The 69,156-nt window shown below is 26.1% G+C and overlaps 6 protein-coding genes across 12 annotated transcripts; 3 read left to right on the forward strand and 3 right to left on the reverse strand.

The window, feature by feature from the left end:
* Window positions 1-17,666: 17,666 nt before the first annotated feature.
* LOC112593231 lies at window positions 17,667-19,816 on the forward strand. The gene is made up of 3 exons (XM_025337588.1): window positions 17,667-17,868; window positions 19,095-19,225; window positions 19,324-19,816. Exons 1-3 carry the CDS (start codon window positions 17,794-17,796, stop codon window positions 19,745-19,747), a joined length of 630 nt encoding a protein of 209 aa, XP_025193373.1. The 5' UTR covers window positions 17,667-17,793; the 3' UTR covers window positions 19,748-19,816.
* A 619-nt stretch (window positions 19,817-20,435) lies between these two features.
* LOC112593201 (beta-parvin) lies at window positions 20,436-24,573 on the reverse strand. The gene is made up of 8 exons (XM_025337545.1): window positions 24,370-24,573; window positions 23,442-23,531; window positions 23,183-23,356; window positions 22,665-22,762; window positions 22,423-22,590; window positions 22,193-22,333; window positions 21,889-22,132; window positions 20,436-20,699 (listed from the first exon to the last, which is right to left on the reverse strand). Exons 1-8 carry the CDS (start codon window positions 24,491-24,493, stop codon window positions 20,623-20,625), a joined length of 1,116 nt encoding a protein of 371 aa, XP_025193330.1. The 5' UTR covers window positions 24,494-24,573; the 3' UTR covers window positions 20,436-20,622.
* A 2,403-nt stretch (window positions 24,574-26,976) lies between these two features.
* LOC112593097 (thymidylate kinase) lies at window positions 26,977-31,472 on the reverse strand. 5 transcript variants are annotated; one of them, XM_025337367.1, is made up of 2 exons: window positions 31,451-31,472; window positions 26,977-27,702 (listed from the first exon to the last, which is right to left on the reverse strand). In XM_025337367.1, exon 2 carries the CDS (start codon window positions 27,687-27,689, stop codon window positions 27,051-27,053), a length of 639 nt encoding a protein of 212 aa, XP_025193152.1. In that variant the 5' UTR covers window positions 27,690-27,702; window positions 31,451-31,472; the 3' UTR covers window positions 26,977-27,050. The 5 variants fall into 5 exon arrangements, with proteins under 5 accessions (XP_025193152.1, XP_025193157.1, XP_025193155.1 ...); XM_025337372.1 differs by lacking the exon at window positions 31,451-31,472 and adding an exon at window positions 31,222-31,389; XM_025337370.1 differs by lacking the exon at window positions 31,451-31,472 and adding an exon at window positions 30,104-30,209.
* Window positions 31,473-31,675: 203 nt separating this feature from the next.
* On the forward strand, window positions 31,676-37,782 carry LOC112593096 (FAS-associated factor 1). Of its 2 annotated transcripts, none has more exons than XM_025337365.1 (14): window positions 31,676-32,095; window positions 32,177-32,245; window positions 32,318-32,531; window positions 32,923-33,106; window positions 33,179-33,476; window positions 34,115-34,304; window positions 34,411-34,556; window positions 34,704-34,858; window positions 34,923-35,059; window positions 35,132-35,294; window positions 36,261-36,357; window positions 36,413-36,544; window positions 37,489-37,566; window positions 37,630-37,782. In XM_025337365.1, exons 1-14 carry the CDS (start codon window positions 32,048-32,050, stop codon window positions 37,708-37,710), a joined length of 1,992 nt encoding a protein of 663 aa, XP_025193150.1. In that variant the 5' UTR covers window positions 31,676-32,047; the 3' UTR covers window positions 37,711-37,782. The 2 variants fall into 2 exon arrangements, with proteins under 2 accessions (XP_025193150.1, XP_025193151.1); XM_025337366.1 differs by having other exon boundaries at window positions 34,118-34,304.
* A 109-nt stretch (window positions 37,783-37,891) lies between these two features.
* On the reverse strand, window positions 37,892-41,507 carry LOC112593174 (E3 ubiquitin-protein ligase rnf168-like). The gene is made up of 9 exons (XM_025337509.1): window positions 41,475-41,507; window positions 41,071-41,371; window positions 40,398-40,537; window positions 40,233-40,325; window positions 40,092-40,169; window positions 38,741-38,785; window positions 38,643-38,682; window positions 38,455-38,580; window positions 37,892-38,402 (listed from the first exon to the last, which is right to left on the reverse strand). Exons 1-9 carry the CDS (start codon window positions 41,502-41,504, stop codon window positions 38,032-38,034), a joined length of 1,224 nt encoding a protein of 407 aa, XP_025193294.1. The 5' UTR covers window positions 41,505-41,507; the 3' UTR covers window positions 37,892-38,031.
* Window positions 41,508-55,734: 14,227 nt separating this feature from the next.
* Window positions 55,735-62,163, forward strand: LOC112593218 (ribose-phosphate pyrophosphokinase 2). 2 transcript variants are annotated; one of them, XM_025337568.1, is made up of 7 exons: window positions 55,735-56,033; window positions 57,357-57,540; window positions 58,342-58,413; window positions 60,746-60,969; window positions 61,033-61,206; window positions 61,265-61,424; window positions 61,945-62,163. In XM_025337568.1, the coding sequence occupies exons 1-7, from the start codon at window positions 55,822-55,824 to the stop codon at window positions 62,035-62,037; spliced, it is 1,119 nt and encodes a 372-aa protein (XP_025193353.1). In that variant the 5' UTR covers window positions 55,735-55,821; the 3' UTR covers window positions 62,038-62,163. The 2 variants fall into 2 exon arrangements, with proteins under 2 accessions (XP_025193353.1, XP_025193354.1); XM_025337569.1 differs by lacking the exon at window positions 58,342-58,413 and having other exon boundaries at window positions 55,736-56,033.
* The last annotated feature ends 6,993 nt before the right edge of the window (window positions 62,164-69,156 follow it).

Here is a 69,156-nt window from a genome sequence, read left to right on the forward strand (position 1 = left end):
TCAAGAGTTTTTAAGTTTTAAGTGATATATTTAATAGTTTTTAAATATCATGAACTTAATCGATAAGTATTCTACCAATTTTTTACTATCTTTCTTTATAATCAACCGAATGATCAATATTATCTAGTTTTCTAAAAATATAAAACTATAACAATATGATATTTTATTTACTGAAAAAATGTAATTTATTTTTATAATAAAAAGTTTTCCTGAATTGCTAGTTTAAACTTAGTTAAAAATATAATATTATTTATTATTTCTCTCATAATATTATTGCGTTTTCTGGACGTGATAATAATCTACTATCAGTTTAAACACATCTATAATTATTTACAATACTTTAATGTGTTTTTTTCCGGCGTGCGCAATAACTCTGACATGTGCATTTCTTTTTAAAACCGTAGTTGGCTTTTTTTTCAATTTCCCCAAAGTCATATCACCCAAACACCGTTCAAATTCAAAAACAATAATATATCAGTCCAGACCATTAATTTATTTTAACCTTCTTTCGAATACTTTCATGAGTAGTGCACGCGATAAGCTTTATAGCTGTACACAGTGTGTATTATTTTTATTTTAAACACATAAAATAATGAAATTGTCCCCAACGGTCTCGTTCGATTCGAAAAAAAAAAACAAAACGTGCTCGCACCACCAACCACGTTACGCTATGGACCAATAGCAATGCAATGTGTATGCAATAGATGTATATAAACCTCCGAACGACGCAGTACCATCGTCACGACGACCGTTCATACAATTTCTTCGGTCAAATTGCGTTTTTGGAAAAAATACCTTTTCATCTTACTGCCGCCGCCACTGCCGAGACATAATGGTCCAAGCGCGTTATTTCCCCGGGGCGCCCCGCTGAAAATACCCTCTCGATACAACGTAAACCTTCATCGTGCCCTTGTGTGTGTGTGTGCGTGCGCGCGCGCACGCGCGTACAAGAGAGTAACGACTGAATAGGAAATACGTGTACACACACACACACATAAGTGTAAAATGAGACGTGTAAACTATATTATATAGGTATATAATATCAAATATGTACACTACAGCACAGAGAAGGAAAGAGAGAGAGAGAGAGAGAGAGAGAGAGAGAGAGAGAGCGAGTGAGTGTGTGTGTACGTGTGCAATAGAGAAATGATATATAAAACGAGACGTGGGAGGTGAGATGGTGCAAAGGATCTCATACAGTAGAATAGGTCTTGACCATTGGCCGATTTAATATTGATGGGAAGACAGCATACCGGAAACCGTTGATCGGTGGAGGTGTGTAGTGAAGGGGTTAGATGAGGATCCCGAAAACGGTTACCTTCGTCCCTATACTATTTTCGTCCACCGTTCCTTCCCATCAGGTAGCTATATTCGCTGTTTCCACCGCCGTTCGAACCGACCGAGTGTCCGGTCTCTTGCGGTTTCCGCTCTACTCCGATTCTATTTGCATCCTTGATGACACGCCCAACCACACCAACAGGACGCGAAGGCCAATTCTACTACATATTTAATTATGGCACCTTTGCCTGGGTTCGGCCTTAAATATCCATAGTGTACGGACTCATTCGCCCCTTATAATGACTATATACTCCGAACCGCCTCCGCCACCACTTTCACCGTCCTTCTCATCAGCATCCATCACCACGCGCCACCGAAGCGACCACCCCCCGACACTGTATATGCTTTATCACACCTCCAAGTCATTCCTTTGATACTCTGGTAAATTAGTTCTGAAATTGACGTGATAAAGTGGATAATGAACACACTATATAGTAGCATAGTAAATAACTAACACAAACTTGTGCGTAGACCATTCACACCTTCGTCACGTTTTCGTTATAAATTTTTGGCAGAACTTTACTTATACGTTCATAAAATAGACATATTTAAAACAAACTATTAATCTATTAATTATATTATTATTAGCGTTAACCGTTCATTTTATTTTAGTTATCATTTTAACATCTGACAGCAATTTTACAAGGATACAATGTATGCCATATAAATAGAGATATTAAAATACGATTTTTATTTATTTATTTATTTTTTTATTTTTTTATATAATACCATAATATTATACCGTATAGAACCTTATAATCCCTTAAATTATCGGAAATTTTACACAGATTATAAAACTATTGTTAATTATAAAATATAAATCATTTTAAAATTAATTAGTTTAAAAATGGCTAAAAGATCAAAAAACTTTAAAAAATATACATAATACAAGAATTATTTTAGACCAAATTTACCAAATTAATATTTAGTCATGCTACCAATTATGTTGTACCATGTACCAAATATTTATAAACCTAGTGACTAGAAATGATTTAAGTTTAAGATATTTTACAATTCATATTTCATAGTAAATTATTCTCAAAGTATAAAATAAATTTTCTTAATAAATTTTAAAATAAATTAGGAATTGAATTATCTTATTATCTGCCAATCAACATCATATAAATATATCTACTAACTTTTTGGTTTTACACTTTTTACTTCTTGTAAGTACTAAATACTCGTATTTAATATCAGAAATTAATAAAAAGATTTATTTTATCTTTAAAAAGTTTAAATAAACAAATGTTTTATATATTAAATTTTTAAATATAAATAAATCAAAAACCATAATTAATACTTAATACTTATATACTATCTCACTGTACCTATATATTTACAATATTATAATAGTACAATTGATTTAAGTCATTTCCAACATACAAATGCTAAATAAATATGTTACAACTAGGTATAAATAATAATAATAAATAATAAAGATATTATTTATGACAATAATAACTAAAAATAACGCTTTAATTTTTTTTTTTATACTGTCTGTATAAAATAATTTTATACCATGTGTTTAATACCTTGTATAATACAGTTTTATACCACTGTATAATACAAACACACATCTCTGCATATAAATATATTAATAAATATTATTAAAGATAAAATTTAAATATGTAAATACATAATAATAGTAATATATATATAAATAATAAAAGTAAATAAATTAATAGTATAAATGTGGATAACAAATCAATACGAGAACATTCTGCATGGTCCAAGTCTATGATTATTTTTACACATCAATCACTAGGACTAAAAGTCTAGGAGATCCGAGGTCAAGTAAATTAGATGTATTATTCTTTGAATCGGGTCATTTCATAGATAATTGGTTTTATAAGTACTAATTTCGAAAATCTATAAGTAACGGGATCCAATCCCAGGTACATAAAATTAATAATTAATGATTTATTCAAATTTTAAAATATACATAGATAGGTAAAAAAATATTGGTATAGCCAGAAGTGGGTATTTATTAGGTTTTAAAGTATAATTTATTTACTAAACCTAAAATTATAATTAAAAAAAATATTTATCATTAATAAATAGTATTGAAAAATACCGATGGGCGGCAATATATAATGTTAAAGACAGAATAAATAAACTTTTTTTAAATCATCGATCATTTTTGTCAGAGTAAAAAAAAATATTTATTACCTAATTTTCAATAACAAATCTCAAATAAAAAATAATTATTGTTCCTAATAACTATAACGTTATAATCTATTGTTTTTCAGTTAACATGTTGTGAATAACTTTGTATAAGTCGTTAACACATTAAAAAGTTGATATAATATTTTCATTTTAGACTACATGTATGAAATAGTTTTAAAAAAAATTAATGAAACACCTTACGTACATTATTTTTTTTTAGAAACAAGCATAAATAAGCATTTTGATTTTTTAAAGCTTTACTATACTGTATAAGTAATTTTTTTTAGTTAAAGTAATTGAAATAAATAAAAAATTAGAGTAACTGTAGCTCCCATTGTTCACATTGAACAAAATTTTCAAAAAGATCGCATGAAAAAATGGGTAAATATTTTGGACTACCTACACACAAAAGTTGAAAACCGCTGTTATCACCTATATAATTTCATTAATTTCAATTGATTTAATTAATAAGAAATTTCAAAATATTTTCAAATAAGCGAAGTAATAATGCACCAATGTCCAATATTATAATAAATTATAAGTAAATAATTTAATATTATTGTCATTACATTTGAATAAATTTACATCATGAAGTGATAATAAATTTCCTAATTCTATGAATACTAATTATTTTATACTATGATTTAACATATTCTGTGGATTAAAATGTCTAGTACCTACCAAGTTAAACGCTAATTTTTTTATAACTCCATTATAGTGATCTGTAGCAACAGCACTTATTATTATAATATTAACAAATTATAAGATTTGTATGATTGATACAGTCAATTTAGTTACTGAATTCAAATATTATACTTTCAATTTTATTTCCTTCGTGCGTATAACAAAAAAATTACGTCCGTTAAAAAAGTTATGAAATTAATAAAACTTTAAAGTTTGATGCTGTGAAGAAATGTCAACTCGTAGTTCGCAGCTATTGAAAATTTCTTTACCACACTTATTTAAAAGAAAATGTCTTTTTATTTTACAAAAAAAAAAAGTCTACTTTTGGAGTGTTTTTCAATTACAGTACGTCATTGATATAAAACCTTAAAAATGAAATAAAATAAAATAAATAGAAGGAAGAAAACAGAAAAAGAGTGAAAGACATTTGGGGCGTTGGGAATGAGCAGTCAGCCAATGCGCGGCTGTTTATCTAAATACAGTTCACTGTATATCTAGCAACACAACTTTTTTATCTGCTTTCCTTTAAACTTTTATTAGATATCCTCATTACTGGTATTTACTGATGAAATTTTGATGAATCTGAGATTTTCCGGTACCGTCGCCGCAGCCGAGCTCGTGCATTATTTAGCGACCGACCGACCGACCGTCCGACCAAGAAACTTCTTTTCCTTTTCACAGGATGGTTTTTATTTTTATTATTTTTTTTCCGTATCTCTCGTGAGATTTAATTTTTCGCCCCAACCGGATGTATATTTGTTTTTGTTTTTAATCATTACATTTTCATATGATTTTTTTTTTTTTGTATGTTTATTATACATACAGAGCAAAATTATAGGGTAAAAAAATGAATAATTTGTAAAAAGAAACTACATATTGTCTTCGCCAATTTAACAAAATATACATCATAAGAGAAGTTTAAGTATAACTAAGAACACTAAAATAAATTAAATACAATTTATACCTAATAGATAAGGTTTTATGTTATTACAATTAATGATAATATTTTAATAACACTTAAACAAAAACAATATTTTTAAAATTGAAAATTGAATTTATATCTTAAATTGTTAACAACAGTAACTTATAGCGTTTTATTACATAATATTCAAATTTCAAATGTATTACATATAATTTTCATTAATACTGCATAATACTACATTAATACTAAATTTCGAAAATCTATAAGTAACGGGATCCAATCCCAGGTACACAAAATTAATAATAATAATGATTGTTCATTCAAATGAATAAAACAGGAAAAATGCTCAACAATACAGGTAATAGATGAGTTGTCACAATAAATTAATTTAATAGATATTATATAACATAAAAGTTCTCAATATTTATTAGTTAGAATATAAACCAAATATATTATAAAATTAAATTATTAAATATTGTTAATTAAGTTTTTTTTATGAATTATGATTAACGGAAAAAATTGTGTGCTGTATAATGACAAATAAAATATGCGACAAAGTTCGATTATTATAGACTGAAATGTTAAATTGATTTATTTTTAATAAATAAGGGACATCGATGTAGTTAGGTATTATAGGTATTGATCAATTTATATAAGTAGTGGACATTAATATTATTTTCTTCGGTTTTTACTCGATTATGATAATCGATTTAATGTGACGGCGACCTATTTGGATGCAATTTTTAACAAGGAAGATGTTTATTACAGATATAGAAGGCTTTCGTTTAATTATCAAAAAAGACAAAATAAGTCGAACGACATAGCAGTGATTGTGCAACATTATAGTTTTATCGGTCTACGTTTATTAGCAATAGGTTGTCAGAGCCAAATAACATAAGTAACTATGTTATCAGGACTTGTGGAATGTAATGAGTAAAGATTATTTACACGTTCAGTATCAAATTGAATAGGTCCATACTCAGAGATTCCCAACACCGTGAAAAATTATATTTAACGAACGTTTATGAATTTCAATTGAACTTGAGAGATTTTTAAGGTCTAGTGGAAAACTCCTAACTCTTAGACGGTCAACTATTAGCGGATAACTATCGTCCAAAGCGGAATCTAATTTTAATAGGTGAGATTTAATATCATTAACACGGCTATTAAGAGAATCGAAGCTCTTTTTTGGTAGAGAGAATGTATTCATCATTGTGGACAAGTCTTCTAATGTTAATTGTTTATTATTTGTTTTTGGAATTTCAAGGCTAGCCGTGGCTTGTATAGCAAAGTAGACATGTCAATGAAATGTTTAGGGCAAATCCAGTTTATGTATGATTTTTTGAACAACAACTGAGTGATGTAGATACTTGTGAGATACAAGGTTTACAAACATAGAAAATTGATGCATCAATAATTGCACTTGATACAATTAAAATAAATCTAGGCACAATACATGCACGGAACATAAACTGTTAAATATTTGTATACTGGTTTGTGTCATGGCCAATATAAAATAATACATATAATAAAAATAACAGATACAGAGAATTGAAAATCGATACCATAAGCAGCAAGTTAAAAACAATAATAAACTAATACCTGATTCGGCACGGCGACGTGCCGACGTAACAATAATCAAAACAGATAAAACAATAAAACGATATACATTAGACGTAGTGGATGGTAGTAACGACGAAAACTTAATAGGCTGAATAAACCAATGTTGTTAAATTGAAATAGCTACAATAATATTAAATAGAGATTGAAATTAAAGCGATAACGTAGGGAGCAAAAACGAACGCGTTGACTCCACCATGGTCAAAACTATATTATACTGAAAGAGTTCGATTACCTGATAATTGTATTGTGTTAATAACAATTTATTTTTAATACCCTGAACAACCAAATAGTATACAAAATAAACAGATATAAGTACCTCGGAATAACTGAGTTAATAAATCAATCTTATTACAGTGTAGAGTGTAGACATTGTCGTATCGTATAAGATCCACTGTCATATTTTTGAAACCAAAAACATGAACGCAATAATTCTTGTGTTTCTATTATTTATGCGTTTGAACGAATTATTGTGTAAGCTATCGAAATCTGACGAACAACTAAAATCAAGTTACACGTCAGAAGACGCAGAAAATAAGTATTTATGGACTATACACCAGCTAGAATGATGTTATGTTTGGTCGGAAACGTTACCTCACGAAACTACGTATACTGCGCAAAAGTATACATTTCTAATTGATCTAGTCAAATAGCCCCTAATATAAAAATAATATAATGGTTTCAGATTTTTTTAAACTTTATGTTATTATGTATGTAGATCGGTAGTTCCATATAGTTAACGTTTCAATGAAAATAATAAAACCGATAAAAATTGATTTTTTAAATAAGAAGCATTTTCTGGAATTAATTTATAGTTTTCATGTTCTGTGATTCAACATTTTTGTTGTAAACTGTTTCCAGTAGATGTAAAAATCTACCCGGACATTTGGGAGTAAGTCGTCGAAAATTTCAACGACCACATAATTTATTACCACTCTACCTTATTGGAATACATATTATTCCTAATGTTATTTTTCAAACCTAAACCTAAAAGTATTATTTACTATAATTAATGGATATGATAATAAAATAAAATTTTCAAAAAAATGTAAGTATTCTGTTGCACTTTCTATATCGGTGATATATTATACTGGTCATGCTTCAGAATATAAAATATACAGCACATATCTATATGACTACTACATCACATAGTTACAAGATACATTATATTTTTATACTAATATTGTATTGTTATGAGTATCGAGTATCTTATATAATTTAAAAAGTCTAATTCAAAATAAATAAACTCAAATAAAAAAAACTTTACTCTTTATAGATTTTCAAATTTAAAAAAATGTAATTATTATTTATCTATAATGAAAATATTAAGCCGCTTATATAACTTTAAAAATATCTTTTTATTTTCATGTAGAGGATAATATATAACACATTGAGTAAATTAATTAAATAGCAATCAACGTATTATTAAAATTAGATCAATCAAAAAAATTATATTTCAATTTATATGATTTATTTTATGTGTCTAAATCATAATATTTTATTAAATTTTTAAACAAGAATAATATAGGCCATGTAGGTAAGACATACCTATTCAATAGAAAACCATTACATTACGAATATATTTTTAAGATTTTTACAACTTGCAATTTTTTCGCCGTTTTTTAATACTATTTTTGCTGCTCTAGATTTCAATTTTCAATTTATAAAATATATTTTATTACTGTATATGAAACCTTTTTTAGATTTTTTAAATCCACCATTAGAAATAATTAACTAATACTGCGAAAAAAAGAATCTAAAACTCTAACACACCTACATAAAATTTAAAAACTACCACCCTCCACGCTTAAAATATAAATATTAAAACGCTATATAATAATATTTCAATATAAAACTATCTAATATTGTATAATAGTAAAACTAAAATTTATATCACACTTATAAATTCAATTATATATTACAAGCGACTATATCTGACACGCGTCATAATCAAAATTATAACATGTCACTACTCAAATACAAAAAAATATTATGAAACAATAGGTACCTATTGTAGAGCAGACATGTCAAACACGTGGTCCTCAGCTCTTTTTTTTATGCTGCTCGTGGCTCATTGAAAAATAAGAGTAGCAATAAAAATTTCGAAATAAAGTTATAGAAAAGTACCTATATGTTAGGTAGTATGTACACATACTATTATCCTATACATTTTACGTACTCTCTTACCGATTAAACTGTTATTAAATAGTATTGGTAAATTATGATTTTTACAAGTGTAACATACACTATAAATGCTATTCTAATATATAGAAACTCGTACATTTGCAAATAAAAATATTTCTATGTTGATATTTTAATACTGTTAATCTGTGAACAACTATTTTCTCAAATATAAATTATGGTCTCCTGAAGTTCAATCAATATTAACTAACTAATCTCACATCTACATAAAAAAAAATAGTTTATTAAAATAGTTGGGCCTACTTGTTACTTTGCAGAGGTTGATATGTCTATTATGATTAATACTAAAATTAGTTAAATTTGACAATATCTATTACCTATTTGAAGAATAAATTGATTTTACTGAATACACGATTCCCGATAAGTATACTAATAAAGATCACGATAAAAAAAATTGTAATGCGAGAAAACGAGTTGATAATATAACTTAAACTAAATACAAAAATATAGTATTTAAAAATTAAAAAACATTTCACATTTTATCATAATCACGAATTACCTTCATGTAAGTCTTATATTTTTAATATAACTATTTTGTAAAAAAAAAAAAATATTGTTACCGGTTTTTAAAGTTATTTAAAATGATAAAAAATATCAAAGTATGAAGTTTATAATATTGTTTTAGTCATTCATTCGATTCACTGTTGTGTGTAAACAATATATACCTAATAAAAGTTTATTGGTATTTATTATACAGTATATTCATCAATATTATTATCATTCTATAATAGTATAGATAAATGGAAGAAATTAAAATTTTTGAACTAAACATTTAAAAAAAAAAATGCATGGAATTACATATCGAAATATATACTTGAATATAATATTTATATAATTATCTATTTTCCTAACACTGTATTAAGAGGTAGGTACTTCTACACTGCACGACAAAATAAAAGCCCTTAATACCCTACTTCTACCACTGCACAATAGTATATTCTAATCTAAACATCACATGACTTTGTGGGAAGCGTGTACAAAAATCATAATCCAACTTAAGCTTTCTGTAAACGATTCAATCCTATTTATCTCTTTAAATTTCCTGTTTTTCTCGGTTCTTTTCCTCTTTTCTACGATAATAACCACGAATATCATCAAGCAAAACACAATATTGTTACTGCAGATGGTATGGAGGCGGCGGCGGCGTTAGCGGGACATATCAAATCAAAATTATATTCTTTCCATCCCTCCAGATTATTTGTACATTAGGGACCCAAAATCGAAGGGTCTTATCATATATAATATACAGTACGTACTAAATGGACTACAACAAACAGGTGTCCCGCTCGTTCCCCTCATTGTCAGCCATGGTCTATCCCCACGGGGGCCTTCCGCATCCCTTACATACTACACCACTCCTAACCATCCCTGTTCGCCCGTGCACTAATATTGTTAACGCCCGTAGTCGTTGTTGTTCATAACAATAAACAATATAGCGGCACTGTGTATAATGTAATATCCTCTTACAATATAGCGCCGCCGGAAAGGGATCGCGACATCATCAACGTCATATAGTAATCTGTTGATTTTTCGTTTTTATCGTTATGATTTTTCGAAACACATGTTACCCCTTTTTTACATAGTACAGTAGCAATTTTTAACGTCCCCTAATAGATACAGAGAGGGCTATATAATAATAATAATAATAACAATAATAATATAACGCGTTGTTCATAGCAAGAGAAGAAGACCGTCCATATCGTTATTATAAAAATGAGCAAATTAGATTTCGGTTAAAAACAACGATCAAAAGAAACTAATTTTAAAATAAAAACGAAAGGGGTAAGTGAAAATTTGTTTTGATATTTATAAAGTGTCTGAAAAAGACCCATCGTGTTGTGTTTATTAGTTTACTTACACTGTATATACACACAATAATAATATTATGTTATAATGACATTATGTATATTAAATCATTACTTTAGTAATATTACTATAATAATTATTCATACTTTTTTTAGGTTTTACTAAGAAATATTTAAAACCCTTAAAGTTATTTTATACATTTTTAGTCTTGGTTACATATTAATTGATAATTTAAAAATATTTCTTTATAGTGGCGTTATTCAATTTAAAATACAATAAATTATTACACATATCATACTCCCGCCGTATTGTAAATATAAATAATTACTATAAAAATTATAAATCGACGAATTTCAATGACAACAAGAATAAATTATTAAAATTCTTTGGCTAAAAATACTTCATGAACCACAATTTTTCATAAATTTTAAATTATTTTTATTTTTATTTGAATAAACATTCCCATATACCAATCTCTCACATAATATAAATAAACAGATACATTCTATGTCTCATAAACCTGTATACATTCTATGATAAAAATTAGTGTAATCCTATATCATCTTTTCGTCGCCTTTTTTACATCTTCAATCTCAAAATTCACTTCAATATGAACAACTAATAAAAATAAAAATTTCTATAATTTCTACTTTGAATACATTTTTAAAACATCATAAATACAATATTTAAATTTTAACTTCAATATTATATTCTTAATTTAATGAATTACTAAAACAAATTATTTTTACAATATATTTAAAAAAAATCAAATATTTATACATATATCCTAAGCTGTTAGTTCGATTATACGTATAGTCCATAGATGAACAGTAGCTTAACCAGAAGGAACAATAAAAAAATGAAGTAGCTCCCATTGGACTGTATCAAATCTTTTATCAAGTATATTTTATTAAATCTAAAATAATATTATAATAAATGAATAAATTATCAATTATTAATGATAGCTTGCGATAGTTTCACAATTTCGCATAATTAGAACACAATAACTAAACAAAGAACGTTTTGTAACGAACTAACGAAGTGTATGGAAAAAAAATTCTAGTTATTCCTTTCAACCCTACTAGGTATGTACTGCAATAAATTTTTCTCTAAAAATTTTTTTTTGATACGCATATTTTTTATGTAAGTCACAACTCTGTCTAAAATTTATCCAACAATTAGACCAACCAATATGAAATGTAAACAAATCACAATTATATTGGATTTGAAATACAACATATGTATTAAGTACCTTGTGCGGTCTAAATAACGCCACTAATTGTAGTGTAAAGTTTTCACATACTTTTTTCGTCATGTATTGTATATATTATATATAATAATTATGTATATATAAATCATATAAGTAAATTTATTATTATGCCTACCTATTTAAAATAACCGAACCAAATAGCGGTACACAACTGCAACATAATACAGAAACGAATAACTGAAATGGCAATGAAAACAACCGCATATAGTATCGTTCTGCATTGCAAGACTCCTGCAAAATAAACGTGTTCTTAATAGTATCTCACGCGCGTATGTACATATACGTATATAATAGGTACCTACTACCTATATAGTATGTGTGTGTATATACATAGTAATAAGAAACGACGCGTTTCTCTGGCCCTGGTATATATAAACCCCCTTAAACTCGTTAAAAACCGTGTAAACAATATCCTCGAGGTGGGCTTTCTGTAATAAATATTAATCAGTGTTTTAACGAGTTCCGCGGGGCCGCGCCGCCACCGTACGCACACGCAGTCATACAGACACACACACATACACAAGCGCGCTCAAACTATACGGTTTTAATAGAATCCTAACCCAAATATTTAAACACAATAAAGTATCGTTATAATAACAATAAAGTATAGTGTGTGTAGGACGGGTGAGGATCGGCGCGGCAGCGGGGGTTTCAAAGACGGGGCTGGTAACAATCCGGAGCGGGGAAGGGGGAGAGTCGGCTGCAGTGCCCTCAGGAATAATGCGGCGGGAACAATGGCAGCTGTTACCAATACACACTGGTGGTGGAGTGTATAGTGGGTGGTCGGGGGTCGGGTACGATATAGTCCCCCGAGGGTCAGCCACCAGAAATCGGCTGGCGGGTGAAAACAGGAAAAAAATTGACTGGTATATACTATATGCTTCACATACGTCACGTAGAGTTTATCGAGCATGAATTAAGAGGCTTTGCGCAAAAAGTCCTGTTAACTTGTGTGTGTACGTGTCTACCTATATGTATGAGTGTGTGTGTGTTTACGGTGGTACATGCTAAAAGCTTTACGGACCGTGTACAGAGAATGAACGAGGCCAAATCCGCTTTGGAAATATACAGAGCGCTCTAATGGGGTTTTGGGAAATAGAGTTGAAAAGTACATTGATGTTTTAACTGAACTCAACATATTTTACGATCAAAATGTACATATATATATATCAATATATATATGTATGTGTGTGTGTGTGTTTTTGGTACTTCATATTATAATATTATATTATTAGACATAAATATATTATCATTGGCACGAATTCTGCAACAAAATAATTATAATATTTACACATGATGCCACGGCAACATAGCATAGTCAGTGAGTTTACAGGGTGTGCGGTAACACCGTTTTAACTAAATTAAGTTCTTATCATATGACGCTTTAAGATTCTGGTAAAAATTCATTGTGTACAATATATGATACAGGTAATCTGACAATTTGTAATTTTAATTATTTAGTTATTGAATAAAATACATATAGTTATGGTACAGTATATATTTTAGACTATAGTAATACTTTTATAGTGGTGGGGTGGGATTGAGATTTCCAAAAATATTTGTACCCTCTGTACGTGAAGGTTAGTTTCATCTATGCACGGCTGTAGAACATTTATTAGGAAGGTATATATTCAAATCAGGTTTTAGTTTGATGTGATAATTATATTCGTGCGAGATAAATAGGAGACTGTAGTAATATCACTAACAGACACCTCCCTTGAAAAAATCCTATTACGCTACCGTACCTACATATTTATGTTATTGTCTATTCGTTACTAAAATCGATACAATCCCATATTTTAAAAGTATTAGGTACATTTATAAATAATAATCGATGGAAGGAATAGGACAATATTGAATATTATTAATGTGAATATACCAATATGAAAATATGTTATGGACATGCTTACGACTGCAAATATTGAAGTTTCAACGTTAATTTTTTGAAACAGTTGTGGTTTGAACTTTGCTTTGAAATATAGAAACGATTTCGATTTCTCAATAGTGCCACTATAGCATACTATATATTTAACACCGGGATAGTACTTCCATGTATTTCATTGAAAATCATCGACATTATAAATGTACGATTAACTATAAATAATTAATGTTGAATAAACAAATATAGAATCATTAGAATCTTCCTGAAAGTTCATCCAATTGGACACTATATAAAACACAGTTTTAGAAGTTTGAACCCGGATTCTAACTAACACTGTGGTAGGTACCTACCTACTTAAATACACGTGTAACGAATGAGTCGTCGAAATAAAGTTATTGTGATTTGTAGAAACCCCTTAAAAGTTGCAGACTTGATGAGATAATACCCGTTAGAAAAATTCCCAAACGTATTGTGATCTCTCGACTATCACGCTACCTTATATTTAGCTTACACGCTTTCTTAAAATTACTCTCTATACTTTCTACAACTTTTTCTGACGTTGCATCAATTTCAATGGTTGAAAAAGAAACCAGCTAAACTACAAATGTCAAATGTATTCGTTTTTACTTTACCGAAACCTAATGACATCCTTTTTTGTTTATTCAAGAAATTTCAAATTAAAATATGTAGATAAGTAGTAAAACATTAATAAAATATAATTCACTCTGGACATGAACAAATATTTTTAAAAATAAAACATCTATGACATTCTATTAAACATTAAACTGTGTATTATATTTACATTAAATATTACTATTCCGAGAATTTCCGGGATATTTCATTACACGTCGAGTGGTTGACACCTGAAGTTTCAAATCCATTACAGTATTACTACTATTATAGGTCAATAGTACCTATATTCAAGTGATTTTTCTCGTGATTCTCGGAATACATTTTGTGTATGAAGTGTATCTTGAAATGGTTTTTAAGACAAGTTTGTCTAACAAAGATATTAAAACTTTATTAATTGGTAAATAGTGTTTAAAATATGGTTTTTGGACTTATTACATTAATAAATCGAAATAAATAAATTATCATACACTTATCATACACAAATCACAGTATTATATTATCATAAGACATGCAATCGATAACCAATCAATATTAATTTGAATGTAGAATAATAATATTTTATCTTTAATCCTGCCACTCCTGGCTCCTGCGCAGTTTCTATGATAGTATGCCTACATACTTATATTAAAGATAGATCATACAATCGAACGAAGACTTTTATTCATTTAATAAGGGAGTATTGGTACATGATAGATATTCAAACTTATTCTTTCAGAGGTGGACTAGCCAACGGAATTCATAAGGTATATCACTAGGGGCGGTGAAAAAATATAAGGTTATGAACCGGCGACTCAAGGACGTTGGAAGACATAATATAAAAATATATACCTAAACATTACTTATTGTTATATCATACTCGCTATAAAATTGTTATTCCCAAAATAAAAGTATCTATATAAATAATCCATGTTAGCTTTATAATCGGCCATTTAATAGAATAAGAAAGCTAGTCTTATCAATATATATTTAGATTTGAATCCTTATATGTATAAGAACAGCCCTTTTTTATGTTCTCGTTTTGTGACGACACTATTTAACATTTTTCAAATTTTTTTTCACTGAGTTGTACCAAATACTGATCTATTATTCACAATTTAATTTTATTCGTCATTACAATAATTTTGAGAAAGAATAAGCTACACACAGGCAAGTCGAGTAATTTAGCTAGTACACTATAAAACTGAAAAAATTTTATTTAAAGTTCCTAAATTGCAAAAAAAAAAAAAGGCTCAAATCAATAAAAACGTAAAAAACTGTAAAATACTAATTCCGAAATTAAATACTGCATTGTTACATTATTTAAATTTTTTTTTGAATAGATACTACATTTTAAAATATCAGTTAAGAAAAATTAATTTGCAGGTAAAACCTGCGTAATTTAAAAATGACAGTTTTTAATGAAATTGAGAAAAATACAATAAAAAGCAACAAATGGCTTGAATAAGCAATCAATAAATGTCAAAAATTTCAAAAATTTCAAATAAAAGTTTAAAAATTAAATTTTTTATTACATACTTATGTAGGTACATCATTATTTAAAATATATGCAACGTTTCGTAATAAGCAAGAGAAATATTATACTTTTCTGAAAATATAAAGCATTAATATCATTATTAACGACTAACAAATACTAACTCTTACCATTGAAACATTTCAATACTTATTTTCCGTTAATGAAAGTTAAGTTTTTAGTTTACATTCTGCAAATTACTTTAAGGTTTAAATTAAGTTGTCTAAAAAATATAACCGGCTAATAGGCAAGAAGACATAATTCATAAATCTGCATGAATTATTTTTATAAAACTTTAATTACATATATGGACGTCTCCAGAGGGGGCGAGACAGCGCACTTTCTCCACTTAGAATTTTAAATTTGTTACCTAATTATAATAATTTAATGTAATAATGACAAACATATTAATGTACTATAAATAAATGTACAAAAAAATCTTCATTTATTTTTTAAATTTATTTTGCCTCCCTCCTCCTAGAAAAATGTCTGGGAATGCCCATAATTACAAAATAATAAAAACCGTTAGATTACTATTGATAGGTACCCTTATCATTACTGAAGATAAAATAAAGATTGCTTATAATAAAAATAAAAATAATCTATAGATAGGTAAGTACATTTATTTTTATCAACTAAGCTGAATAAATAAAAATATGTTCTTCAATTTTATAACATTATTGGAAATAAAGTAGATACTAATTAACTGTATTCATATTAATTATTATTTTAATCGTTTTTGAATAAAGGTTCCTATCTATTTTATTAATTTAATATAAATACGCAAACATTTTTTTTCGAAAAATTTCGTCATTATTGTAAGACTTGAAACAAAACTACTTATTTTGTTTTTTCTCTGTTTTTCATCTAACGTACTTTTTACTTGTCTCAAACAAGTCAAACATTAATAGGTACATAAGTAAAAATTTACTATTTTTTAGCATACTGAAATAATTGTGTACCGACATATGCATTTATGCATTAATACCTACCTAGTTTAATTGATTTTATTAAATTTTCCAAAATGGCAGTTGATATCAATTTTATATCTATGATATAAAATTATAAAATAATAATTATTGTCACTGTAGCAGTCATCTTTTAGAGAAAAATAGTATAAAATTGGTATATATTCTAAAAACAAATTATAGGTCAAATTTATACTATTTGTCTATTTTCGTACCTACCTACAAATATTATATAATATTCTATATACGTAGTTAATAATAAATAATTACCTATATGGCTTTAATAAAGTATTATAATTTGAAACTTTATTCTTTTCTCTAGATTGTAGTCTTAAAACGTAGGTAATATTTTTATTTTTTACACTGTTAGAACTCAATAGTACAAACTACAAATACTACAAATGTACAATATTAAAATTTTAAACAGCACCATTTTTGACATTTTCCCTTGGAAATATTTTACATAATATCTTTTTCCGCCATGTCAATATATTGTTCCAATGACCAATACATTGTTCGGTGATTAATTTTTGATAATATTATCTACAACTATGATCCGTGGTGATAACAGTCAACTAGAAATAAAAATAAAACTTTTAAATATTAAGTTGATTAATTGATTTAAGTTATTTAATATTTATATTAATTCAATTTACCATGACAGATTCATAGTTGACATTTTATTTAAAAATTAATTAATTAATAATATACTATGTAATCATTGAAAACATTTATTATGTGCTTTTTAAGTCTTTAGTTTTTGCTCCCGAGTTAAAATATTGGTTATTTTCCATGGACGGTTGTAAAGTAAAATGTACGTTGCTTTGTGGTTCATCCGCAACTTATTCTCAGACTATATTATTTGAAGTAGGTGATATATTTTTATTCATTTTTTCGATGTTACGTTTTATTGCAAATAAAATTAAGAAATTCATTATAATATTTATTAGTGTTTACACTATAATAATAGTTTATAATTATAAAAGAGCATTGCATATTACTTTTACAATATTTATCAATATTGCATGTAAACTGAAAATAGCTGAAAGAGGTATTAGGAAAACGAATAGAACTGAGACCCTCCCCCACATTGTGCCTTTAACTAGGATAATTTGTAGGTCATAGATATCATTTTGGGTTTAGCACCATAGCCCATGTCCCATCTACACCAAAATTAAAAAGGTATATTTTTTCCAATCATCTATTTACAACAAATTTTCCTGTGTTTTACAGTGGTTAATTAACATATAATAATTAATTAAATATACTTTTACTTTTAACAATATAATTGTTATAATAGGTAGGTATAGATTGTTTTAAAATAACTGTCAATAATTCTTTTTTTTTATAATCAAACAAGTTTTTTTTTTAATTATAATCTATAATAGTTATTAGTACCTATACATTTTTTTGAAATCAAATAAATAATTAATAGATTTTATTTAAAAATTATTCAATAAAGTTTTTTTTATCCAAACTTTGAATTTTTTGGATGGTTGGATATGTTGTTAATACTAGCTACTATTGATTTTAATATTTATTTTTTAAAATAATTTTTTAGCAATCTGTTACAATTGATACAATAATAAACAGTATAGAAATACAAGATTAAAGAGATCCACCACTGGAAATATTTTGTCAAATTTTAATATAAACAACCATTTGAAGTCTAAACTAATTTAGTTAATATTTCTATAAATATAAAATATTTGAATACAATTTATAGAATTGTTCATTTAAATGGGTATAAAAGGTTAAATTTGTATTATAATTATTAAAATGTTAAAAATAAAATATTCAATCGGTTATTGTTATCATGTTAAACAGATACAACATAGGTAAGTTTAATGCAAACAGATAGTTGAAAAATGTTTTTTTATTTTTGATGCAGATGGTCAATGCCCAGTTTGTCTATACTTAAAATGTGGTTCATAAACGAAACTAGCATAAGAATAGCGCTTATAAAGATTAAAACCTACCATACTTGAGCAAATCATTTAATAATTATTATATCATATTATAAATATATATTTTATCATCATTTTTTAATAGTTGTGAATATTAATATTATTATTTTTATTTACCATTAATAGAGCGCTGTATACTGGGCTGAATTTGGATATAGAGTGGTTTACATTCAAATATCTCAGATGACATCTCTACCAATTCCTTTAGATGGTGCCAAACCACCTAGCGTGCATGCACTGAATCGTATTACATTCCTGTAATTAATTCTATCAAAGTTTTGATTGATTTCTATTGATTCAAGTTATTATAATACGTTTTAATATTAAATCACATTTATTCATTGTTTATATCTAGAACATTGTCACAGTGGGAAGATCTTGTCAAATACACTTGTTCAATACATGAAAATAGTCCAAATGTGCCACATGTAATTTTAGTATCAGACTTAAATAATTACTATATGCATGAAGACAGTGATCGAACTACAAGATTAGCACACATGCTATGTGCTTGTTTGTGTGATGCCATTTCATATTGTAGTAAAGTACATAATTCTACAACATATTTAACCGTTTCAACACAAGACACTACACTCGAAACAGATAAACTATCTGCAATGTATTTTCCGTCAAACACTTGGGTTAGTAGTGTTGTTGATGATCAAATATTGTTTTGCAAAAAACAGCTTTATTCACACCAACAGCATAGCTGTAGAATAAAATTTATCGAAGTAAACAATAAACTGAGATGCGATTCTGTTAAAGAATTATACATGTGATATATTTTTGTTATTATTTTATTATAATATTGTTCATGTTTTTTAAGTGCTTTGTTTCCTATTTTTCTTTTAAGTATGTATAAATATGTATCATCATACAAATATACAATAAAATAATTTTGTATTAAAACTTTAAATAGTGCAGTTATATCATTTTAGCCCACTTCAAAAGTTCTGATGAAACCTTTTAATATAATCACATTGTTTTTACTATGAAATATAAACTTTTATGATATAAAATCATTGATCTTTAATGGACATTTTTGAATGTACACTTAAACCTCAGATATATTTTGTAAATTCAGTAATGAATATTTCAAAACATAAAATTTACTATTTCATTTTTTTTTTTTTTTTTTTTTTTAACAGCTAAATTTACCTAAAATAAACAGGATTAAAAGCTGATTCAAATTTTAAATTGTAATTTAAAATCTAAAGCCTCTTATGTTTAACGAGTATGTATTAGCTATTAGGTTTATGCTAATAAAGATTATAGTTAAATGTTATAAAATTTATTTTTGTGACTGAAACAATAAATTATAAAACGTTATAATTCAACAAAATATTAAACAATATTACAAAATTAATAAATTCATAAAATTAGTTAGTTAGTCTGTGATCTTATTATTCTAAAAATTACATACAAAATATAGAACCTATAGTATAATATGAAAACATAAATAATACTAAAATATATTTATAATTTTGATTGTCAAGCTAATGATTGTAAATAGCTTAATAATTATTAAGTCAGTTACTTTTCTTCATAAATTAAGTGCATATATCTTGTGTGCGATTAACAATACTGTCACTTAAATAAGTGTTACTTTTTATTAAAATTAACAATACTTAAATATTAGATCTGATTTGATTGATTAGTATACATTTTTATACTTGGTGAAAAGATTATACAGCACTCTTAATGTTGACTTTAAATCCAAATTTACAATGTCTGTATAACAAAAAAAAAAAAATTATTATTATTATTATTGACTTATAGCTAAAAATCATAGACATAATTTTAAGTTTTAACCAATAGCAACAAGTATGTCATAATTAAATGAATAAAAATGAAACAAATGGTATAGTTCCAAGCATTAAGTAAGAAATATTAATAAACATACAAATATATATTATAATAACTTATATTACAAAATTCATATGTAAATAAGATTATTTAAAAATTTACCAAAGAAATTCATCTTTTGTTTACTGTACTGGAAAACAAAATAACAAAGTAAGAATATTTCTGAAAATAGATCTGAATCTTTCACAAATTTAACTTTTTATTCATACTTTTATATTGACTTTAAATCTACCCAAAATTTGATTTTAGAACTTAAAATTTCAAAAATAAAAAAAAAGATTATAAATATTGTTTGATTGAATGAGTAAGATGAAGCTAATGTTATTAATGAACAGTGTTTGATTAAAACATTAAAAACAAACAACACACAATTGATATTTAAAAATGTGGGCAAGTGGGCAACGCTCTACCATAAATAATGTTTGTGTGGGTCAATAATATGGGTGTTAAATTTGAATTCGAATGATTAATTGCTATACCTAAACAATGATGACATTTTTATCACACATTAAAAATGTTAATAATATTAACATTTATTATAAATTTCAAAAATCTGTAGTTATTCGTTTTTGAATTACAAAAAAAATCAAATTTAGATTTGTGTAAAACATTCAACTTAAGTTTATTTCTGTTTTTCTAAATTATAAAAAATTACTAGAAACTTTTATTCCTTAGTAAGAAATTACTTATAAACCTCAAATTATTAACTATATATTTATATTTCTACCAGAAACCACCCTTATTTTTGAAAATGGTAGCATTTTTACTGCCTCAAAAGATGACAACAGAAAGAAAAATAAATAAAATACAGGCATCAAACAAAAATCAAATATTTATCATATGAAATTTTGAAAAGTCCCTCATTAGTTGTTTATAATCTTAAAAGAACATATGAATATATTACTAGCACATAATTTTTTTTTTTTTTTAATTTAGATCCAAAAAAGATTTGTCAACCCTGGACTATAGTAATCTCCTTAAAACTTGACCATTTTCAATGCATTTAATAATTAACAAAAAATGTTTTTATTAAAAAAACAAAAAAATATGTTACCTTCTGGTCTAGCTTTTGGTGCAGCTAGTCCAATTTCTTGCATTAAATCAAATGCCACATTGACATTATGAACTTTTTGTTCAAAATTTTGAGGTGACAAATGAAATGAATATAATGGCACAAAAAACCCTTCAAGTAATCCCATTAATAATGTCAAGTAAACACCATCGTGGAATTGTGTGTCTAAATCTTGAACTTCCATATTAATCTTGTTTAAATGTTTGTTAACAAATGTCACCAAGGACTGAAAAAAATAAATAGTTATTAAAAACAAACTAAAAAATAATAATTTTGTATTTTATACTTTTTTAACAACTTCTAATTTGTCAGGTGCATGATCAAATAATGTATCAAATGCATCACGCTCGCATCTCATACCAAGATCATCATACCTAGATGTGATCTCTTCAATTACAGTTCGATTCTTCAGCACTCCATCACGCTTCTATAAAAATATTATTTATAGTTTAGAAGAAAAAATCATAGAGAAGATTAATAATATTTAAATATTATGTATATTTATTTTCAAAACACCTGCACAATCACTACATTGACAGTGACATTTTCAGGAAGACGAATTGGCGCTCGGAAATGACGGGCTAATGACACCAATAAATGCAAAATGGCTACAAGGTTTTTAGAATGAACACTTTCAACACTCCATTTTTGTTGGGATAATCTATAACCAGTTAGTCCCAAGATCTAGAAAAATATTATTAATTTAAAGAACTTCATAAACTTGAACAAAATAGATTTAAATTTGAACATTTACTTACATTATTTACAGATCCAAGAACAACATACAACTTTTGTTTTTGACCTTCTTCAGATTGAGTTACTTCAGGCACATCCAACTTTTCATTAGTTAATTTTTCTAAAAATCATTATTATTAATCATTTGATATTTTTTTTTAAAGAAAATTATAAATATAAATTCAATTATAACTAGTTGAGTATATTAATTGTGGATAATTACAAACAAATTACATTAATAAATGGATCATATAATACATTTATGAAGAATTCTGTATAATCATGATTGCTTTCAAATAAATAAATATACTTTTTTCTTTTTATTAACTTGTTAGATACTTAAAGAGAAAAAAATATTACCTTAAAGTAATTTAATAAATTAATTAGGCAATCAGATTAGTTATAAAATTCAATTTATTCTTAAAATAAATTAAATTAATACTATTGATTTAATAAAAGACAATGAGCAATAAGAATATTTTAACAGCATGAGTTATCTATCTATCATAAAGTGACACAAAAATTACATTTATTTATTTACCATATAATTTTTGTAAAACTTGTCCATCATAAAGATCTTGTTCTAGATTTTTTACAATGATCCGATGATCAGCTAATACATCATTTACCCAATCGATTAATATGTTCATTAACTCTTGTAATTTAGGATCAGAATAGGATTTTGGTTCCACCATAGTCCGTTCTTCATTTTCCTCTAAAGTATTAAATAACACAAATTATTAAGCCATTCTTTTTTTAAGACATCTGTAAAACTAGTAGGTATAAAAAAATTTAAGTACCAAGAGTATATTCTTCAGGAGGAACATCAGCCATAGCTGGATTGCCTGGTGAGTCAATAGCATATTTACCCTCTTCCTGAACTTCTTGCACTATAATAATGTCAATTATAAATGTCTATTAATTCATACAAATTTAATTATAATTTCAAATAAATATTATTCCACTAATAATGCAACAATTAATTAATGACCAGAGTTCAAAACTTCTAGTATAATTTGTTATTTTAATAACTATTAATTAATATGAATTAAAATTATGTACTTCTGTGGTGTATATAATGTGTACATATATACAAATGTTAGACTAAATTCCTATTTTCTATAAATATAAATGGCTGCTCCAAGTTATATAAATTGTATACACTATGAAGTACAGATTCCTAATCGATTGCTCCTTATTTACTGTGTGGTATGTCACTTACCACCCATCAAGTGATATATTGTCTATAAATAAAAATATTTTGATAATATGCCTTTCTAAAAGTGGATATTGCATTTATTGTATTGTATCCTTCAATAATTTTGAACTATAAAAGCATAACATTACAACAGAGATCATTAGGGCCGATGAAAACTAAAAATAGTATTGTACCTATGAAATATTTAATACGAATGTATAAGTTTTCAATTCAATTGTAAATTAATTATTTTTCTCAAAATATTAAAGTTAAATACCATGTTCTAAAATAAAAATTAAAGCCACTCCCAAAAACTAGAAATTAATTATTTTAATGTAGTATTATATTTTATATTTCATGAAACTATGCAAGCTTTTCAGGATCGATTTTACAGACCGTTCTTGTTTTATAATGTACATATTAAATTTATTCGAGGTATATTTAAAGGAAAACTATTTTATAATTTATTAGTGCTACTATAACACTTGAACACTGATGATGACCATATAAGGTAACGTTAAAGTACTTACCTTCCTTTATTCGCTTTTTACGTCCTAACGTCCCAATTTTGTCCCAAAATGTCGTCTCGTCTTTGCTGTCATCTTTTCTAAAGGAATTTTGAGGTTTAGGCGACTTTGATCTTGGAGTAGTCATTTTAGAATTAAATTTACAAGATTAAAATTTTAAATTGGTGATAAAAATTATATTTCAAAAACTGATAAGAAGTACAAATATCTATCGCTATCTATATCTATAATACATTTATAATACTATTTGATTAGCTTATAAAAATGTTGTCTAATAAAATATTTATTTTACTTTTACTTCATTATTAATGACGAATAACATATGATTGATAACTATTAACTAATAATTTTCGTTGTCATAATAATTATGCCTGTCCTTTCGAATTATATTTATATATTTGTTTTTTTTCTTGTCAATGCCATAAGCCGTAAGGAAAATTAAACAATTTAAAGATATATTACCATCTTTAATGATTGAAAATCCGTTTAAAGAATATTTGGCCAAAACAAAATTCCGGGACTTGAAAAAAATAATGAAGATAATATAACCAAGAGCATTTATTTAAAATTAATTATTAAATCATCATTATGTATTTTTTTTACCATATTAATATTTATGTGACCATTATATTACTTTCAGAAGCATACATACATTTTATTTTATTTTTAGTATTATTAATATTTATGTTACTATATCATATAACTCACTAAAGTATGCATATACATTTAATTTTAAGAATTTCGTATATTTAATAGATATTTTCGATGAACAGATTAACGTTTATAGTTTATAGCCCAAATTCTTACTATTTCCGCGCAAAAAACTCGACAAAGGCTTAAGTTAAATTGTATTATTTAATCTAAATATTGTTCAATAATTTATTCTATTGTTGTATTTTTCAATTAGACATCGATTAATTATTTATATCCTAAGCAATGCTGTGATTTTTATATCGATATTATTTACATAATTATATTCCATTTTTACAGTTCACAACAATCACTTTATTTTATTTATAATATATTATTGGTAACTTTGCCTATATCTGGCATGTCCTTGTAATATTCAGTGAGTTTTCAAAATTTAGAAATTTTCCATTTTCATTCACGTTTTGTCGATCATCCTACGGTGTTACGAACATTCATGACTGAAGTCGATTTGATCGCAGTGGTGTTCTGAAGTGAGATCAATTTCTAAAATTTCCAAAATGTTGATTTTTTAATACAATTTTCATTGTGCAATAATTTTTTAAATATTAAATTGAATGATTTTCGTAAAATGCATAAATTCAATTTTAATTATTGGGAGATTTGGTGTTTGGAGGTTAGTGCAAATGGTTGATGCATGTTTTTTCTTCTTCCATGATTTCGAGTAAAGTACCCGATGTTATTTTTTTTTCTTATCGTTCAGCGGTATTATAAACGTGAAACAAATAAATATAATATACACAATAGTAAAATACAATAATTACAATACCTTAGAATATTTAATATAATATTATTCATGGCAAATAATAATACAGCATGTTTAACTTATATATTATTATAATTTTCCAAAAAAAAAAAAAATATATTTATTGTAATATAGCATATTAATAAATAATAATAATTATATTTCTAGCTTCTTAAAATTTATCTAAATATTTTGATAACTTAAATTCGTATCGTGTATGGTGAATAACAACACAACATTTATGTCGTAATAAATCACTTCAATTCTCAACGAATAATAATTTTGGAATTACAACAAAATAATTAAAACCAATGACTTCTGTTTAAAATTTAAATATCCTATTTTGTCCAAAATTATATTTTTGAAATTTCTTGATTTTTTATTATAACGATTTATGGGGAAAATTTTTTATTCGTTTTATACTTTTTTTACCAAAAAATAAAAATTAATATTATGCCTAAATAAAAAAAAAACTAAAAAATATTAAATGTTTATAAATAAAAATAGCATAAAAGAACTAAAATATTTTCAAAATCATATGAAGTCTATAAATTGCTAATAATAATATTTGGTTAAAAATGAAAATTTCTTTAATTAATATTTTTTGAATTACAAGGAACAAATAGCACATTAAATGACACGTGAAGATAGCGTGTGCCTTTAAAATATTTAAAAGAAATAATTACAACAGTTGATATAAACAGAAATTTAAAGAGCTATATATATTATGTATACCAAATGTCTCTAGGATAAACTAAAAAAAAAAAAACCAGGTGTTCTTGAATATAGTTGGTTCATTATTAATGCTATTGATATAATATATTACTAAACTATAAATAATATATAATCAAATAATAAATAATTTTAATTTTGTTGGAGTTTGAATGGCTATAGACTTTGATAGTTGCTAAATGATAACCCTTAATTGCTTAGTGCTCTACAAAATTATATTGGGTAAGTATGTCAACAATTAAATAAACATTTAACACTTAGGTTCTTATTATCATTATTATTATTATTAGCGTGTGGAACATTTACTTAATATTAATTTACCCAAAAATTAATTATTTAAAGAATAACTTATGAATATTAATTATATTACAATTATAATCAAGTAGGTAATACGTTAATTTAATTAATAAAATTAACTTAATAGCATTTAATGAAGTATCAAATACATAATATAGACAAATTAATTTGAAAAAATATCGCTACCATTAATAACATTATCTTATTGCAAAACCAAATTGTCTAATTTTTGGTTCTTAACAGTGTCTATAGTTTTTACAACTTGTTTTAAAAGAGTGTCTGTTAAGCTTGATATGTCTTGAGCTGCATTTACTTGAATAAAATTATCGTTTGAAAATTTATCATAATTTTTATCCACTTTATGCTGAAATTCAATATTTTCATATCTTTCATCACCAAAACCAGACCGTTTAACCATTTCTCCGGTTGACAATTTTAAAAACAGTACTAAATCTGGTTTAGGTAAACCATTTTCTGGACCACAACACCAATTAAAATCTACACATTGTTTGGCACTTGTAAAAACTACACCAGAATACGAGTATCGATCCACAATTAATGTTACACCAGATTCGATTTGTTTACGAATTTCTGGTTCTAGTTCCCAACGATTAGCAGTGAATAATAAATGTACTGATCGATCTGGTAACTCTATTTTCCTTGATAAATAATCATTGATTAATGAACCAATAGGAGTAGATCGATCTGGGAATGATATTTTTTTTGCTGGTATTTTCATACTATTTAAAGCTTCAACTAATTTTGTACATTGAGTTGTTTTTCCTGATCTATCACAGCCTTCCAAAACAATTAATGCACCTCGCACAGCAGACTTTGTCATTTTGTTAAATTGCCTAGAAAAATTAAACAAACCTATAGTTACATAAATATATTTTTATTAACATGTTAACATAAAATAAATAAGATTAAATAACATATATTTTACATGAAAGGTATATGATTATTTATTTATTTATTTATTTACTATGAATTGAATTATTAATTACCATGTGATAATTATCAAAATACAAGCATTATCTTTTATTATTAAGCTACCACCTTACTCAATAAAAATTCTAATAAAAATAAAATAATCTACTCAAAATTCACATTATTTACAGATATTAAAAAAACTATTTTTTATTAAAACTTAATATTTTAAAATGAACAAGATTTTTGAATAATAAAACTAAATTTAGGTATTTTTAAAATATATTTTACTTTTGATCCAAGTGTTTGGGAAATATATAAGCCTTAGGATACAATGTTTTACCATAAGAAATCATTAATTTAAAAAAAATGTTTAAAAACACATATTCAATCAAGTAAAGAAATTATTAATTTTGTCAAATGTTGATAATAATTTTACCTAAGAGGACGTCACACCTGCATGTGTTATCTCCGTCTTACACACATACTACATAGTAAATTTTGTTTTTCAAGTGTACTTTTAGCTTTGATATTAGAGTGAATTGACCTATTATCAAAATGTTAGTTAAAAACATTATCCATGTTCTCTTGTTGGTTTTTTATGATATTTTATTTTTTAAGTAAGTTATGACTTATGATTTAAGAGTTTGAAAAATATAAATATTTGAAAATGTTCATAACTCATTTAAAAATTAAAATATCGTAAAAAAATCAACAAGAGAACACAGATAATGTTTTTAATTAAAAGTTTGATAATAGGTCAATTATTCACTCTAATATTAAAAATAAAAGCACACTATTGAAACTGGTGAACAAAAATTTACTATCTCGTATGTTTGTAAGACAAAAACAACACATGAGAGTGCAATGTCCTCTTAATAATTAATTTTATCCAACATTATTGGTGTTATTACTTACATATATTGAAAGTTGAAACATATATCAAAATCATATGAAAATTGAAATATTAGTTATGCTAAATAAATTTCTACAATAAACTTAAATGGTTAAGATATCTAATAATTGCTTTTATTGTCTCTATCTTACAAATGTGTAACATGGCTAATTTATGTTAAACTGTTAAAGTTTAGTTTCATAAGTTTTAATATTAGAATAAACTAAACTCTTATAAAATTTTAAAAATGACCATACTTTCTGCTGTTTAAAATTATATTTATTTATTTAATAAATATATATGCCTTTATTTACATGAATAAATATGAACAAATTAGATTTTAAAAAACAATACAAACAAAATAAACTTGAAACTATTAAGTTTCAACAATAGATATTAGAAAAAAGAGATCAGAACTGATGTAAGACACTTAACACTTAGTAGATCCGTTACACATGTAATTGATGGCGAAAATAAAAATAAAAAATGGAATGAAATAGTATGCAAGTAGTTGATAAAATATTACAATTTAAAATATTTATGACTAATAAAAATATAAATGTCAATAAAATACCTGTATATATTATACAATTCGTCATTAAAACTAACAAAACAAGAAATGCTGAAAGTAGATTTTCTATGTTGTAGACTTGCAAAATGAAAACATTATGCGGGTGTGACACTCTCTTAAGAAAAACCTACATGTAATTTCTCAATATCATATACTTAAAATATTGCAAATCTACACTCAATAGCATTTATTATCTAAAATGTTAGAGTAAATTACCAGTTATTAACTTTAAAGGTAATGATATTGGACTAGATAATAAGGCATCTCATATGATTTTATAGATATTTTAATTTTAAAATTTAAATATTAGTAAAAGCGTATGAGATGCTCTTGCTTAGATAATATTTTTACCTTTACATTTAATAATTCACCATGATATTTAATCTAACAACTTAAACCTGATTCTGCTATAGGTACCAATTTAGTATACTATAAGTTTGCTTAATGAAAAAAACGCATGTGAGTTAAGTGTTTTTTCAAGTACTTCATGTTAACATTACCGTGCATTGTATTAGAAAAGAAGTTAATCAATAGTGAAAACAAAATAATATCATGTAAATAATAAATTAATAATTGATGGCATAATAATATTACCAAAATTAATCAACGACGAGACAGTGGAGAGATATCTTTGCAAAGGTTGTCAGAATTCACATAAAACGAAATGACAAACGTCGGTGAAATAGCAATAGGAATACCGTGTAGAAATCGATACGAGTTAAGATAAAATAAATTTGACCGACGTTAATTAAACATTGATCTCTGCTACTCAATTTAGGCGAATACAGACGAATTATAACAACTAACTAGTAACTATAGTAAATTAAAATTAATAACTAATAAGATGCAAGTTGAATACTTGTAGCTTAAAATTGAAACTGAACGACTAGAATGCTGAGCCGCTGAGGGCATCGATGTACTACAAAAAAAATATTTAATATTGTTCTATGTGTGGCTGTGGCATTCAAATTGGCGCGAAATCATTAAAATAATAATAAAGAATGATAATTATTATATAGAACATAATATAGATAACACTACTTATGGTTATGGTGTTTACTGATTTCTAGACTCTGGTTCTGGTATCTATTATAATTTATAAGTTTTTGAGTTTTGGCTACGATTCAAAAGCTTAGATAGTAAATACTAAATAGTAAATACTAAATAATACATATATCGATTGTCGATGTCCTATAAGCGTTATGGTTTATAAGTTATAGCATGAAGTGAGTTTAGTATTTACAAGTATCAGTATAGTGTATCTGTACCGCATAGTCATAGAGAAAATTAAATAATAACGGTACTCGTTGGTATAGACAACCATTAATAATTGATTTAATGATTTGTACAAAATTACTTGTGCGAATTCTGACACGATTGTATTTGTAGTTAGCACAAATGAAGATGACATTAATTAAACGTTCTTACGATTGTTTATGTTAGAATTGTTAGACCAAGTATACACGATAGAAAGCGATTATCGGATTTGCGGAAATAAAACTTAAAAGTGTAAGCTCGCTTGCATAATTAACATTTTGCACCGAACAAATATAATTTTTAACTTTTAGCCACACGTTCACGTCAAATAAAAAAATATTTTGTATTATACTATTATCTAGTATTCCGTATATCATCCAAGCACCGTTGATTTCATTTGTTATTAATCATTTGTCATTATTTACCATTATTTTCAATAATCTAAGGTGTGCTACTCAGTACCCCACAAAAAAAATACCGTGCTAGTTAATATTTTGATAACGGAAGTTTAATTGTTTCAACGAGTCTTCCGATTTTTGAGTCGTACCATTACAAATCCACAACCACCTACTCATTCTACTCCGACAGCCTGCGCTCGGCGGTCTACACTAACAGGGAAATAAGGAATATCAGTATTTCAGTAAGTATTAACTAGTAACTACTAAGTTGCATAAAGTATTAAGGTATAATACATTATACTATTCGGCAATCGGCACTCACCAACACGGAAATACGGAATGGGAAATCCGAAATACGTACTATAATACTATATGGTACTATACTACTATAGTGTCTATAGTCTATAGACTATAATAACAGATGGTACCAGGCACCAGCAGCAGCTGTTGTCGCCTGTCAGGTTTTTTTTTTAACCAACTAGCGACGAGTGTACGAACTACGAGACTACGACTATCGGACAATAACATAATATTATACATTTTATACCTACCATAAACTATAACTTATATATAGCAACAGAATAACAAAATATAACAATACCACAGACGAACGCCCGCCCGCATCCGCCATCCACCCACCACATCAAAAAAGTACACAAAGTACAATCACTTATAATAATCTTTATATATATATATAATATAACCACATAGTGACAAGTCATGGTTTTTGCTTTCGGCGGAGGTCCCGCACCGTCACCGTTAAACAGCTGACCTACGCCGTTGTTCCCGACGTTCCCGTTGTGTGTCGTGTGTGCGCCGTAGCCCCACAACTAATATAGCTGTAGTCTCTACTGTATACCGATACTGCGACTGCGTCCGCTGAGAGTTGGAAGTGTGATAATTTAAAACTAATACTAATATCGTCGTATAATAGAAATTAGAAACTACAACTCGCAGCGCGACTCACTGTCACGTATTGCTTCGTTCGTTTGTCGCACAAGTGATATTAACGTTCCAATTTTGTTTGTGTGAGTAGACTCATTTGCAATACGGTGCTCGTCATTAGCAGTAAGTACTAGCCACAGTAATATTCGCCATGTCCAACTGATCCGTCTGGTGGTTTTTTCGTTTTATCGACGCCACTTCTAATGTCTAGCAACATGGATGACAAAAACGGCATTATAGCCGATTTTCAAGTAATAATAATAATATTTTCTGGTCCATAAGAACAATGGACTCCATCGACCTCCTTCTAACGTTGTTTTGTTGTATTATAGGCCATTACTGGTATTGACAATGCAGGTGAAGCGTTGATGCACTTATCGAATTTTGATTGGGACCTGCTGGTAATTACACAAGCCTTCTATCAAAACATAGTATTTGTATTAGCTTTACTAAGTCATTTTTGAATTTTTTAGGCCGCCGTTCAACATGTCACACCTAAACATACTCAACACTTGCCGTCTGAAGGGCGCAGTACTCAACTAAGCGAACCAACTGTAATGGTTGCAGATGATTTCAGGGGTATGATTGCATCAACATCAAACCAAACTCATCGTTTAATTACCATTGAAATTGAACAAAATGGCCATGTGATTGTCACAGTAACACTCAACGATAGTTCAACAATTGGTAATTTCCTACTTATTTATTTTCATTTTTAAATAAACATATTTAATACTTTGTATTAAAATTTGAAAAATCTTGTAACTTGTATAATTGTTGCTAAATTTGTTTTTAATTTTATTATAATTTTAAAGTTATTTTCATTCTATGTTTAAATTTAGTAACTTCCATTTATTAAAATTATAGGTAAAAAGTTAACAGTTTTAATACTATTATTAGTTCTTTGCTTTAACAAATTACAATACTTTACTCCTTGTATTTTTAATTTTACTCTATACTTGAATTAATCAACTTCTTTAATTTGTACAACTTTGAATTTTTTAAATGAAATTATATCATGTTTAAAATATTACATATTAAACATGTAACCTACTTAATAGTATTACTTTTATTTTAGATGATTTAAAAACATTGATCTATGCTGAAACTGAAATACCATGTTGTCTACAAAACTTTAATGGGTGGCCAAATAATCAACATCCTTCCAATAAAGATACACTCTCCAAACTTAACCTTCCAGATAGATTTAAGCTGAATCTTAACTCTAATGATGGAGATTTAAATCAAGAGTTGAATGGAAGGTATAATATTTATTAAATATTTTTATTATATTATATACTTAATGTCATAATTCTTATTTTACTTTTTAAAAGAGCTAATTTGCGAATGTTCACTCTAAACATAACAATGGAGGCTACAACTTCAAGTGAATATCAAGTTTATAAATTGTCATTTTCGTCTGATCAAACCATTGCATATGTGAAAGAAGTTGTTGCTAAATTGACTAAATTGCCTGTTAGTAATCAACAATGGTTAGGTTGGCCACATTTTGTTACTCCTGCTACTACTTTGGAAGAATCTCATATTAATTTCCCAGTACATGATTTAAAATTGAAGCCATCAAACTCAATACTTAAACATACCAGAAGAAGATACAACACTAGATTAAATGTAAGTATTTTTTTATATTATAAACTATAGACTCTATGGTACTAGTTTACGATTGCCCTGTGCCAAAACTTATCAACAGTTTATTACTTTGCCATTAATTTTTTAATGTTAATTTTATTTTTCTTAAAATTTTAATTAACATTTTAATGTATTTGTAATTTATTATATCAATAAACAGAATAAATAAATTTCATATATTCTCTAAAAAAAAAAAAAAAACGATTAAAAACATCCTAACAAATGTATAATCAATCAATGATTACTGACTTGGTTAAACACATTAAATAAATTGCTTGCATCATTGCCTCACTATAATAATGTCATCACCTTTTTATTCTAGACGTATCCTTATAAAATATAATAAATAATTTGTTTATTTAAATACTTTTAACTTGCTTAAATTGTCTGATGAAAATTTGTGAGTTGATTGATTTTTGGTATCCTAAAAACTGTATGTTTATTAATATCTAAAAACATGCTATGATAGTTGTTTAAAAATTACTTAGCAAACTATTTGATAATCTTACTATTTTTTTAATGTTAGGCATAACAGCACCACTTTATCAAGTTATTTGATGACTACTGTAGTAGTTTGATTAATGATTTTAAATGAATAATATTTTTTTTTTTTATTGAAGCAGTCTGTTGATATGGAAACAAGCGATTCTCCAATGCCTTCATCATCTACTTCTTCTTCATCCACATCATCATCTTCTTCTGAAGAAGATCCATTTGAGGATGCAGCAGAGTCATTAAGTGGTATTGATGATGATGATGTAGATACTATGTTCATGGACACCGAGGCATCTACTCGGATCCGTCCATTAAGTAAGTTTGATTAAAAGGGGAAATTCATAATATCGCAAACTTTCTTGCCATTTAATATATTTTAATATTTTATCATCAATAATTAATTGGATTATAAATTATTTAGTTGCTGAGGATACTGAAGATGAACTTGCTGGTGTCATTCAATTCATTGATGAATTTCAAAACCGTTATGGTGATATGAGACCTCAGTTTTTTTTGGGAACGCTTGATCAAGCTATTAAAATAGCATGTTTTAAACCTGCTAAAGATGTAAGTATCATTATTTTTAATATGATATAAAGATTTTAAATTTAGTACTTAATTAATTATTAACAAATATTTTACTGCATAAAATAATTTCATTTTTTTTTTAAATATTAACTAATATATATAATATTTTAAATGTTTTTATTTTAGAAACGTTTATTAGCTGTGTACTTGCACCATGATCGCAGCGTATTGTCAAATGTATTTTGCACTCAACTATTATGTTTTGAATCAGTTGTGCAGTATCTCAATACAAATTTTTTAGTATGGGGTTGGGATATGACACACCCATCTAACAGAAATAGGTAACTAGTAACTAATTTAAAATAATAATATAAATACAATTTTTTAAACTTTTTTTTTTTTTAGAATATTGCAATCAGCCTCTCTTTCACTGGGTACAATGGCTGAAATAACTTTGAGAGCTATTGACATTAACAGGCTTCCAGCTTTAGTGTTATTTACACGTAATCGGTCAAACACAGAAATATTGTCAGTTATAAATGGTAATACTTCATCAAAGTCTATTCAGTAATTTTTAATTTTAATTTCTAAAATGTCTATTAACAATTTTATAGGAGATTGCAATATAAGTGAATTACTATCAAGCCTTATAAATGCTCAAGAAATGTTTGCTATACAACAGCAAGTGGAAATTAAAGAAGAAGGGGAACGTAATATGCGAGAAATGATTAAAGTAGAACAAGATGAAGCTTATCAACAATCATTGGCTATTGATCGGTATATTTCAACAGCTTATGAGAGAACCCTACACCTGCAATATTATTGTTTGTCTTTTAAATCCGTAATAATAAATTTACATTTAGAAGTTCATGATTAATTTTGTTAATTTTTTAAAAATTATAATAAAATGACCTATTTTGAAACTTGATGGTAAAAACATATCTATTTTCATATGTTAATTATTTATAATAGTTCAATTTTTATTAAGTATAGATTTTTTTTAAATTCACTGTTTTATATGTCTAAATTCTATAAGAAATTGAACTATCATTAAAAATTAACATACACAGATAATGTTCTTACTATGAAGTTTCACAACAAGTCAATTCATTCCAATTTTTAATCTAACAAAGCTAAATGTGAATTACTGAGTATAAATTTGCTGTTACACTTTTAAAAGATGGCAATATTAAATGTGGGTGTAATATCTTTTTAAGAAGACATTGTATCTGTATATATTGTCTTCATATTACATACATACAACATAACAAACTTGTATTCAGCAAAAATCCATTTTGTACTATTAACTTTAATATTTGTCACTTCACCTATTATACATTTAATACAGCAAGTTATGAAAATTTTAAAATTGTAACATTCTATACAGCTATAATATTTCTTAAAGTAAAAATATATGGAATGCTCTAGATAATATTCCTGACTTTAAGTTTAATAAAAGATAAGTTAACATAAATTTAAACACTAACAGCATAAAATGGATTCTACTGAACACAAATTTCTGTCACACATTTGTAAGACTGAAACAACACCTATGAGTACAGTGTTCTCTTAAATTTTATTTTTATTGTTATTATCATGGAACTGTAATTGATAGTAGAAATATTTATTGTTTTTAAACATAAATTTAGTTTATGATATATAGATTTTTGGTTCTGCTTTACAAATTTTAAAATACTATTTATATAACTTTAACAAATAAATCAATATAATTTATAATTTTAGAGCTAAAGAAGAAACAAAAAGAGTACAAGAAATGGAAGAAAAGGCAATTCGATCTCAAATTGAAAGTCAAGAAAGACAAATTGCTGCAGAAAAAGAGGTATATCTGTATTTTAAAATTTATAAATATCATTTTTTTTTTTTTTTTTGTCTAGGCTATTCGCCAACGTATTATTGCATCTCTTCCGGCAGAACCAGAACCTGGTGATCAAGTTGCAAAAATCAGATTCAGACTTCCACTTGGAAAGTTTTTAGAACGACGGTTTCTGGCATCGGATAATTTACAAGTAAACTATTCATTATGTTGTTCATACATAATATTTTTTCATTTCCTTTTATTTTATTATTGACAAATGTAAATTATGTATTTATATGTTTATTTTGACTATCTAGTCAAGAGTCGGCAACCTTTTTGTTGTCAAGGACCAATATATATAATCGTGGGCCGCATAAAATAGCCACAAGTTGCCGACTCCTGATCTAGATTATAAAATCAAAATATTGATAAACTAAAACAATTTAAAATTTAATATCATAACATTCATAACTAAATATTTTTAATTAATGCAAATTAACTTTTTGTGGTACTTACCGGTTATTACAACTAAAAGCGAGACATATTGAATTGATGTTATTATTACTACACACAAATTTTTCGATTTTTTTTAAATTTTATGTAAACTATTTAAGAACAATGGTACAATCAGAATTTGTCGTTCAGACTTAGTTTTTAAGTCATGGCCTTTGTAAGTTACCAACTTGGCGGTTATTTACGAATTCTCGCTTCCACTCTTCTCAGTTGACTGCGCCAATTAAGAATATTGATGTTTTATTTTTTCATTATAAAATATGAGTAATATAAGTATTTATTTTAGTGACTCCCCTCGTCTGCCAACTCTGGCAACCGGTGTAACATCTTTAATTTAAATTATTTTTATTACTTAATTAAGATCTTTTTTTTGACCTTATAATGTGCGCATTTAGATAAAGATTTAATATTAACAAAAAAAAATTTACTTTAAAGCAAGTTAAATGAGTATATTATTAGGATTAATAGCGAAATGTTTTAATACATGGTCCTGATGGTTAAAATTGTGTGTGTTACGATTATGGATTTGTCTTTTAAGTATGCGTTTATTTTTAATTGACCCCAAACTAACAAACCTTTTTAAACCAGAAAAGACCTTGTTAAACTATTGAAAAATATAAAATAAAATAATTAATATTTTAGGTGTTATTTGACTATTTATATATAAATGGCTTTAGTCAAGAAGAGTTTAAAGTAATTTCTAGTTGGCCTAGAAGAGATGTAAGTAAAATTAATTAATTTTTTTTTTTATTAAATATATGATTAATTTTATGGTTTTTACAGTTGACAACACTAGGTGTAACTCAAACTATGAAAGAACTAAATTTGTATCCACAAGAAACATTAACTTTGGAAGAACGATAAGTCTTTGTATGTAAATAATGCATGAATGTATAAATTTATCATAAATAAGGTTTTTTTTTTTTATCGAAAATATAAATAGAATATTGTTTTTATTATTAAAAATTATGATTGTATGCTACATAGATTTTCATTTAAATTAAAATTTATCAAGTGTTATGTTTTATTTAAATTTGGTAAGAGTAAAAAAAAAAAAAAAAACAAAATTTTGACAAAATTTTTGTTTATTACAAAACTATTGATAAGTAAATCTTCAATGTCTTTAATTATTATTTCTTAATTATATACCTAATAGTTAATATATTTCTTCAAAAAGAGTTCATACTATTTACAAAATGTTGTGTTACCGTTGTTTTTTAATGCTTGTTTCAATGTTAGCTGTCCTTTAGACAGTTTTCTTTTTTTCTTGTGCCCAAGACTAAGGGCTGAATTTGATCTTTTCCTTAAATTATAATCTTCAAAATTACTCATAAGTAATTTTTTCTCTAAATCTTTAGCCATTAAAAAATCATTTTGTTGTTGAGTCCACAATTTGTTCAACAATGCTATTTGAGCTATGCAAAATGCACAAGGACTAATATCGGTTGTCAAATTATCCTGTAAACGTCCACAAGTACAAATATCCAAATTATCATCTTCAAATATTTCAGATGCATCAGTAGTTGAAGAGCTTGTAGATGGATCTGAAGGAAAACCTGAAAAAAGTTTCAATCAAACTTTAATTTTACTTTTTTTAAATAATCTTACTTGATAATGATGCATTGAGAGATTGAATCGAGCTTGTTGTACTGGATGAAGATATAGTGCTAGATAAACTACTACAGTCTTGTTTATTATTCCATTGCACTTTAGAATCATTTTCAGTCTTTTTCACTAAACATTTATAAAATATATTATATAGTGAACTAAGAATGTACAACCATTTAACAACTTACAAAATATTTTATCCAAAGGTCCTTTTTTAATTTGATTTTTCTAGAAAAAAGTTTATAAAATAAAATCAATTCATATTTATATTATACATTAAACTTACTTTAGAAGCTGAATGATTTGTACCAATTTTTGTTTCAGTCATTATCTTAAACACAAAAAAATTTGTTTTATATAATTTTTTTTTATGTGTACTGTGTGTTCACCAATTTAGGGAACACTAAGTTGGTGACATAAATACACATTTATAGATACATATAAAAGCCATTTCAATTTTAAGAAATAATATGTTTTTTAAGTTAATTTAAAGTGCATAAAAACCATTTGTAACTTTTTGAATACTTTTACCTATTTTTTTTTTTTTTTTATATATATACATGTGACAAACAAGATCAACATAATATAAGCATAAATGTATTCATTAAATTTCGATTATAACAATTATTTTATAATTATACAATTAATTAAATACATTTTTCAAAGTTTGCTCTGTTATTTTGAAGCATGATTGAAAACATAGACATCCTCTATTGGTTGCTGACATAATTTCATTTTTAGTAAGGTTATTATACGCAGCCAGGATTTTATTTTTAAATTTAAAAAAGTAACTGGTAGATCTTTGTAAACTATTGTTTTAAAATTTTCCCATAAAAAATATTCAAAAAGCAATCAATAATTATTATAAATGACTTTTATTCAGTCAACTTTTAATTTAGAACCATAGTTGATACATCAAAATTTCTTAAAAAATTAGGCTTATCTGAATATGGTGACACTATTGTAACGACTGCCATCTGTCGACATCATACATTATTCTTTAGGTAGAGTACACATTGTTAAAATGCTGAGTGTGAGAAATGACAAGCAGGGCCGACTGCTGACCTAAGGCTTTTAGGCAGCAGTTTAAGATATATAACTATTACCAATATGTATAGAGAGGAGTATGTGACACGGAGTAGAGACAGACGGTAAAGAAGACTCCTCAACAATCCGTACAGCCACCCTCAATCTACACTTATGGCTTGTCAAAATCTACCCAGATCAGTAACCCATATTCTATATATATTAATTACAAATTATCTGTTAAACCTAATATACGTTACATTTATAACACTGTGCTTTATTTAAATAAGGTAACCCCGATCTCTAATATATTAATATTACACACCGAGGGTGAGTCCCCGAGACCTCGTTAACAAAAACATAATTCCATCTGTGTAGCAAACGTAAGGTCCGCCACTACTCGGTGAAGAAGAGAAGATACACTATTTCTAAAAAAAAACATGTTTTATTGCTCATGTGCATACTGATATGATAAACATTTTGAAGTATATCTATAAATATGTATTTATATACCACCAACTTGAAATAAATTCAACTTATTCCAATGTAATCTTAGGTGAGAAACTTAATATTCCTAAATTGGTGAACATATGATATATCTAAATAGTCACCTGATCATGTAATTTTGTAGCCAAATCCAAATCTGATTGGATTAAAATTATTTCTTCTTGATGAAGTTCTTTCATTATCTATCAAAAATATTAATTTGTTAAAGCATGACAGAGATTATACTAAAAAAATCATATTCTCACATTTTCTTGAATTGTTGTTGCAAGTATAGAATCTTCTTGTGTTAATTTTTCATTCAAAGATAATTGAGCTTGATTTCTAATATTTTCTTCTTCCTTATAATTGGAGTAAAAATGCGTTTAAGACATGATAAGTATTAAAAATAATAAATTATCTATTTAATTTACTTGTAATTTTTTAGCAAGCTCCAAACTGTGCAATTCTTTTTCTTTTTGTTCTTTATAAATATTCATTTGCATATCATCAAATTCTTTTTTTATTTCTCCTTCTTTAAGTTCAACCCGACTGAAGCCATGATTGACTATACCTAAACAAAATAAATGTATACAATGCTGTCATTTATTTTAGTCTATCTTAAATACCTAATCTAACTTGTTTACAGATGAGTCATTCTGTACTTCAAAGTTTATGGGAAACAAAAAAAATTTAAACCAATCTGTATCTAAGCTGTTATTTTTATATTTTTTTATTTATTAATGTTTAGATTACAAAGTAATCAGAGAATTTTATATGTAATTTACTTAATTTTATTGGTACATAATCTATATTTTTGAGTTATGAAGAACATAATACTAATACAGTCCCCTCTGCCGCGGAACTGACTTGATTTTCAATTGATGTCTGTGAGTTAAATCGATATAATAACCCCCTTATAATATTTTAGCTCCCTAACTAGCTAGAGGTTGGTCGAATGAGTTATTAATAGTATAATGCATAATAATATGTGAGGATATATCATAGTAATATTTTTCTTGTACAGAAAAGAACATGAAAGTTGAATATTATAGCCTTATTAAGCATTAACTAGGTGTATATTAAATAAAAATTATAAATAATTACGTTCTTCAAGACCATCATCTTCATCATTTAATCTCTTCTGTACTTCTACTGGGTATTGCTGTTGAATAGCTTCCCAAAGATTCACATTAAGCATGGCATCCCAATCATGTTTAAATTTACGAAGCCAATTACTGATACGCCTGCGACACATTGGACACTGATATGCTGTTAAATTCACCATACTTTTGAAACATTCTAGACAGAGTGTATGGCCACATGGCATTGTCACGGGTTTTAAATAAATGCACCTGCATGCTATACAAAATACTTCTTCAAGATCTAATTGTTTTTGTATTTTCTTCTAAAAAATAACAAATTAATATAATTTAAATGTATTAATTAAAAAATTAAAAATTTTCCAATTAAATAAAAAAATTCTTTAAAGGTACTCTTTTATTACTTACGGAATTCATTGTTTGATTTTTTGATTTCATTTCACAATGAAGTCATAAAAATGTACATTAAGTAATAGATCCTTAAATTTATTTCTCAAAATAAAAGATTAAAATATCAAAACATCATAGTAAATTTCTGGCTTAAAATTAATACATATATATAAATTATAATAAATTTTTGGCATTAATAATCATTGATCACGACGAATACAGAATAATACAGAATAAATCTATTAAACCCGTCAGATAATACGGCAAGTCGTCAACAGTTATCAAATATTATTCGTATTTATGGCGGTTAAATCATAAATGTTAGCCTTAGATCATATATGATCAAAGATGTTAGCCGAGGCCGTTGTGTTCGATATCACATGCGATGGTCTTATCGTATATTTTTGCACTGGGATGTCGAAGAAATTAAAAACAGTGTTGCCAAGATAAACATAAAAAAAAAGTATATCGGATTCCTAAAAAAAAAATGTAATTGGTATGTCGTTTTTGCAAATAATTTTTAAAAAATTAAAACGATACTACGCACAATATTTTATAAATTAAAATATAAAGTATTACCTATGATAAAATTTACATAAACGTTTCCATTTATTACTAGGGCGATCGATCATAAAATTTACTATAAGCTAATATAGAGGTCTATTATCTATAATTCAGATTGGGACTAAATTATAGTTGAGTTTATATGACTGTTCCTAACTCGTTTAAAAAGCTAAAACTGTTTTTTCAATTGATGAAGGAGTAAACTGTGGAGGTCTTTTAAACATATTATATTTATAACTACCTAGTTATAATATTGATAACTAAAAGTTATAAATTATTATGATATATATGTTGCATAAAATTTTATGTTATTGGTAGGTACCTACTTGAATGTAGAAAAATGTGAAATCAACCCGGTGGGTGATGGGTAATGGTCGTAAGGATAAAATAATTAAAAAACGATCGAAAATGAACAAATCTCAATGATGTCGACTATAGTGGAATATCGCTACTAGCTACTACATACTTGCATCAACACTTTACGATTTATAAGACTATACTCTCGTGTGTGTGTAAAATAATAAACCGAGGACATTATTTGTATAAATAACGTGATAGATGGTTTGTAGGTATTTTTTTTCCAACTGAGAAAATTGTGACATAAAAGTTTCATCTTGCCATGACAACGCAATTTAGTTTTTAATGTACAATTATGTCCCCGCAACATAATATATACATTTAGACACTTATATTAAGTTATAATACGTCATATCACATGCAAAATAAAAAAAGTCGTGTGAATAGTGTGTGACCACCAGTCACCACAGCTCGTGAAAACGTACAATTGTTTTTTGAAGGTTTGTCATATTTATGTCGTAGGTAGGTAGGTAGGTAATAATATACAATATCATTGCGTTTAAGTATAGATTAGGTTTCATATTATGCGAACTTGACATTGTTACCTATTGCCGATTTCGGAAATTCGACACAATATAGTCACAACGCTGTGGTCTGCATGTGCACGCCATTTCATAGGAGAATAAATTTGAAGTTGAAAGCGTTTTAAGAGATGCTATACAATACGTTCGCGGCAAACTTAACAAGGCCAACAGCTTAACACTACTGTTAATACAGCGCTGAATAGATACGTCGTTGTGAGCACCAGGTGTAAATATCCGTGTAGATTGTTGACATACAGTATAAAGTTTATTTTACTTTAACACACACTCACATACACACGTATCACACTCATGCACGTCATCTCACAAGGCTATGTAGCTGATAGATATAACATAATATACGATAGTATGATGAAATTCAGATGGTGATCACTGTTACTGGTCATTGCGGGAGTTAAAATGATAATTATACTTATAATTATTATTTTTCGAAATAAAACATAAAAAATTTTATCTACATGAACAAAAAAAAACATATTTTAGAAATCAACACGAACCCCATCACCCACTAAGTCAAAGTTATATTAGTCCTAAGAATTAAGATTTTCCAATACTTAGGAAAAATTATGAAAATAAAATATTATTTATAAATATAATGCAAAACATACCTATTTATATGCAAACTTAGTTTTGCATTTATAAATAGTTATTTCTTCTCAAAACGAAGTAAATTAAAAGATTTAAAGAAACGACTACAGGTGTCATCAACATACTTATTTCGATAATAAAACTTATAGTTTATTAAATATTTAAGATTACATTTTTCTAAATTTTTTTATTGGAAATATAAAGTACGCTTATTTAAATGTTGATTGAAAAAAATTAATATCTTGGTGGATATACTTGAAAATTTATTTCGATTCTTTTTTTTATAAGTTTTTCAACCTTTATACATAAAACAAATTCTATCAATTTTTATAAGCATTTGAAGTAGGTCCATTTCTAAGCTTCCCCTTTCAATTTGAAATTTTCACATTCTATTTTTTTTTTTTTTCTATGAATTTCTAACTATAAAATAGTTTTAATTTTTTTGTGATTTTGACGAATTCCATCAACATTCTAATTTCAAATGCACATAAAAGAAATTGAGTCTATGTATTTTTAAATTTTTACACAAATACGAAAAAAACTTATATGGAATCTTGTATTAAAATATCAAGACTTTTGTTCGGTGAATGATTTTAAATTTAAAATTATAGAAAAAAAAAAACTAAAAAAAAATTAAATATTTGTCAAGCTATAACAATTTAATAATAGATTAAAAAGATTAAAATTATTTAAAAATTGAATTGTAATTATAAATAATAATATAAGCAGATAGTGAATATTTTAAATACCTACTGTTTTTTTTTAAAGTACAACAAAATATGAAAAATGTTTGACAAGAAATTATTATTTATTATTTTTTTTCAATCAACATTTAAATAAGCGTACTTTATATTTCCAATAAAAAAATCAAGAAAAATGTAATCTTAAATATTTCATAAACTATAAGTTTTATTATCGAAATAGGTATGTTGATGACACCTGTAGTCGTTTCTTTAAATCTTTTAATTTACTTCGTTTTGAGAAGAAATAACTATTTATAAATGCAAAACTAAGTTTGCATATAAATAGGCATGTTTTGCATTATATTTATAAATAATATTTTATTTTCATAATTTTTCCTAAATATTGGAAAATCTTAATTCTTAGGACTACATTAGATATATTGTGCAACATTAAGTACAAGTGTGTAATACTCCAATACTTTGAAAAAAAAAACAGTGTATCGTTGGTTATGAAAATTGTCTTACTGGTAGATACATAATATATTCTAAGTAGGTACTCATAAAAACACTGCCAGTCACTATAAGTTTATGGGGTTGTAGAAATTCCATTTTATTTTTTATAACGAATCCAAAAAAATATTTTATTATCGTAAGCGTGTGAATGCATATGTATTGTGCTTAACAATTACAAAGTATTTTAATTGTTAAGCTTTCATATGGTTTCTAGAATTGGGAGATAGTGAACTGCTACAAAATTATAAATGCACATCATATGAACTGTGATGAAAATTTAAATGTACTTTATTAAATCAACAGTGACAAAAATACACTGGTTAGTCAAATTTCAAAAAACAAGTTTATCAAAACAATATGTTTTAAAATTAATGGAATAATATTAAATAAAACGCAACTTGACTTTTAGATTCTGAACAAATTGATAAATGTATTAACTTAACAATGATGTTTGTGTGTTTTTATTTTTGTATCTGATTTTTTCACACCGATAAAAATACTTGAATTTTCAACTTTGAGGGTTTTCTGTAACACATCAAACCTAGTGTTGCTTTTTGGAGGTCAAAAATGAAAATTTTTAATACTTTACAAAATAATTGAAAAAAATAAGAAATATAGGAGAAAAAAAGGATCTTTTACATACATTATAGACATTTGAAGTTAAAATTTATACGAAATTACTAATTTAAACGATAAATAACGATGATAATTATTTCGTTAAAATTTAAAAACATTATTGGCGGAGACTTTAATTTTTTTCTTATAATAAATTATTATGACAAAAAATAAATAATTATACTCGTAATGACATTTTTAATTTATTTAAAAAATACTATATATTATATATTTACATTGTAAATCTATTTTTACTGTTTAATAGTCTTTATAGGAAAATATTATTACATTTTGAGTTATTTAATTTTATATAATGTATAGGATAAATAAATACTATTATGATTAAATATTAATAAAATAATAAATGCAATATTTTTGGAAAAATTAAGTCAATTACTGTAATATTTCAAAATAAAATAAATTATTAATAACTTTATATCAAAAAAGCAACGTACTTATTAAAATGCTTTGAATCATTTTTCGTTTATATTGTTTGTAATGATAGGTATTTTATTGAATTCAAATTTAACACGCTCATAATTGACATATAATATACAGCAGCGTGGTATCCATTTGCTTTATGAAAAAAGTAACTCAAGAATAATATAATTATAATTATTTTTAAAGGTAATTTAATTTTACCTGTAAAAAAATAATTCTCTTCATTTTTTTTTTTATATATTGGTATTTTATATTTTATTAATAATTAAAATCATAAATAAAAAGGTGAGCATTTCTCTACTGTATATTAATAGGTGTCAAGTATGTCACAGTTATGAATGTGTTAAATCTGAATTTCTAGTACATATCATTGAATACGAAAAACATGTCTAAACAAAGATTGCTTGTCAGCTTATATCACTACCTACTTATATATATTTCATGTTTTTTTTACGTGTAAATTTAAAATTACATTTAATATTAAAAGTAATTTTGTTACAATAATATTATATGTAACTTAACTTGAGTTACCTATAAATAACCTTCCCACATTTTATCTACTTTACAACATTAAACATGCAATGAGTTAAAATAAATAATGACTTGATACAATAAAAAGGAGAAGAAAAAAAAACTACAATTTCAAGTCCGATTTTGTAATTTCAAATTATTATTACAATTATTATTGAAAAAATATGCTTGCTTAAGATGCTATTTGCTTTAATTTGATGTCAATTTCAATTTCAATTATTTATATTTTCAACTGCACCCACAAAAGATATTAGATATTATCCCAAAAGCACTGAAGTGCTGACGTACTGTTAATTCAAATGCCTGTTATTCAATAATTATATCTATTAGATTTCAAAACATGTTACATGAAATAGAGAGCAATGATGATGAAATCATTTAAATTATAATAGTCAACAAGATATTATAATATATTTGTATCTATTTTTTTATGTCAGAAAATGATGTAACATAATATGGCGAAAATTAATTCGTAAGTTATAGCCGAAATAATGATATATCTTACTAGATTACATATAGCTAGAAACAGGGGCATATTTAAGGGGGCCCATGAGGCCCGTATTTGATATTTTTTTGTTATTAAAAGTATTAGCTTATTGGGCAACTGGTGGATCGCAAGCCTTTTTTATCTGATGATATTTTTCTTTTTTGCTTTATATATATGCCTCTGTCCCACTTGATTTTTTTTCTTTTTACTAGAAGGTATATTTGGTAAAATTTTTAATAGTGTGTGTGCCCTCCCCTCCTCAAAAAAAAAAAATAAATAAAAATTCTGGATACGCCCTTGTCTAGAGATATTATGAATATTACTTGTAAAATGTAAATAAATATCTCTAGTATAACGTATAATATACAAACAAATATTAGTAGATTTTATTCACTTAATTTTTTAAATCTCTTTTTATAATTATTGATGGAATCTTCATTTTTACTATGATTAACAATCGGAAGGAAAATCAGGAATTCTTATTAACTATATAGCCGCATAAAACGTGTTAAGGGAAAATGCAATAGTCAATAAGTAGTTTGTTATGGAGAAGGGATTATAATATGCATACCTATTACTGTATTACCGTGAAGACGACAAGGCACACATTTTAAATGTATTATCACAAAACAGCAAATATTCCGTAATATTAACAATAATATATTAGTATATAATACAATTTATTTTAACAATTTTTAAGAAGCTATAACAACTTAAATTTATCTATAGACTATAGTAGTATCATTCTAAAAACTAATTAACATAAAATTTGTTTTTAATTTGTTTATAGAATGTATTTAGAAATGGAAAGGTTCTATATATTAGCATTTAAAAAACTATGTAGAGATACGCTGGTCTATTGGAATCACTAATTGTATGACAAATTATACATTTATACTTGCATACGATACTATACACGGTGTATCTCAGTAATTAGCTTAAATGTATTATTGCTGATAAATTTAATAAGAGGCTGGTACCAAATGAGAGTACAATAAGAATTATTTTATATTAAAATATAAACTCAACATTACGTAATATTTTAAATAGATTATAGGCTTATGTAATAATAATATTAACGTAATAATAACGTTTATAATAATAATGTATATTTGTTATCGAAAGGTTAAGGTCAGCGATACTTTACGTGAAATAACTGTTTTATATTAAGCTACTATTCCAGCTTAACATAAAAAAAAGTATAAATAAACTAAAATAAACTATAACTGTTTACAAGACATGATGTATACATTTGAATTCCTTAATTTTTTTTATACAACCTGACACATATATAGCCAAAGGGAATATTCTGCCCCAGTTTTCATTTGATATTTATAATTTAATAATTATAGATAAAAGTGCTTATTATCAAACAAATAAATGATAGTTATTTATTAATAATTCTAGTATAATAAATTAAGACATTAAAATATTTTATTATTTATACATACAATAATACACAGTATGTTCTTAATAACTTTAAATAAATAGTCTACATGGTAAATTGTATAATTATTAATCTAAACTCTATTGTATAAAGCGTGTGGGACTACATTGAATTTGACAAGGAAATTAATTTACGAATTCACTAAATGTCTTTTGTTTAGACATTTGGAATTTACTATGAATTATACTTTAAGCCATTTACTAAAAGCTGAAACCAAAAATAAATTAAATATTGTATTCGATTAAATTAGGCCAATTATACATTATAGGTATATATCATTTATGGGCTAACTTAAGGGTAGGTATGGAAGTTAAGCTAAATCTACAATTTTTTTTTTCGATATTATACGGCTGTTTTAAGTATTAAGACATAGTAACATAGGAATATTTTTATTTGGACAAATAAATACTAATAAATATTTAAAACAAAATATCTGTGTTTAAGATTTTAGAATCTTAACTCTATCCAGCCAAAAAACACGTCGATTCTACACAATACCCATACGACACTTTACCATACCAGAATCAGTTTGACTGCGACTTGTTCTAACATTAGACAGAGTTTATTGACTTATTATATTTTATAGAAATTAGAAAGATATAATTGTAAATATTACATAACAATAAGGCATACCTATATCTAAATTTATAATTTTAAAATGCTCAAAATTGTTTCAAAATTATAATGTCAAAACCAGTCTGCCCTAAATTCTTAACTTCACATTTAATAATAAGACAATATTCATATTCCAATATTAAAAATAATAGTGTAATATGGATATTTCTGAATGAAAAATTGGGTTTGTCACGTGCGTTAGTAAGATGAAGACAACGATTACGAGTACAGCATCTTCTTAAGAAGTTCATATTTTCATATAGGTACATTAATTTACATCAATAATATACTTAAATCCCAAGTACTTTACAGTCCTTAATTACTAATTATAATTGAAATATTTTATCCAAGCAAAATTTATCCCATTCAACTCGATTTAAAACTAATACCTGTAGGGTAAAAAAAACACCGTATCATTGTTTTTATTTATAGCCTATAGGTAAGTAATTAAGTTTTAATGGCAAATTAGTATTTTGTTATCAAGATATCATATGTAGCTACTAGCTTTCTTATACATTCTTCGTTGCTTAATGCTACATGAGTGCGACCTCACGTGAATCATGTATAGATTAATCTGCACAATACTAAAATTCTGAGTACCTACGTCACTGTTTACATAGGTAGATAAATACAAATATAGGTTATAAATAATACAGAGTATACATTATATACTATACAACGTGTACGTATTACCATAATTAAATAATTACTGACAACTTTAGATACAGAGTGATTATCCCAGCATGGTTACTCCCGATATTTTTCAAAAATCTGATTATTAAAATTTTTAAAATTTTTGGGATTATATACATTCTAACCTCTAATTCAGAATTGCCTTATGTATATACAAAACATAAGCTTCTATTTTCAAATGAGAACCCATCTTTTCTACTGTAAATTATTTTGAAAAATTGACGTATTCAGTTTGTAATGAAATGATTCACAAACATTGGGGTTATACGCAATGTATAATTTGAAAATTCAGCTTGACTATATCGTGGAAATAAACTGTTAACCACCACAAAAGTTTCTAAGAAGTAGTTAAAAAACCCATGTATATGATCATCGTCACACTACAATAGGTACAGTTTGGTAAAATGTTTACTCAGATACAAAAATATTTCAATCTAGAAACTAATCAGTTGTAACAACTATATCATAAAGCATTTCTATTTTTTTTTTTAATTAGGTAAGTTAACAAAAAAGTTTAAGTTTTGCGCATAAATGCATTGTGCATGATAAATAAACTATTGTGGATAAACGGCATGAAATTCGGACATTTTTTTTTTTTTGGCACGCGATTCGGATTCAGCCTTTTTGAGTTTTTGTCCTAAGAATGATAGGTCCATATTATAATAGATTATAATATGAAGTCTATAATTACTTAAACATTTTATCCATTAATATTAATCTATCAAAATTTATAACTTGTAAAAATGGAAAACTATTTATTCAATTTTAAATTATGTAGGTACACAAATATTTTTTAAAAAAAATTAATTAATTTCTCTCTTTTTAGAAAAATATAAGATCAGTAAATAATATGTTCTGATCTCGAGGTATATTTATTTATATCAACAAGTAAGAGGTAGTAATGGTTTATGATAGAAAAAGTACGAAGTATAATTGTTTGTTTATAAATGTTCAATATGGAACTATTTGATTATGTTTTTGGAAATACGTCACTTGGTTAGCTTGCAAAAATAACATGCTGCTAGGAAAACAAAAAAATGTTGCATTTTTTTTTTGTTATATAATTTTTATTTTTTTGATCCTCAGACATAAAGAGTTATTAATGTTAAATTTCAAAAACTTATCCATTAAAAAAAGGTCCTTATTTGAACAAGTTTGTAATGCCTAGAACACTAATAAAAGTAGTTAAATTTAAAAATATCAAAAAATAAAAATTCATAATTTGAATAAATTCATTATTAAATGATAAAAATTAAAATAAAGATTAACATACTCTATGAACCATTCTATACATTTTAAATTTTATAATAATAATATGTTGTTATAGTAAAAATATTGAATTTTATTGTGATGAATGATGATTTGGTATATGTATATAATTATATTAAATCTCTCTACTTATACACAATATATCCTACACACGTTTAAAAAGTCTTACTTAGTTATATGACTATATTGGCTATATAAGGAAATTTATATCAATTTCCGCACTCATTATTTCGAAAATTTGTTTTTATTTAAATAATTTGATGTAAGTAAATGTTAAATTAAGTCGAAATTAGTTCAAAATATCTTATGAAGTTCTTCATAAGTTGTTCTTGTTCATTTTCCAATTAAAAAATATCGTTAAAATATTAAGTTACAATAGTTACATCTATACTAACTTTTAATAATTTTCATATAACTTAATTTGAAACTACGGATAAGAAATCGTTCAACCGGTAAAAATATTATTCATTATATTATAGTTTTATATTATACGGTAGAAAACTTATGAAAAAATGTATCAAAAGAATATAACCGTATATAGGATAGATGTTATAGGTTTATATTTTAATTTTATTATATAGGTTAATCAAATTAAAACTATAAAATTATTTTCAACATTTTATTACTTAATTATTATTTATTATACGGTCATATTGTTCTTATCAATTTAGAATAAAAGAAAAAAATTATGTCATTATTTTAATCCAAATCGATTAAATATTAAACTCCGATACAATAGGTACTATGATATTATAATATAATAAATATTATAATTCCAAATTCCAATTTACTTGATGTTTTCATCATTTTTTACTATTATTTATTATGATTGTTATACTTATTAGTCTTTTATTTTTACCATTACACTAGTTTTTAATATTCATGGTTTTGATAATTTTAACTATCTATTATACTAAAAAATAAACTTAGTATAGAGATAACATTTAAATATTGGGTAATAATTGTGTTAAGCAAAATTATGAGTAAGTACTGAAAAATTATTTTTTAAGGAAAAATTTTATCCAAGGTTAAACTTAAAAATTCCCAGTACTTATTGTTTTAATTAGGAAAAACAAACAAAAAAGTAAGAAAAAACGGCAATTTTCGACAAAATTGATTTTGTTTTTTTTGTTGTAATTCAAAAGGTTATTAATATTATTATACTAGGTAACTAAGTAAATTTTAAATTATATGAAATTATTGTAAATACTTAAAAATAAATATTGTGATTCTTTACTTCCCTCACCGACATAATAATATATTGAAACTGTAATCATTTTAGCCTTCTATACATATATAATATGACTATTATTACTTATTATGAATTATTCATGGTTTAATTTCAGTTAAGTTGCATTAAAATAATTGAATACACTAATTTAATTTATATATAAATATATAATGTACTTATAAAAAAGTTTATATCTATGCTTTAAACAAATAAACTACTATTAACATCTGTTAAAAGTTCTCAAAAGTATTATATTATTAAAAAATAATTGAATTTACATCATTAAATTGTATTGTTAGATTATTTTAAAGTATTATGTGATGAGTTTTTTTATTATAAAAAATCATGATGTAAATATTCATTGGAAATTAATCTTATTTCAGTAATGATTTAACCTAACGTAATACAAATAGACAATGACACAATATAATATATACACATCTGGATACATATCTATTTCTGATAATACTGCAGATGATTTTACTCCCCAGGTGCGCCGAAAGATGTTTTAATTCAAAATTTGTTAGTAAATATAAAATAAAAATACAAATATTTGGTGAAAAATGCAAGTAGGTATCTTTGGTTATGTACCTATTCCCGAGAAATGCTAAAAAAGATAAAATCGATTTTATCAAAAATTGGATTTGCGTAAAAATTTCAATCATTCCTTAATTTTGTTTTTTATGATTTAAGTAATTTTTTACTTTTGATTCCCCTCCCCCGTAAGTACTGCTACCAACCAGATACAATTTGCAATCATAACCAATCTTATTTTTGAAAACTATAGTATTTTTTCTACCACAAAAAGTGAAAATAGATAAAAACAAATTAAAAAAAAAAACACATGTCATTGTAAAAACAATACATTTATCGCTCTGCTCATAATCTAAAATTTATTCATATTAAATATGGTGCACTACTTACTCCTCGTTTAACATAGTCTTGAATCATGGATACGACGATAGCAGGAACAATATATTACCTATATTATATAGTCGATGAGACAAGCCTATATAATTTTACAACTATACTTAAACAAAGTGCAATCGAAATAAGCTATTTACATATCCGGTTTCTAACTGCAGATTATTGTTATATTTTCCTTTACAAATCACAATACACAAAAGTTAAGATTTATTTTCGCGAGCCAAAAATGACAATGAAACCAATTAGACTAAAAATAAAATATCTGTATACACTGTACGCCTGTACAGTGCTACCTGTTATTAATAAAGAACAAATGGTTAAAATTAGTTCTAAGTTATAATTTGTAATCAATCAAAATTTGTATTTTAAATTCTTATCTTATCTTAATTAAAAATGTACTTCAACTGCTAAAAAATGTTTGTTAGTGATATTAAGTGATACGTATATTTAATAACATTTTTTTTAAATTCATTATGCTGCAAAGCAAAACGAAGAACGTTTTTAATAAAATGTCACATAGGAAAAATTGGAAAGTAACCAATATTATTTAGAGGGTATCCCGAGTGTGTCCGATTTTTAATTTTTACCTTTTTCATAACCCGAGTGCGTCTGCAATTTTATTGTCAAATTGTATTGAATAGCTCTAGTGTATCCGCAGGCATATCGACATATAATATACATGCAATAGCCCGAGTGCGTTCTCAGTCCACATTACAAGAAAGTTTCATACATCGAAGGCGATATAAATCATTTCAAAACAATAAAATATCAAGACAAGGATTTTGTAAAAATAACGGCATTTATTTAAAAACTAATCTATATAGATGTACTAAACTCAAATTCAAGGGTGTAAGCTAAAATAAAAGATGTTTCCATAAATAAGAAACAAAAATTATTTTTGAGACATAAGCCAGTTCGCCTCCTCGTGGTGCAACTGAACTGGAGCGCATTAGAGATATGTCAAAAATATGACTTTTTTTCTTGAGATGCACTCGGAACATTAAAAAGTGTCATTTCGGGACGCACTAGGGAAACTATATTATATACACTTAAAATTATGATAGGCCGATAAGGATCAATTTATAATTGTCTCTATATTTATATTATGTTTTTAACGTAGAAACTAATTATCCGTTTACCATTGTTTAGTTGGCAGATAGAAGAAAGTTCGAAAGTGTATAGTACTTTAGAGTGTAGAATTATAGTGTGTACTGTAAAATGTGTGATTTGTGATGTGTGAACATTTAAGGTGTTCGTGTGGGTTGCTACTCGCTTGTTATGTTTATAAAGTATCGGCCTTATTACCACAAATTTAAAAGTAATAAAAATTCCTTATAGACTATAAATAATTCGAAATCCACGTAATAATAAACTTTAGATGGTGTGTTGAAACACTGAAAACGTATGAACAATATTTTTATTATGTGGTATCTGGTAATTGGAATAAGTAGGTTATAAGTATGTAACATTGACGTTGAATTAATATTAGGTTACCTACATTATTAAAAGTATTAGCTATTTACATGAAAACTAAATCATTTTTTTCCCATTTTAACGCGTATTTGTAATCCATACAATAAAGTATAATGGCGAGTCTATTGGCTATTTGACAAATTTTAATAAGTATTGGAACGTTCCCAATAGTGTCACCAAACAAAAATAAAAAATAAAATCATACAACAAGTATAGGTATTATATCCTAGGTAGATAAATTATACTTTTTTTGACATTATGGTTATTAAATTAGTATATGACCTTAGTAATTTGAGGATATTGAATGAATAATATTAATAATTAAGTATAATGTTAGTATCTATAAGTCATTTGCACAACATATTGAACTTTTTATTTTCTAGTAGATACCTATATAAAGATAAAAAATACCTAACAATTTAAGATGGAAAAATTTCAAATAGAAATTCAGTGTATGGTCACACTCATCGTATACGTCACTTATCTACCTAGTTATGTATAAAAAGTAGATGTCAGATTAATTATAGTTGGGCATTATCTGTATCTTAAAATTTAATTGGCTATTAAGTACATTTATAAATAAATATTACTGTATTAACTATTAAGAATATATTATAATTTATAACTAATAATACGTAGGTAGGAATATAGGTTATAATATGGAGTGTTTGATAAAACACTCTCAGTTGACTGTAAAATTGTTTTAAATTGTACCTAATGCTTTAGAAAGCAAATTTTAAATTATAAGATAAGATCAAATTTTTATCAAATGATTCGTTGTATTTGATAGTTTGATACTTCGTATGCTGCAATGGAAGCATTTATAGACGATTGGATAAGCGTAGGTAGGTATAGGGTCAAAATCAAAAATTCTAACGTCAAAAGCAATTGGATTTTATCACGAAATTATTCAGTAGAAAATATCGGACACCGTACAGACGTACGTCAAGGCCATAATATAAGCACAGAATAGATAGATATAATTTGTTTAAGTGTTGAGTGATAATAATTGTGATAGATATAATTAATAAATATATTACATAATACATGAGCGCATTACCCAGTCGTGGACCACAGGATAAGCCGCGCTCTAAATAATATTGTAAATTTGTAAGTAGTGGCATAATATTTATGACTACTCAAACTTCTAATAATTATTAACGAAATTAAATGAAATACATATATTTTTGTACCGTGCACGTGGTTCCCCTGCGGATGCCTTAAGGGTTTGCTTGCCGGTCACCCGGACTACCAGAGCTCGCCGCCTGGTGCGTAGTACTAACGGTCGCCGCCACCGACGACAGCGACGATCTTTCGGTGGGGTACGCACGGTAGCTGGTAGGCGGGCGTTCGCGTAGTGTTACGAATTACGATGATCGCCGCGGTAGTATGCCTTTGTTATCATCCGAACCCATTCGCGCCAGGTGTCTAATAAAATCAAATTTGGTCTCGACCCGATCAAACGTCGCCAACAACAGAATGCCAAACATCAAGGTGTTCAGCGGCACGTCGCACCCGGATTTGGCGCAGCGGATCGTCGACCGGTTGGGCATCGATGTCGGCAAGGTGGTCACCAAGAAGTTTAGCAACCTCGAAACATGGTAACTGAAAGCGCGCCGCCGACCGGTCTAACAGCTAAGTCCCCCCGACGCGACGGTATCCGCTGTCTAATCCGTTATTCCATTATTATCCTCCTATGACTTGTTATGTTACGACCGTTTGTATTTCCCGCTGGAGCGCGACAAAACCACCGCCCACGCATCCATAAATCGTAATTTCCACGGAAACTCGTTTTATATTTTGTCGATTTTTCTCGTCGTAGGTTCTACGTCACCGAGTGTACTGCTCAAGTCGTACCGATTTATATTGTCTAGGTCGTGTATCGGTCGTCACATTTCCACCTTCGTTGATATATTTTGACCCTGCGACACTCTTCACGGCGTTAGGTTGGTAATGAGATGGAAATTCACTGTCAGTTCCGTTTTCCGGATAGGTTTATTTTGTAGGTTAAGAAAATGGTTTTGTCCGGCGGAAACACGTGTTTGCGCGCCCGTTTGTCAATTCAAATAATGTACATGCGTATGCGTCTTCCATACGCGTTAAATTCCTGACATAGGTATCATATGTTTCCGGTACATGTGTATAACATCCACCAACATAATGCACGTCCACTGTACTGCTGTTGACCATGTCAATCGACAAGACGCATCTCGTATAGCGTTTAGGTGCTATCTGTTACCGAGACAAACGATTTTAAGACGTTTTGCAGTCCTAACAATCAAATTCTGTAAGCATTAATGATACTTTATCTATTTAAACTATCTATTGATCATATTTTTGAGTATATTAACAATAAAGATCTTTCGTGGACATAATTAAGAAATATGTACCATTAAGGTCAATAATATAACATAAGTACATAACCCATTGTAATTTGTAAGGTACTGTATTGTGTGCTTTTAACTACTTTCATCAATTGCTTTGTTTTATCAATAATCCTTAAGCTCTATTACCTTAGCAACATTGTGGTATGTTGTCACTTAAACATAACTCGATAGAGTTATTTATGTTTTCATTCATCTAGAAAAACAAATGTTTCACCATGAATTGGGTGACTTGAGTTTTCTGATTTGTAATGATTTTTCAACTGATGAGTTAGTTTTTTTTATGTAGTTTTCCAAATCAAATATCACTTTAACTATACAATTATTAAAAAAAAAAAAATTGGCAACAATTTGATAACAATAAAGATTGAAAAAAATATATTCTCTTAAGTTATTATTTTAATAAAACTTAAATTTGGTTTGTAACTAATTATAAATACATGATAAAAATTGTTTTTTTCATATTTACAATCTCAATGTGTTAACTAATTTCCAATTATTTATTTATAGTCCTTGATTTATTTTTAATGTTTATTTTAGTGTTGAAATTGGAGAATCAGTAAGAGGGGAAGATGTTTATATTATACAGAGTGGTAGTGGTGAAGTTAATGATAATTTGATGGAATTATTAATCATGATAAATGCTTGTAAAATAGCATCTGCATCACGTGTTACTGCTGTCATACCGTGTTTTCCATATGCTAGGCAAGACAAAAAGGATAAGGTAAGTTATTAAATTTAATTAATTTTAGTTCTAAACCTTAATCATTTATCAGTTAGAATATTATAGTAATTATTACATTTCCATTTTACATTAGTACATATTAACTAAAAAAAACTATCCACACTGCAATTCTATTTACAATATTTATTTTCTTTCTTAAAATTATATTTTAACTAACTAAATATATCACTTGTATGTGTTAAAATGTAAAACAAAATAAGTATTTTTTATTCAAGGTAATAATAACTAAAAATATAATAATGTTATAATGTTGAAGAAAGACTAAGCAATATTATAAAGTAATTTACTTCAATTATTTAGTAATTCAGCCTCGATAATTTAAAGTTCAAATTTTTATAAGAAGTAAATATGTCATTTGTTCAAGACAACTGAATTTAAAATTATTATATTATTTAAATTTATCATAGAGAATTAAAATGCTTCTAGTACTTAAGGTTATACTTTTTTAATCTTAGATTATGTTTGGTAATGAAAATGTTCTGCAGGTTTTTCTTAAAATAATATAATATGGCTTATATATTAGGCAAAAGTATTGGTTATTTGTTATTCTTTTTCATAAGTATCTATAAAATATTGTTCATAGTTTTTTTAGATAGTTCATTCTTTTATTATTATAATACATTTGATTCTTATGTGCAGATATTAAAAAAAAAATTATATTTTTCAAAATATTCACATGCCAATTAATCTGTTTTCCTTTTATTACTTGCATGATGAATATTACTTTAATCCGCATATTACTTATTAATCATTTTTCACTGTTCATGCTGTAACCAAAAGAATGGCGACATCCCCGAGAATGACAATAATAGATCCAGGGCAACCGTCAAGTGCAATGAATGGAAGTTTCGGGTATAGTTTTATTCAATGAAACATTATTAAATATACTTACCTGGGCATTTTAACTAAATTCATACATTATTTTATGGGATTTACAAAAATATGCGTCTTTTTTTTGGGTATTGTTGTGTTTTGAAATGTCAGTTTTCAATGTATCAGTTATTGATCCTTTATATCACTGAATAATTATTGTAGTTTTGTAATTAAAAGCCCCTATTTTCTTATGTTGAATATCACTTATTAATTTCACACAGTTATAAATTATTATATGATTACAATGTAAAGTATTAGATGTCACGCAATGTTGCAATTAATTTAATTCAGACCTATTATTTAAATATAGGCGAGAAAAATTAGGATAGTTGCCAAAAGTAACCATTATGTTATCATTAACGCTTCACTCAAAAATTTTCTTTTAATTTTAAACTTGACAAAGGTATCTACAACAAAGCTTTATCATTTCATATTTGCTTTAATTATAAATAATACTTTTGTGGATAGTAAAGAAAAGTTAGCGATATTTGTAAAAGCTTATTTGCTGCATGTGTTTATAATATTTTATTAACAATAACATATTACTACCTACTAAATTTCTTTTTTTTTAATTATGTTGAAAAACTTTATTTTTAGTTAAGATAAATACTACTTTATTTTTTTGGCATGAACACCTACTAGCACATATATTATTTTGTTTTAGGTTTGATTTTATAATATGTAATTTGTTTAATTACCTGCTTTCACAATATAACTGTATTTTAACTGTATTAAAGATACAAGTACTTGTTGATAATAATAATAATTCTAAAAATTATGTATTAAAAATTTAATGCATGATGCTTGGTAAAATAATTATCATAAATTTTTCAGCATTAGATTTTTGTTCAAAATAAGTGCTAATGTAATAATTTATATTATTATGTTATCATGTCATTGAATTAAAATTTATGATGAAATAATTTGATTGCATGTTTTATAGTTTATTTTATAAAATCATTTGAATACTTAAGTTATGTTAACTACATTTTGATAACCCACACACATGAAAATAAAATAAATAAAATAATCTATTTTACAAGTATAAATGTTGAAAACAATTAAATTATATTTATTTAAAATAAATCGATATTTGTGCTAGTCATAACTGTAATATGTTTTATTTATATTTTATACTAATTATAAAAAAATATTAGAAAATATATTATGATATTTAAGTCTTAATAACTAATAAAAATATTGACTTGAAATGATAGCATAATTAACACAATTTATGTTACCTATTTTAATTGCTATTATTTAATATTACAGTTGTTTGGTTCCAAGAAATGAATTAGCTATCCAATTCATATTTTTGTTTGCTTTATTTTTACAGGAATTATTTCGAGATTTTGTGATCGGCAATCAGGTGCTAAAAAAATGTTTTTTAGGAATTATTGAAACAAAAGTTTCTGTAACATTTCTTTATGTTTGCATGTTTAATGTTTGGATAGCATTAATTTGTTTTTACTTTTAACATATATTTTTAATTTCATAATTTATTAACTATAATTTTTAAAATTTTATACTTGAAAATCTTATACTTTTATTATATTAGTATGGTATCAATATTATCAAATCTAATTCATATAGTAAATTCTTTCTAACTTAAAATTGTAGAAAAAAATGTATATAATGTAATAAATTGTGTTTTTCACTGTTTCAATAACTATAACTAAATGATAGAAACAATAATAGGTATAGTATTATTTTTAGAGTTGTATTATAATTTTGATCCATGTAAAATTTGATATCTATGATTGTATTTATTTTTTTATTCTCATAATTATTGATACTAAAAGGTCAACATTTTATTTTCAAGTTAGTTGTTTTGGTCAGTTCCAATAAACATGGGAACTTTTTGACCCGTATTTTTTTATTATTATTCTACAATTTTTATACATGAAATAAATTTATAATTAGAAATAATAATATTTAGAATCTTTAATAAAAATTACTGGTGCATGATTCTATTTAATCAATAATTATCAAGCTAGTAGTTATTTCAGTTTTACATAGTGGTTGGTTTATCAGTGGAAGATATCATCTTTTTATTAGATATTATTAAGGATTATGTTGAAAATAAATAATAAATGACCTGAAACTTTCATGAATTCACTGATTGACCAAGCTACTTATATTTAACATATGACTTGCTTATCGGTGAATGGGTGGCTTTTGGTATAGGCAAAAACAACATATATATATACCCATATAATACTATTAATCACATAAATATTTAAATAATATAATTATTTTACATGGCACAAAAAAAAAAAAAAATAAAATAATTTTTTATTTGCCATTATAGAGTAGAGCACCAATATCTGCTAAATTAGTTGCCAACATGCTGTCGGTAGCTGGTGCTGATCATATAATAACTATGGACCTCCATGCTTCTCAAATACAAGGTTTCTTTGATATACCTGTTGATAATTTATTTGCTGAACCAGCTGTGTTAAAATGGATAAAAGAAAACATACCTGAATGGAGAAACAGCATTATAGTGTCACCAGATGCTGGCGGTGCTAAAAGGTACCATATTAATTTAAATTAGCAAATCTAGAGTTTAAAAAGCTAAGACTTATTTTTCTCTAGGGTCACGTCAATAGCCGATCGTCTTAATGTTGAGTTTGCTCTTATTCATAAAGAAAGAAAGAAAGCTAATGAAGTGGCATCAATGGTTCTAGTGGGAGATGTTAAAGAACGCATTGCCATCTTGGTTGATGATATGGCAGACACTTGCGGCACAATATGTCATGCTGCAGAAAAGTAAACAATATAATATAATTGTCTTATTTTACAAGTTGTTAATACTTTCTTTTTTTAGATTAACTGAAGCAGGTGCCACTAAAGTGTATGCTATTTTAACTCATGGTATATTCTCCGGACCTGCTATATCTCGTATTAATAATGCATGCTTTGAAGCTGTTGTAGTTACCAATACCATTCCACAGGATGGCCATATGAAAGAATGTCCTAAAATCCGTGTAAGTATTTCTTAATTTGATTGGATTTAGTGCTTTGTTCGTTATATATAATATTAATATTTATGATAATCTAACATAATAAGTTTTTTAAATAAATAATCTTGTGGCGGTACTAAAAAAAATATTACTTGGATATTTTTAATTTTATTATATGTAACATATATTATAATAAAGAAAGTTTCTATGTTTGTGCTTGCACTTGTAAAATTAATATTTTTACAAAACCAGCAAGAAAACAATCATTAGAATGAAACTATACACAAATTTTTATTTTTTTCTAAATTATAATAATGATTTTTTAGTTTTATTTTATAATAGTAAAGTCTATTATTTAATGACATAATTCTCAAACTCTATGACATCACAACTCATTTTTTCTCTTTTCATTGTTTCAATCTTGACCCACGCAGGTTTATTTTTTTAACAACAAATTATTATAAAATCAAAACTTATAAGCATCACATATTAATACAATATTAAGTATATGATTATTAAATATTTTTATATGTTTGTTTTACAGTGTATAGATGTATCAATGATGTTTGCTGAAGCTGTTCGGCGGACACACAACGGTGAATCAGTATCGTATTTGTTCTCAAATGTGCCTTATTGAAATGTTAAATCATGTTATTATTATCATTGCTATGTACATGTTTATTTATATATTCATAGATTCATACAATAACCTAATATGCTCAATAAAATATTGTAAAATTATACAGTTTATAAAAAATTAATGTTACATTTTGAAATAGATAAAATCTGTTATAAATGTAATAAAACATTTTTTTTTTTTTTTTTTAATGTCAAGCGGTTTATACAAATCACAATTTTAAATCTGTAAGTTAAACATAACTTCATCCATAACTCTTTTTTATGTACATAATATTATATACATTTGCATATTTGGTTTGTTCACAAAGTATATTACAAGATCTAGAGTTTAACTAATATAAAAGTTTATTTAAATTTAAAAATCTATTCAGTATAATCAGTTATTTATTACATTTCATTTATTATTATAACAAACTTAATGGTATCAATTATTTTAGAATGATAAACGGTAACTATGTGATTTGAAAATAATTTGATCGATCTAAATCATAGAAATTTATGAATGAAATATAAAATATTGACAGTTATATATTTGTGTTTAATTTACTATTGGTAATAACTAATAATCATAGTTAAACTAATAGTTGAAGCCGTCTTTCAAAAATAACAAAGCTGGTTGACACTATGATCTTTATTGTATTCATTATTTTATTACAATGTTATTACTTATTACAAACTATTTTAAATAATATATTATAAAAGGCGTTATGGTATTTAATTTTTGATCAAAATGAAACAATTTCAATATTTATCCTTTTATTGACTATAGTTTTTAATGTAGGTAAGTTTAAAAATATTAAAAATATTGAAATTAACGTGGTCCTAGGTGCTTTTAGCTAGTTACATATTGATATTAACTAGTTAAAATTAATTTTACTCAGTATTAATTCAAAATATATAATTTAGTTTTCCCAAAAATTGTATGTTAATTCTATGTACATATATTTATCTAGTTGGAATAGTGTAATATATAATTAAATATTTTATGTTTTTAATATGAAATTCAAATGATACTTTTAAAAAGTAGTTTTTCAGAAAAATACATGAAATTTGTGTGTTTTATTAAAGGGACATGAAACAATTTTTATTACAAATAGGTACATATCATAAATGGTCTAAAATTATTTATGAATTAATCTTAATTTAATGTGATAATAACAATAATATGGTAATATTATAAGAATTGTATTATGATTTATAACATGAACGCGTTTTATACATTTAAAAATAATGCATTTCTTGTTATATCAGTTGTAAAGTCGATTGCATGTCTTATAAATTTAATTCTATAACTATCTATTTCATTTAATATCTATTTACTTGTAACTTTTCCTAATTCACCGTGTTATGTCGTTATGTGAGTAGTATATAATTTAAAGGATTCTATAACAACGCTATACTATCGAAATTATGCTAATATTAGGTAGATACCTACCCCAAGGGATATTGTTTAATGAGAAAATAACAATACTTGGTGCTATGTTGCATATTCGTACAATGTGGTATTTATAACATTGAGATAGACTAAATCTTGTTTTCTCGTGTATCGATATTAATTTAAATAAGATAATATTGAGGTAGTTTTATAAAGGAAACCCATACTAGTCCGACAGATATACGAGTATACGTGTGCCAAAGGGACAAAAGCTTTCTTCGAGAACAAAATGAATGGATTATAATATCATGTTACTGGACAATTCGAAGAAAAATATGATATAACCAATGTCACGAGAAAAAAATTCCGAATAAAATATCATGATTTTTTATTAAATTTATTTTATATAGGCACAAGCACCCAGTGGTTATATCTTATATCATGTATAAAAATTGCAAGTATTAATTATTAAGTAAATAATATATTATTTTATTGAATTTTGAAGCGTTTGCGTGATGTCATCAACCGGTTTATCAGTGGTTGTGTATATTATCATAAATCATAATATTTATGTACATAATAATGTACGCATAAAGGTGTCTAGGGACTACTTACTTATATCTGAATAATCGAAATTAAATTTCAGTTACATCTGCTAGTTAATATCTATTTGAAATATTGTGAGTGTTAAGTGTTGTTGATCTAGATTCGTATTATTATTATTTTAATTATACTCTTATTGTATTATCGATGAAACTAAGTTTCGAGACAAGTTATCCTACAAGAGTGAGTCCCAGGTAATACTAGGTCACTAGGATGACTCAAACTATTTTTTTTATTAAAGAAAACTCATAATTTGACGAAAAAACATTTTTCACTATTATCTATTAATGAGTAGTTTTTTACTATTTCAATGTCCATTTTTTAGATTCTGATTGGAGTGATGAGTTAACAATGGTGTGTTATTTTTCTTCTGTCCATGGTCATCTTTTGAAACAGTGATATTGGATATAATTTTGTTCTTTTTTTTTTTTGAGGGGGGGTCAGAAGTAAAAGAATTCCAGTACTTTTTTTTTATAATCGGAAAAAACGGAATTTTCACGCAAACCCCTATATTTGACAAAATTAATTTTGTTTTTGTTAATGAATAACCATAAATATTTGAATATGTCACCAAATGTTCATGATATTTTCTATGTAAGATAAAATTTTCAAAGTATGGTGACTATTTTTGAACAATTAATGGAAATGAGAAATTTTCAATTCTTTTTTTTTTAATATCAATTGAAAATTATTCACTGGGTAGAAATGCTTGAAAATTGTATTTGTTTTATTACGTTTAAAATTAGAATTTCGAAAAATTTCATAAAATTTGGTAGTAAAAATTAGCAAATTATGTTACAGTTAGGAAATCTTGAACAATTTTTGTTTTTATAGCTAAGATTTGAAAACTAAATACAAGGTTCTTTATACGTTTTGTATAAGCAATTTAAAATTCTTACGGCATTCGATATTCACCCGTAAAATAATAGTAGATACTTGAAATTTTCACCAAATGTTTGTATAAGATACAATTTTCAAAATATCATAACGCTAATTATTGGTATGACAAGTTTTTAATTTTTTTTTTTCTATAAATGTGGAAAATAATTTATTCACTGGGTCAAATTCTTGAAAATCTGTAAAAAAAATACACGTGTACAAATTTTTATTACATAGATTTGAAGTTAAAATTTTGACAAAATCGCAAAAAATGCATTCAACTATTTTGTAGTTAGAAATTTATACGTAAAAGCTATTCTTTATATATTTATATAAAATTTTGAAGATTTAACGCTAGATTCCTACTAAATTTAATAGTTCATGCTGAAATCATAAAATTTAAAAATGATATAAAAGCAATTATTTTTGTAGATATTTTAAGTTGAAATTTGGACGAAATTAGTTATTTGAATGTTAAATAACGATGATCATTATTGTGTTAAAATTTAAAAACATATTATTCGCGGAAACTCTAAACTTTTATTCATATCAAATTATCATGAATTTTACTATACGCAATGACATTTTTGATTTATTTTAAGATATTATCTATTTATACTATGAATTTAGAATCTATTTTTACATTTTACGTTATTTATAGAAAGATATTATTAAATGTTGAAGTGTAAGTCGATATAATATGACATAAATATATGTTATTCTGATAATTAATTACTGATAATATTATAGATGCAATATTTTCCGGGTAAACGATATCGACGTACTGTAATATTAAACATAAAATAAATTATTATTTATTACTAATAGCTATGATATCACAAAAATAAATCATGAAATATACTCAGTGATGTAGGCTGACATACTGTCTCCGTTCTGAAAAGTTTTTCGTATGTACCTACAGGCTACAATGATAATATACCTACGTATTATTGCATTCAAATTTAACACACCCATAATAGCGACCCACTGGGCACTGGCAACTCGACGTGTCTAATGTACAACAGTGTTGCTTACACTTTTTAATTTCATACTCTAAAGCAGAATACTGTTAGGAGTATTTAAATATTATATTTATATACATAGCCACATAGGTATGTAATTTCAAACGAATAGTCAATTAGTTATTAGTTATTACTTATTAGTTTATTATAATGATGAGCGGAATAGTTTGACCGACGTTTTCGGTGTACCTACCAACCTATACCCTGCCATTTTTGTTATTTTACTCGTATAAACTTTAAATAGGTATATTTATACTCTAAATACTCGTCGAGAATTCGAATTTTTTACATCGAGATGCTGCAAAAAAAATAATATTGTGTTTTAAATGAAAAAATAAAATAACGAATATCGATTTAAAAACGAAAAAATTTAAAAATGATAAAATACATTTTTTGATACTATATATATATATATATATTAGCGACTTAAAATCAAAAGAAATATTTTTTAAATCTGTTGATAGTTTTTTAAACAATATAATATATAATGAGTGCTGCAGTTTGGTAAATGAACTATATAGGTATGTAGCGTATTATAGCGATGATATATAGGTACGAGAAAAAGTTTCCGCGGACTTAAATGATGAATCGTCGTAGGTAGAAAAATAATTTAATGTATTAAAAAAGTAAGGTAGGTAGCGCAGTATAAATAATAACGTGGTCTATCATCGTATACGTACATTAATTCTTACATAAATGCGTATATATTTATATATTTGTGTGTGTGTGTGTGTGTCCGTGTATATATTTACTATTTCACATATTATTATGATTATAATAACACATGGGTTGTATAATATTAAACAAATGATAGGTCTATTATAATTTATAATATATAGCTATATATGGATATTTTAGTATAATTAATGTTTTTAATTTTCTGTTAAATATTTATGTTTTAGTTAACTCTTTCAATTGTGTTTTTCGATTTGTTTCGAGGCATGTACAAAATGCGTTAACTGCGTGTTTTATATTTTAATGTATCATTATTTCCAAGGTTGCAATATGGAATAAAATTATGGCCGACGAATTTAATATTTAAGTTAACAAATTGTACACAGACGCGCTCAGTACAATATAATATTATTATTTGTTTTATGTTATAGTTTATAGTATATTTAGTATAGGTACCGATTACCTACTGTAGCAGAGCCATGTGCCCGCGTGGCGCACAATATTATTTACTTAATGTGCACTATATAGGTAGCTTTATTTATTTTATATATAAAATTGAAAATGACCCAGCCCGCCATTATCCATATTATTATTATTATTATTATTATTATTATTATTATTATATGGTTTGTAAAATTTCAATGCAATGAAAATGTAATACCTACCTGTATATATATATATTTATGTCTCCGTCATAATGCTAAGCCCTCATGTACGCGTTTAATATATACACCTAACAGCTATTATTATGTATTATTGCGTTCATAAGTTATTATTATTATTATTATAACTATTATTTAAATACCTTATAAAATATAATATTTGTCCGGTACGAGGTATGTATTTTGTTCGTTTTTGGCTACAAAGTATAAATCATAAAACTAGTCTTTGCATTTTTAAGTACGCGATTTTATATTTAAACTTGCGTAGGTATATTAGTTTCATAGACCCACCGTCATGCAATTTAGAATTAAGATTAATATTATAATATAAGTGAAAGACCGATTATGTTAAAAACGAATATAAAGTGCATGTCGGTTATATATATATATATATATATATATATTTATATTTATATACATACATACTGTTTATAGGTACTATGTATTACCGCTCATACTTTGGTTTCATTATTTTTAACATTTGGTAATTTTCGTCTGAAATCGTACATTAATCACTGATTCACATCATTTGCAGTGGTCAGTGCGATGTAGGTACTATTGATTATAATATTTTGATCAGAAATATTAATACGGTCATATAAGACTATGTATCATAATATTATTGTGACGATATAACTATAAATATTGAAAACATGTTATGCGTATTATGCATGAGTGGATCTCCCTCGACGCGCGTTGTCCTTTATTTTTGTTCGGTGAGAAATAAATTATATTATTTATTTTCATTTTTGTGTTTGATAAATGTATAAAATAATAATATTCATGACATCCCCTATAAAAGAATCCTATATTCACCCTTAAGAATATATGTGTGAATGTGTGATGGAAGACATCGATAACACTTATTAGGTATATAGTATATATAGTTATAAACTTATGACTTATATAATATTTTATTATACAATTGCTATGCATAAAAAGTGTTAGGTACCATTTTAAAGGTTTTTGTTTAGTGAACGCATGACTGACGCCCTACTCCACCAAGTAAAAAAACAAGTACTTATCCACCGCGTTTTTATTTTTAGATTCAGGTTAAACATGTAAAAAAGGCACGTCAAAATAAGTTCCGTTTAGGCATGTTGTATACTATTGGTATCCATAGCACGCTGTAAAAGTTATTCACGCGTATACGTGTAAACATTATGAATACTTTTACATAACACAAGTATAATGTACATAGATACTTACTAAAGGCAGACGTGCTATGATATATTACCTAATATATGGCAGTGGCGTAGTCAGGATTTTGTTTTGGTATGTACAAATTACAGTTTTAATACAGAATAAGTGGTTTATGTTTTACGTAATACGCGGTTCTAAACACTGAATGCATTTTAAAATTTTCCTAAAATTTCGGTTAGGGATGCAGACCCCACAGATTCTGACTTCGTCACTGTATTACGGTACGCGTTGGTACGTATATTGCGCCTGTACAGTGCTCAAGAGTTTGTGGTGAGTAAAACTCGATTAAATGAATATTATAATCGGTCAGTGCAAACATAATAACATCGTAATATTATTATAACGTTCATTAATTTAAAAAAAAAAATAAATCTATAATTAATATATTTATTGTTAAGCCATTATTTAGTTTCATGACGTATTTCCAATCGGCATTGGTCTCAGCAAACTTAATTATTTCTTTTTGTAATATTCTTATTATCGAGTACTAAAATCACGGACAAAATTATTATCATTACAATTTAGTCCTTGATAGACAACGATCGCAATGAAATATGTAGTTGATGATAACTTAAATAACGAATTGATTAATCCTCATAAACTACATATATATATATAAAAATAATAATATGTACGTTTACATTTTATAGTACACACACACACACACACACACACACACACACACACACACACACACA

This window comes from Melanaphis sacchari, unplaced genomic scaffold, assembly GCF_002803265.2.
Source record: "Melanaphis sacchari strain LSU unplaced genomic scaffold, SCAv2.0 Contig1_pilon_pilon, whole genome shotgun sequence".
Classification (NCBI taxonomy): Eukaryota; Metazoa; Arthropoda; class Insecta; order Hemiptera; family Aphididae; genus Melanaphis; species Melanaphis sacchari.

Coding starts and splice junctions, on each gene's coding strand:
- LOC112593231 (XM_025337588.1), top strand. CDS start 17,794: ATGGACGGTTGTAAAGTAAAATGTACGTTGCTTTGTGGTTCATCCGCA. Junction 17,869..19,094: donor CTCAGACTATATTATTTGAA/GTAGGTGATATA, acceptor TACCATTAATAG/AGCGCTGTATACTGGGCTGA. Junction 19,226..19,323: donor CTGAATCGTATTACATTCCT/GTAATTAATTCT, acceptor GTTTATATCTAG/AACATTGTCACAGTGGGAAG.
- LOC112593201 (XM_025337545.1), bottom strand. CDS start 24,493: ATGACTACTCCAAGATCAAAGTCGCCTAAACCTCAAAATTCCTTTAGA. Junction 23,532..24,369: donor TAAAAAGCGAATAAAGGAAG/GTAAGTACTTTA, acceptor ACATTATTATAG/TGCAAGAAGTTCAGGAAGAG. Junction 22,334..22,422: donor TCAATGTAGTGATTGTGCAG/GTGTTTTGAAAA, acceptor ATATTTTTATAG/AAGCGTGATGGAGTGCTGAA.
- LOC112593097 (XM_025337369.1), bottom strand. CDS start 28,134: ATGATTTCTTATGGTAAAACATTGTATCCTAAGGCTTATATATTTCCC. Junction 27,703..28,069: donor CCCAAACACTTGGATCAAAA/GTAAAATATATT, acceptor TAATTTTTCTAG/GCAATTTAACAAAATGACAA.
- LOC112593096 (XM_025337365.1), top strand. CDS start 32,048: ATGTCTAGCAACATGGATGACAAAAACGGCATTATAGCCGATTTTCAA. Junction 34,305..34,410: donor TACTCGGATCCGTCCATTAA/GTAAGTTTGATT, acceptor TAAATTATTTAG/TTGCTGAGGATACTGAAGAT. Junction 35,060..35,131: donor AATATTGTCAGTTATAAATG/GTAATACTTCAT, acceptor ACAATTTTATAG/GAGATTGCAATATAAGTGAA.
- LOC112593174 (XM_025337509.1), bottom strand. CDS start 41,504: ATGAAATCAAAAAATCAAACAATGAATTCC. Junction 40,170..40,232: donor CAACAACAATTCAAGAAAAT/GTGAGAATATGA, acceptor TATTTTTGATAG/ATAATGAAAGAACTTCATCA. Junction 38,683..38,740: donor CAAATCATTCAGCTTCTAAA/GTAAGTTTAATG, acceptor ACTTTTTTCTAG/AAAAATCAAATTAAAAAAGG.
- LOC112593218 (XM_025337568.1), top strand. CDS start 55,822: ATGCCTTTGTTATCATCCGAACCCATTCGCGCCAGGTGTCTAATAAAA. Junction 56,034..57,356: donor TTTAGCAACCTCGAAACATG/GTAACTGAAAGC, acceptor TGTTTATTTTAG/TGTTGAAATTGGAGAATCAG. Junction 60,970..61,032: donor GATGCTGGCGGTGCTAAAAG/GTACCATATTAA, acceptor ATTTTTCTCTAG/GGTCACGTCAATAGCCGATC.